This window comes from Pyrus communis, chromosome 14, assembly GCF_041283825.1.
Source record: "Pyrus communis isolate YQ-2024b chromosome 14, ASM4128382v1, whole genome shotgun sequence".
Lineage (NCBI taxonomy): Eukaryota > Viridiplantae > Streptophyta > Magnoliopsida > Rosales > Rosaceae > Pyrus > Pyrus communis.
In genome coordinates this window covers 21417108-21489196 of record NC_142578.1, presented here as the reverse complement: position 1 = coordinate 21489196, position 72089 = coordinate 21417108, and the positions used below count along the sequence as shown (strand labels likewise).

The 72089-nt window shown below is 35.9% G+C and overlaps 3 protein-coding genes, 1 long non-coding RNA gene and 1 pseudogene across 13 annotated transcripts; 3 read left to right on the top strand and 2 right to left on the bottom strand.

Annotated features, from left to right (window-relative positions):
* Nucleotides 1–2302: 2302 nt before the first annotated feature.
* LOC148691382 (defensin-like protein 1) lies at nt 2303–2921 on the bottom strand. Its single transcript, XM_088684728.1, has 2 exons — nt 2785–2921; nt 2303–2623 (listed from the first exon to the last, which is right to left on the bottom strand). Exons 1-2 carry the CDS (start codon nt 2846–2848, stop codon nt 2418–2420), a joined length of 270 nt encoding a protein of 89 aa, XP_088540854.1. The 5' UTR covers nt 2849–2921; the 3' UTR covers nt 2303–2417.
* A 20235-nt stretch (nt 2922–23156) lies between these two features.
* LOC148691381 (secreted RxLR effector protein 161 pseudogene) lies at nt 23157–23948 on the top strand (annotated as a pseudogene).
* A 5955-nt stretch (nt 23949–29903) lies between these two features.
* LOC137713665 (bZIP transcription factor TGA10-like) lies at nt 29904–36871 on the top strand. The gene is made up of 11 exons (XM_068452994.2): nt 29904–30457; nt 30723–30853; nt 31505–31602; nt 31787–31933; nt 32064–32135; nt 32233–32292; nt 32427–32504; nt 32588–32663; nt 32776–33047; nt 34259–34498; nt 36571–36871. Exons 1-11 carry the CDS (start codon nt 30159–30161, stop codon nt 36724–36726), a joined length of 1629 nt encoding a protein of 542 aa, XP_068309095.2. The 5' UTR covers nt 29904–30158; the 3' UTR covers nt 36727–36871.
* A 5512-nt stretch (nt 36872–42383) lies between these two features.
* LOC137713208 (large ribosomal subunit protein eL6) lies at nt 42384–44825 on the top strand. Its single transcript, XM_068452483.2, has 4 exons — nt 42384–42704; nt 42806–42912; nt 43985–44166; nt 44534–44825. The coding sequence occupies exons 1-4, from the start codon at nt 42448–42450 to the stop codon at nt 44687–44689; spliced, it is 702 nt and encodes a 233-aa protein (XP_068308584.2). The 5' UTR covers nt 42384–42447; the 3' UTR covers nt 44690–44825.
* A 5172-nt stretch (nt 44826–49997) lies between these two features.
* LOC148691380 (uncharacterized) lies at nt 49998–53897 on the bottom strand. Of its 10 annotated transcripts, XR_015955927.1 has the most exons (7): nt 53127–53897; nt 52693–52775; nt 52426–52486; nt 51622–51653; nt 50955–51017; nt 50552–50618; nt 49998–50152 (listed from the first exon to the last, which is right to left on the bottom strand). It is a non-coding gene; the product is annotated as an uncharacterized LOC148691380 (long non-coding RNA). The 10 variants fall into 10 exon arrangements; XR_015955930.1 differs by lacking the exon at nt 52426–52486; XR_015955928.1 differs by lacking the exon at nt 52693–52775.
* Nucleotides 53898–72089: the final 18192 nt, after the last annotated feature.

Below are 72089 nucleotides of genomic sequence, written 5' to 3'. Positions count from 1 at the left end.
TGTTCTTTGTTTGAAGTCATGGAATGTGCTTGAATATCTTGAACGGAGACAGAGATGAGAGGTAGAGATTGTCCCACTGGGCGTGCCAAATTTGTAAACACGAAAAGTTCCTGAAACAAGAAACAAGAATACGTGTACAAAATATATTTTATGTTTAATGATTTTGGGGTTACAATCTCTTTGTAATTTGATCCTCTGATTCTATCTTCGTAGGGTGTAGGTTTGTGGATGAGCTGTTGATCCAAAGGGCCGTCGGGGCTTGATCTAGGGATGAACAGTTGATGAACGGATCTTCGAGGGCTTTTGAGCTTGATCTTGAAGACTGGGTGTATGGATTTCTTCAAGGGGGCCGTCGGGGCTTGATCTTGAGGGTTGATGGATGAGCGGATCTTCAAGGGCTTTTGGGCTTAATCTTGAAGAACGATTGGATGTGTGAATTTGTTGAGGTTGTTGATCCAAAGGGCCGTTGGGGCTTGATCTTAGGATGAACGGATGATGAACACTTTCTTCAAGGGGCCGTCGGGGCTTGATCTTGAGTCGGTGGAAGGTCTTCAAGGGCCGTTGGGGCTTGACCTTTGAAGGAGGATTTGACGAAGAACGAAGAGTGTTTTCTTGATCCTTCGGGATTTGCTTGAGAGCTTTAGAGTTTCGAGGCTTCAAGGTTTTGGTGTAATGTGAATTCCCTTCTTTCTTTCTCTTCTTCCTTCCTTTCTCCTTCCTTCTTCCTTCTTCCCCCCTTGAAATGAATGCCTTGGCCTCCTATTTATAGAATTCCAAAACTTGATTTTTTGGATTTAAATAATCAGATGAAATAAATCATTTCTGCCAGATATTGACACGTGTCCTATTTGATGACCTTTCCAATTTATTTCGATTTTTCGTTGAGTCACACGGTACATGTAAAATTTATGTGACACGTGAGCGTTGAAATTTTAATTATTGGTTAACATTCATTTCACCGAAATTTCGATGTCTACATAACCTAATCGTACTCTATAACAAAATCTAAGAAACATTTGGGGATTTTCGAAGCTCACCTTCACCAAGAACGGCAAAAAATCGCCGAAGATTATCTTGAACAGCGGCAGTGCCACTGTGCAAAGAGAGAAAAGAATCGTCCTGGGCTTGGAGTTTATGGGTCCGACTTCAATCGGCGAAGAAAGGCTAGTAAAGGTGGTGGTGCGGTGGTCGTCAGAGTGGGGAGGCCAATGGTGCCTCGATGGTTCTCAGAGAACAGAGAACGAGGAAGAGAGTTTGAGTTGAGGGGTGAGAGAGAAAGCGCTAAGAAAGGTGAGAAAGCAGAAGAGAGGCTGAGAGTTTTAGGAGAGAGACAGATGGCAAGAGATAAGAGGAGAGTTTTGAGATGTGTGGGCCCCACGGACCAAAAATAATTTATAAAATATTTAAAATATCAACTTATAAAATATTAAAATAATAAAATACCCAAAATTCAAACTTCATAAAATACCCTCAAGTTTCGTAGCTTAGTAAAATCTTTGTTGTAGCTCCAAAATTGATTCTGTTTGCACCTACGTGTTCATATTTTCAAGTACTTCGAGGTAACAGTAATATAATAACTCATACGCGCCCTGAAATGACGGCCAACGAAAGTCAACAATCTCACCTTTAGGCGTATTTTCGTCCATTCACTCTTTTAAAATTAATAAAATCATAAAATTAGGAACAAGTTGTCACAAGAGCGGCATCATCCGTCCCATTGGTAATGTAGCCAATGGAATTGATGGTATAAGCTATGAAATTAGCTTTTCTAAGCAAGCTTGTACTTCATTTTTAACATGAAAATTGTTAATTACATTTTACCTCCAAATGACGGGTTTAAGCTGGTACTCCACATGTTATAAAATAATTGGGGAGACATAAAAATATATATCACTTCCATCACTTGTATTATGACATGTTAAATACCGTTTGAATACCCGACACTTAAAAAAACATCTCTCTAAGATGCAGACGTGGTTTTCAAAATTGTCGCAATGTGCCAATTTTATCATTATATACACTCTTACATTTGAAATCGCATCAACTTAAACTTGTCTCTTATCTACTGTCTGTTGGAATTGGAATCGTGTCTTAAAGTTTAGAAGTTGTTATAAAAAAAAATTTTATTAAGAAAAATTTTATGAAGTTAATTAACTTAATATTTTTTAGAATTAGTTAAATTATCACTAAACTATTTTTTATTTTAAAGTAAAAATATCACTGCAATGCATTCACTAATGCATAGATAATTTTATTACAAAGCTATTTTTTTATTAAAACAAAACAAGGACAGAAACCGCCATGGTGGATTAGGGTTCAGTCATTTATTCTCTTTCAAACAAACATAACAAAAAGAAAAGAAAAAAAAGTCATTTGTTCCCATGCATGCATCCAAACATACGTTAGTTTTTTACGACTTAACATTTTTTAGTGCACACACATTTCCTCCGGAAGCCAGTGCATTTGCCTCCCATAAGTCCCTGTTGTTTGCATATTGCTGCACAATAGCTTGACCTACAAATACCAGGGTAGTTCTGGCTCGGAGACTCACAGGTCTTCGACGGCTTCACATTCTTCGACGGCTTCCCTTTTGTCTTTCCCTCAGCAACCATTGGCCCCGTTCCTGCCAAACATGCATCAACATATGAACCCGTAAAATCCCGGTTTTCGTTCTCATCGATGGGAGAATGAGTATTCAAACTCAGAACTTCCTCTAACGTATATAAATTTTATGTCATTGTTAGGTATAAAAAATGAAGTTAAGATGAGGAAAGAGAAAGATACCAATAGCCACCAGAAGGAGGACGAGGATAAAGACAGTCGAAAACAAACGCCCGGAACGTTCCATCTTAATTTTTTGTGTGTATGTGTGGTTGTGCACATGTGTGAAACAAATGAGATAAAGAGAGAGCTGTTGATTCAAAGACTTAACCTTGAAAGTCTTTATATAGAGTTGTTATGACAAAATTTATAGTATTTCCGTAAAGGGCGTTTCTTGGTAAAAATAGAAAGCTTATGAAAAATTTCAACTCCGAGAGTCAAAAACAAAGCCCTATTTTGGTTGGCTCATCATTCTTTGGCATCCTACATTTGAGGAGAGACAATGGCTCTACTTCTCCTTGAATTGAAATATTGCTTTTTTTGGTTGCGAAATAGGAGTTTTAACTCTGAATCCTTAGCCTATTCCTACACATGACCCTACTTACCCTTACCATTAGATTAACCCAATTGAAATTGATATATTACATTGCTGAAATGGTTCCTACATTTTTCCTATCACAATTGTCTCTTTCCTTTTTCTTTTATTTTTTTTTCTCTCAAAGCACATATTTTTTATTTTTATTTTACTTACTTTGATATTAACCTTTTTTTATGGGTAAAATTTTTTTAGCCAAATTCAAATGTGGATTAATACTTAAGCGCTCACTTAATTTCTTAAGAATCAAGGAGAAATTTTTTAGTGTGCTGACTCTTTTAGGTCTCTACTTCGCCTCGACAGTTATGTCACGATATCCTTAAAGCCTATATGCGATGGATAGACTCCTGTAACCATCACATATTTGCTTATTTGGACATAAACATAATTTAATTTCTTTCTAAATGAAAGGGAATGTTTAATTCCACAAAAGAAGTTTTTTTTATGGGGTACAACTATAAATTCCTATTTAGTTACTAAATCGACCATAGACCAATTCCCTCAGTATACTAAGTGTAAGAAGACAATTGTTTAGAAATTTTTATTCAAGTTTTCAACCAATGGTATTATTACACTTGGTGTTTTGGACGTTTTCCGACACACTAAGAATCTTTCATAATTAAGCTGTCATCTTGAAATGCTATATTTCATAATTAGAATTTGCATGGTCATAATTGAATTGGTTGTTATATAACTTATATTTTCTTAGAACTATATTTTATGGGCCTTGTCGTGGCCGTTACCTCCTTAGTTCAAGGTTCTAAAAGACGCTAGGCACTAGTCGGGGGGCAGGCTGGGTCTTAAAGCGTATTGCAATATATAAATTGCAAAATAAAATGACATATAGATTATAAAGTATTAAAACATAATGAAACCATGGGGAACAAACGTATAATGACTGTTCATCCAAGTATTCAACAGGTCCCTTACATTTAAAAAAAAAAAAAAAAACAAGATATAAAATGCACAAAGAAATTTATCAATCTTTTGTCTAAATGAGAGTCGCGACCTAGGAGGGTGCCTAGGTGGGCCTAGGTGGGTTATAGGCGGACACCTAAGCAGGTCTAGGTGGGATAGGCGGCCGCCTAAGCAAGTCTAGGAAGGATTGGTAGACGCCTAAGAAGGTCTAGACGCCCTTTCTTAATTTTCAAACCCTTAGGGATTAATCGGGGTGGTGACCATTCGCCTAGCGCCTAAGAGGGGATTTTTAGAACAGTGCTTGGGTTAGGCTTGTTTGTTGGAATCAAACCAACTCCTTAAGAGGCAAGTTTTTTTTTGTAGCTTGGTCATCTTAGCCTTTGTAGACCTAGAAAAACTTAAGCAGTCCATTAGCATGATTAATAATTTGTTACCCATTTCACCAAGAATGACTCATGCTTGATCACTGAGCTTAGGTGTAACGAATGGTACGTCATAGAGGTTGAACCTTCCAAGATTAGGTTAGAGCAAGGCTAGAGCGAAGACGGCTCCCAAGAAATTCAGCAAGAAGATTTCGATGACTTGCACCGGACTGAAAAATTTTTTAGAGGATGGAACACGAATATGATGCCTGGAAAATCTCTCAAAATTAAGCCCTCCTCTTGAAATGCTATATTTCATGATTAGAACTTGCATGGTCATAATCTTAGGAAGACCTATTTTGTCAACCACCTCTAGTTTAGAGTTATCAACAACTTCAGTTATTCACTCATTTAATATTCACCCTATCATACACAGGAAAGGAGTTGGAAATTTTTATAATGGAGGCAACATTAACCTCTTGTTATACTTGAGAAAGAAAAAAAATATACCACAAGCCTATCTTTCATAATTTCATTGCCTTTTCTTTTTTTTATTGAAAAATAACATGAGAATTTGTATTGAAGCCGAATAAAATGGATTAGAGGCGAAGCTACAAAGGGACAATGAGGGGCGGTCGCCCTTCTCCTGGTTGACAATGAAGCCCATGACCGACAGTCCACTCCTCTACTCTCGTCGGAGAACCTGCAAGTCGTTAAGCCCCTTCCTAATCGGCCACAAAATCGAAAAGCACATTAGCACCTAGCCAAGACTTGAGGAACTAGGCAAAGCTAGACAGGTATGGGCGGGGACCGGAAGGGCATACATGAAGACGTCGAAATCTGGAGAAAAAAAAATTCACACTGACAGCCTCTCTCAAGGAAAAGGATGAGGTCACCGCCATCATTTTAATTGTACGATTTATTTAAGATGGTCCCACCATCTTTTTAATCCCTATGTGTTTTCATTTAAATAGACCGCCAATCTTCGTTTTCGTACTTCTTATATCCTTTATTTATTTTTTTTCTCTTAACCAAAATATAACTTATTAGAGAAAAAAAAAATAGAGTTAATCTCAGTTTACTACACTAAAGTTTCTTGGTTTTCAACATTTCATACATTTAAGTTTTTTTTCATTCTAGTCTGGTACATAAAGTCATAATTATGAGACACTTTCATACATCGGTTAAGTTTTCCGTCATAACCTCTGTAAACTGATGACATGGCACCCACGTAAACAACGACTGCATGCCACGTGGATATTAAAAAATTATAAAAAAATTAAAAAGTTTAAAAAAAAAAAAATTATTTCATCTTCCCCGCACATCCTCCCTCTTTCCTTCTTCCCTCTGGACTCCCCCACCCTAGTCCTCACCAAAGCACTAAAATCTCCCCTTGATATTTATCTATAAAATTGCAGGAAAAAAAAAAAAAAAAAAAAAAAAAAAAAACAATGCTCTTCACTATGATCATCCAAAATATCAAAACTGAACAGAGAGCGGAACAAAGTGAAAATATGGTCCTCTGTCCACAAACATAAACTCAACAACAAATCACGAAACACCGAGTATGAAGTACGAAATTTACACTAAAAACGAACATCACATGGAATCAAATAGGGTGAGTAAAACCCCAAATCTTGAAAACCCAGCAACTAGTCTAAGAAGCCACATCACATCGAGTGTGTAAAACTAAAACTCATCATAAATCCATGGATATGCCTGCAAACAGAGTTACAGGCCAAGACCTAGATCCATTTAAAAAGGACGGCGGACGGAGGTGAGGTCCATGGCCTCGGTGGGGGAAGGGTGAACCCAGCAAGGTAGCGATGATGTGCGTGCGACAGAGTGGGTGTGATGGCATAGAAGCGACGACTTGCGTGCCACGGCGTAATCAATCAGTCTTCACGTCTTCACCCCACTCTCTCACCCCCTTCTCTGTGATCCAGCAATGGCGGCTTTAATTTCCAAGCTTTCCAATCCCACCCCAGCTTCGTCCTTGGCCTCCACCTTCAGCCCCAAAACGTCGCAGCCCAAGTGTTCAATCCGCCTCTTCGCCACTCCCGCCGCCACCTTCAACTCCAAACTGTCCTCCTCCAAGCTCTCCTTACGAAGCAAGTATTCTCTCCGTCTTCCCCTCTCTCTCACAATGTCTCCGGAGTTAAATTTTTATTTTTTTTGGATATGATGAGAAAAGAATTTTTCTAAATGTTTTTAATTTTTTATAAAAATAAAAAAAATATTTTTTTTTTATTTTTTTTAATATCCATGTGGTATAAAGTCATTGTCCATGTGGGTGCCACATCATCAGTTAACGGAGGTTCAGACGAAAAATTTAACGAAAGTATGAAAATGTTCCAAAATTATGACTTTAGGTACCAGACTAGGATAAAAAAAACTTGATGTATGAAATTTTGAAAACTAAGAAACTTCAGGATAGTAAACTGAGATTAACCCAAAAAATTTCTCTTAATCCCAGTGTAACATTATTTTTTTTCTCTCTTAACCCCAATATCAATTTTTATTCATTATTTTTTTTCTCTCTTAACCCCAATATCAATTTTTATTCCTATAGGATCACACCACATATTTTTATTTTGTACCTAAAACTCTCACTTTTTTTAAATATAACATATTATTTAGTTTAAATTTAATTAACTTGTATAATAGATAATAAATTTGCTTAAATCTGCCTAATTCGTCTAGAACTCGCCCAGGCACTAAGCCCTACCACCCGACTAGCGCCTAACATTGTTTAGAGCCTTGCCCACAGTCCCCTTCTCTGAATCTCTGCCTTGTGTGTGCCAATGATTGGCTGCAGCCTGAAACATTCAACCGACAATAACAGCCTTGCAGTTACATACGTAATGGAATGATACTATAAGAAACCGTACTTAAATCCTTCTTCAAAATCTTCAGGTGGTTGGTTTAATACTTATGAGTCATTGGAATATAGTATGGCAATAGATGTTGCATTTTGCCGTTACTGCTATATTTTCAAATGTGATTTTGATAAATCGAGAAATGTTGGTAGCCTAGTAGTGATGTTTTCACTGAGAAAGGGTTTTCAAATATAACCTAAATGTATTGATAAATTAGGGCAACGTTATAAAAAGACTTAGCTATTGTCATTTTTTTTAACTTTGCACTCTTTTAAATTCTCTCTCCCTCAACAGTTCCTGGCTTCGCGGCTGGGAAGGATAAACCTGCCATCCCATGTGGTTGACATTTGAGTCAATACCTGTATGAAATTGTAAAACAACCAGATCAAAGATTTGCTATATTTGGAAACAGGAAAAAGATGGCTAATGGGGCCCCACTTGGGAAAAACCTTAGGTGCAATTATGAAGCCCCATATCGACTTCCCTCCCTAAAATTAAGGATCCATGCATGATCCATCCCATTGATTGGAACAAAGCAAAAGGTCCCAAAAGCCATTGCTAAATTTAGCAAAATGTTTATTCTCCACCTCATCTTCTTCCCCGCACAAAAATTAGCTCATGAAATTTTGGTCTTGGAAAGATGCCCCCATGAGATTTCTCACCACTTACCAGAAAATCGGTCAATTTCGGCTAAAAAGACCTACAGCCGTACAATACAAACATGGATTCGGGTGTGCGCTTTCCCGAATCATGACTCTCCATCCCTCCAAGCAAGGCAAAGAACACTATTATCCCTTGCTTTATAGGCTCAACAAGTTCCTTAGAAGGATTAAATTTTCCTTTTGCAGTAAAATGATTAACCAAAACAAGGGTGCGTGCTCTGCGATGTGGCCTTGGATGGACCTGTCAATTTCTATCAGTTTTCCCATTAGAAGTACTGCTATGTTAACCTCAGAGCTGTCCCAATGCACAGAGGTTAATTAAAAGATAAAAATGCAAAGAGGTCTTCCTACTTTAGTATCGTAATAATTTGTTTTTAATAAATTAATGAGATTAGAAAACTTTCCAATTCGATCTATTAATCAACTCACAACTGTATAAATTTGAGGCACATCATATAAGATTTAGGAGAAAAGAATTTGGTTCTTTTTTTGTTTCTCTTTTGCCCATAATATGAAGAATGAGAAATTTTTTAAGATAAATGTAAAATAAGGTTATGAAAAAGGATATGAGGCTTGGTTCAAAGTGAGGCTCCAGGCACATGTCTTGTTCGCCTTACCTCTTCGGGTCGACTCTGCTAACCTTTTGCTCATCCAGGCCAATAGAACCTGACCAATAATGAAAACATGTCCAAGTCTGTAGAAGGAAGCTATATTTGTGTACGTTGGACACATAGAGTGTTCACTACTTGTATATTTTGTGCGACTGTTTGTACCTTCATTTTTTTCATTAGAAGCGCTTGACTCAGGAGTGTAAATTCCACGCTGGAAGTTAAAGTCTTACATCATAACATAAGTGATTTTTAGGTATTTTCACCTTTTACCACTTAGAGCATCTCCAATGATATAAGCATACTGCACACACATGTGGAGAGAGTAGGAACTAGGTTACCTACTAAATTTGACTGCAACGCCATGGAGCAAGATTTTGCTTATGTAGCTCATCAAACCATGTTTGCCTAGTCAACTGTTGTACCATAGATAATCATAGTACCAGAGCTAATGACCATCCTTGGTCTCACATAACACCATATATATATATATATATATATATATATATATATATATATATATATATATATATATATATATATTGTCCAAGTGTTTGAGTCAACGTGCTCTTAATTTGCAGCTAATAGATTTGGAATAAAAATTTAGAAGTGTTTATGGCTCTTTGAAGCCCTTTATGAAGAAGCATCTTTATATGTTCTCGAATCCATTGAAGCAGCTTTTCCAATAAAAATTTGAATTTTTAATAAAGTTTTCACTTTTTTATAATTTTTTTTTTTAAAACAAAACAGTATTTTTTTAGTGAAGCACGTTATGTCCCAAACAAAACCCGAATGACCAGCAATGGAAAACTTATTCATACTTGTTTTACATAGCTTTTTGAACAACCAGATATCTTCTAAAAACAGCTGCTTCTTTTTAGGGGTGGAAAAAAATACCAAAAATTCCAAACCGAACTAAAAAAATCCTGATCCTGAACCGAAAAAATCTCAAACCGAAAATCCCAAAAATTTTGGTACCCAATACCGAACCGATCCCAAAATTTCGGTATGGGAATCGGTCTCACACTTTCATTCGTTCGGTAATCCCAAACCGAACCGAAATAACAAAAATAAATTATTTAATTTTAAATATATATTTGGAATTGTAACAGTCATCCGATTTAGTTGAGATTTAATCTCAACCATTGAATACAAATCAAAGTTCAAACCCTTAGAGAACTCAACTCAGTCACTCTATCTCTCCGTCTCTTCTCGACTTGACAACCTCACCACCCTCCTCGACCTCACCTCAAACAACCTCACCTTAGAATCCGGCCACACCCACATCACACAAATGACTCACCTCTCTCTCTCTCTCTCTCTCTCTCTCTCTCTCTCTCTCTCTCTCTCTCTCTACTTCTCATTCCTCAGACCTTCACTGTGGAGGAGCCTTCCTTCACGGCACATAGGCAGAGCCATGGCCACCGTCGCCACTCACCTCTCTGATCTCTTTCTCTCGACTTCTTCATCCAAATTCCAATGCACTATGCATCAATTCTCTCCCCCAAATTAGGTAAATTTTGGAATTAATTTAGAGTTTGAAATTTAGGGTTTGTGAAATTTAGATTAGGATTCATGAAATCTAGATTAGGGTTTGTGAAATTTAGCACTTGGAACTGATATGGAGGTAGAAGATATGTAATGGATGAACGATAGTATTAGAAATTTTAATGTTTCTACCCTCTGAGCATGTTCTTCTCACCAATGTTTTTATTGCTAGTTTTGGTAATTGATTTATTTAGTTTTTTCTCGTTTTTGAAAGAAATGAATTTGAAAATGGTTATTTGTGATTTGGGATTGACATTGGCCATGAAAATTGGAATTCAGCTCAGAAATGTGGTTTTATTTTGGGAAATTGAGTGATTGTTTGTGATTTCGACATTTTTGCTTAGTTTGGTTGATGAGAAATAGAAAAGTAATCGAATTGGAATTAGAAATTTTGGTGATTAATATGGCCTGTGTAGTTTTGTTTTGTGATGGTAACTTAATAAGTTTTTCATTTGTAGTAGTGGAAATTAGGGGAAAAGTTAGTGAAGTTCATAAATTCTTTAGCAGTTGGGTTTTTTGTTTACTGCATCATGAAACGAAAGGTTGGTATTTGATTTTATCAGTTCCGAAGAAACTATGATTGCCCGAGAATGCTGATTGTTAATGCATATCATATGAGGTGGTTAAAGAACAAAAATAGAGGGTGGCAGGGGCCGGGTGGTGGTTGCGGTTAATGGACATAATTGAATCCAAGTTCAAGTGGAACATATAATACGAAAATCGGTTTTCTTCACTTTGAAGCATTTCAAACTCTCGTTCAATGTCCAAAGTTGGAATCTTTGTTTCTGTGAACTGTGAACTATGAACTATGGTTTTTACTAGCCATTGTGTACTTGCATGCTTCAATTAATGTTGATTTTTTAGATCTTCCATCTCAGAGTTTTTTCATTCTGATGTTCAAAAGTCCAAAACTATTTCAGGATTCCCGAAAATTTGGTTTGGGATCGGTCTTGAAATTAAGATTCCCGAAAACTTCAGTTTGGAAATCGGGACATGATTTTCGGTTCAGTATCCCATATCGAATCAGCCCTACTTCTTTCTACAAGGTATGCAAAAAGTAATACAAAAAGGAAAAATAAAGAAAGCTGGTGGCAGGAACATCAAAAATAATACAACACACACATACGCACTTGATGAAACTTGGCAGAATCTAATAGCAAGTCCACCGGGAGTAGATTGCCCGACCCAGCACCCAAAATAGGTCGGCCCCCGGCCAAATCACTCCACCCCAGCCTAATAGGCTGGCACCCAGCCCAAGCCAGGCAAGAGATCGGCCCAGAATCGACAGACCAACATGCCGGCGCCAGCTTTTCCCATAACCTACAACCTCCCGCCAGAGGACTTAAACACCTCACGGGTGACCTTGGTCCCGCTATGCACGATCAACGTGTTGTAGAGCGAGATCTTAGTGCATAGCTCCTCAGGGCTGAGGTTGATTCCCGGTTCTCCAATCTTCTTTGAGACGAGGACGGTGGCCTTGGCTTCAAGCTTCGCAGCAGACAGCACCACGACCAACCGCGGAGGAGCCCGGCGGCGCAAGGCGGTAGTTGCTGGGAAAGCAGAAAGGGAGGGCTTGGAGGTGAGAGAGAGGGCGGGGTTTGGGAAAAATAGGGAGTGGATTTAGGATGGCGACGGTGGTGTTTTTGTATGTATAGGTGTGTGTGGGTGTAATTTATAATAATATTTTATAAAAATATCAAATATTAATATTTTTTTATATAATAAAGTCAGAAATTAAAAATAAAATTTTTATTATTTTATTATTTTATAATAAAAAATAATAATATTTTAATAAAATTGACTAGGCTATTTTTTGTTAGAGGTGGAGATGCATTTGGCCTATTACTGTTCATTGGGGTCTATTAATGTTCACTGAGTGGATTAAATAGGCTGGGTGCTGGGGCATTTTTTTAGAGGCGGATTCGATCTTTACTGATCTTTCTTTTCTTAACATTTTAATAATTTAACCCATTAATGTTGTTCTTTGAAAAGAGAAAAAAAAAAAAAAAAAAAAAGGAAAAGGGAGACACCTAAATTTGATCAAATAGAAAAGAAAAAGAGATGTGTATATTTGACTTTGTTTATATTAAAGTTAGTCCCGAATAATTTGCATAATTAATGGCTCCCATTAAAGAACATTCCTTATTTGAGGGCAACAAAGATTCAGCCACCATAGGACCATACCCCTTGATTAATTATGACATTGGTAAACAGCTACATTTATTTGGGCTCTGCAGAATATGTCCAACTTGTCCATTACTAATTCAATCGTACGGCTGCTGTTACTCACACATCACATAATTGTACTTCATAGATAATAGTAATCATCTTGATTATCCAACCCATTAATTAGTTTCCTAATATATGTCTTGGTAATGCTATTCGAAAAAGTTATTCTAGGGCACAAACCCAACTAACAAGATGTGCGTAGTTGACCTAAATACATTTCTAATTAAAAAAGTCAACCCAAAATGTATTCTTGTTCTTCATGGAGGTACATAGACATATATTTATATAGTTGGGTTCTAAATTACATATACACAACCGATTCATTGAATTTGATCGGTTGTTGCCCTATCATTATCGTAATAATTATTTTGTGCTTGTCAATTGTTGCAGGGAAGAACCATTACTCATGTTTGTTTGCATAAATGACGTATTCTTTCCGTATGCCAATCCTTTCTAAAGCAAAGTACTTTGTAATCAGTTCGTTGGGACTTTGTTTTATAAATGTTCTCAACTTTAACAAAAAATAATAATAATAAATTAATTTAAAAAAAAAAAAAAAAAAAAAAAAAACTGCTATCACAACAAGTGAATATATATGCGAGTATATACTTAAATGAGAAACCAAACAGAATTATAATTGTACAATTAGTATATACAACATGTTAGAGAAGGAATCTTTAAGCAACGTTTTTCTCCTAAAGTTTGGAATTAATGTTGTAATATAATTCTGATTGTATTTCTGAAATTTAGGAGATTACGTTAGATGAATAGTGGTGTCTTATATGGATTCAAAAGGGCAGCCCTTGTCGATGCTATTTGGTTTTGCAGATTAGAGATTTTTTTTCCTTAATGTTTTGAAGTAGTGGTTGCCTATACAGAACCATATTATATATGTATCTTCATTTGCTCGTTTGAAATAAAATTGAAACGAAACGGCTTATTCATCTATACAATTAGAGATTTTCTTTTTCCTCAATTATTTTTCTAACCACAAAAATCTCCAATCAACTCTCTACTCACATAACGGTTCTCTAAGTCCCAGAAGTTAATTAAGATGTGAGAAAATGGTAATCTAACATTACCTTACTACTAAACAACCCACAAAAGGCTATTTTCTTTTAGAAAATTTGGTTTAAGTCGAACAAGAATTTCATATTTTGGCAGATTCATATTCGTTAAACTTCAAACATAGCTCAATAGGAATAATCTCTCTCTTCCATGTCATAAAAGCAATTTTTACTTTTAACTAAGGTCAATACCGGTAGACTACTAAAATACTACTATTTTATTTCTATTTTTGGGTGTAAATCCATACTAACTATTTTTATTAAAAGTACTCGGGAGACAATATATTTGTATGATATAAGTGTACCATCTAGATGTAGTAAGTGATGTATACATACTACGTCAATTAATAAGTTTATCTTATTAAATATTAATTGTAAGACTTATCTCATTATGTGATACGTTAATTTGGTATAATTATGTGATCTTCCTATCATTATTCTTTTTTAATACGACAACGAATATATATTGACCATTCAACGTCCTATTAAATTATTGCAACTAATCTTTCATTACCGCCAAATACAATTTATTATTGTATCTGTAATTACCCGGTAAATTGCTACTATAAAAAATAATTCAGTACACGTCAAATAATATAAAGCTAGCCTTCTTGATAGATGTCCAGATTAATTAAGCAGTTTCATTATGCATGCCTTAAGTTTCCTCAACTACTAACTCGTACGTGCCAATGAATGTTATAGTCACATTGTCAACTTGAGGATTAATTATATATCTGGGAATTTCATACATAATTAAACTTATAAATTACTAAACAATAAGAGTCAATGGCATATGTGTCATGTCAAAATATCGATCATGAATGTTTCAATTGTTGGCACACATGTTTCAATGAAAAGTAGGGTTCATTCGGCATTTTATGTCATTTTCAGGTTGGAAATGTCGACTCAGCCACTGAAAGGATTTGGTGGAAACCCTAGCTACTTGAATTAATTTAATTAATTATGGCCTTAAATAAGCAGAACGGTGTCTCAATCACATTGTATAATTATTTGATTAAAAGTGTTTACTAATCCTTGGATGTGATCTACCTAATCCAAAAAGTTTTGTATCTTTCCTTTTGATTTTTTTGGTTAAAAAAAGTTTATAGGGAGTAGAGGCTATCCCATTTTAGGATCAAGGCATATCATAAGTTTCTTTGAGAATTTGCAAAGGGGATCTCAATCTTCTTTTTATTTTTCTTTTTTTTTTTTTTAACAGATCGCCTACTAAGAGGGATTGCCAACAGCAAAACACGAACCTATGCTTTAGTCTAGTAAAGAGAACAATCATTATCTTAGACCCAAAAAAAAAAAAAAACAATCATTCCTAACTCAACTACCCCCATTATTGGCTTGTATCTTTCCTTTTTATTTTTATATAACTCATCATTCATCAAGTTTTGTGTTTCATTCATCAAGTTTTGTGTTTCGAAAGAAAGGGTTGAGGCATGGCCAGAAGAGATTAAAGAAGAGAAATTAGGGGTTACAGACAAATTTATAGTTAAATAAGGAGGATTCAAAAGTTATGTTTTATATGATAGGTCAAAGGGGCCGAGGCGGTTTTGTATATATTTTTTCATGTCCCTCTTTATTTATCGATGAGTAATGTCAAGTGAACTAAATTTGTAAATTAAATTTATAAACTAAATAATATATCACTAATAAGAAATAAGCACGTTAATCAACATTTAATTAATAATCTAATCATCGACTTTCAAATTTAATTTTCAAAATTTAGTCTACAAATTTGATCTCCCTACAATTGATATGTAAATCCTAAAACGTCTTTGACAATTATAGTCTATATAATAGGAACAAATATTCAAAATCTACTTGCACTTAATTATATATAGAAAAAGTCCCTCCTAAGAGGAATCCTTTTTATATAAGAAGAGCCGTAAATGGCTCCATTGTTAGGGCAACTTCACATTGATGGAGAAAGAATTTATACTTGTTCCAGTTTTGCATCCCCATATAACAATCATTCTTGTAAAATATCAACAAATTTGAAACCTGTTTAACCATGATTTGATTCACCGTGAACATTTCAATTTCTTGTAGTTAAATGACTAAATGATTTCTGATATTACTCATGTGCATTAGATGAATAGAACAAATGCTATTACGCACGTACTGCAACAGCACCAAAGGGAAAAGAATATTTTGGTGAGGTAATTACTGTAAATAGGTGATCTAATATTTAGCATGTTGCATGCAGTCATGATGTTAAAACATGTTTGTGCAACAAAAGGTGTCATGTACAATAGGGTACATCTAACACAAAATAATTAAGTTGAATAAGTTTCAATTAATTCATTAAACGTGAGCCAAACTTTCATACTAGCTAGAATATGTGATATCATGCTTCAAATGAGAGTGGACTTCATTAGATCATTGTTTGACCTTAGATAACGAGATTAGTCCTCCCTTGTTTATGCATATATATGATGGTATATGATGGTATGAAATAAGAAAGGTCCTTCAAGTTAATGAAAGAAATAGAGTGAGGCCCTCATGACTTTTAGGTCAAATGGGGCATGGATGGCATGAGGTAAGGGTAGACCTTCAGGGATTTTATTTCCTTGTATTAAAAAAAAAAACACCAGAAAATTAGGAAACGAAGCTCCTAGGGCAACTAGTATAGTTAAAATGTCACATACGCCAGTTTTATATCATATTTCCAAATAGACAAATTAACTGAGCACGTAACTTTAGGCCCAAACACAAACAAATTGGGGTAAATACTCAAGTCGGAACAAATTAAAGCAAACTTAGCAAGCGCATGTGTTACAGGGCCTAAAATTGTAGTAACATTATGAAATAGGTTCAAAAATAGTTGGGTGAATCTTTACTACTAAGTAAACACGTAAAGGGCAATAAAGAGGAAATATCTTGACCATTACATTGTATTGATTCATAAATTTATCTTTCGTTTTGGTTGTATGTGAATTGAGTTAGGATATAGAATAGGTTATGAATTCAATCCATTCCCAAACTCAAACGAAAAAAGAGCATGTCATCCATTCCAAATTACTCGATCATTTCTTCTATTCTTCTAGTAAAAGAAAACCAAAAGTTTCCTTACCATGAAAATGTGAGGGCTCACTATATTTTACTCCATTCATGCATTGGCGATGTCTAAAATATGACACAATATTTAAATTTCTCACATTCCATCTCTAAGTTATAAATTGCATCAATCTTTGTTCTCATCTATTCGATTGTTTGATTTTCTATTAAATTAATGACGTGACAGATGTTAAACTTATTTTTGAAAAATATAGAAGCCACTCTTAAACCATTAAGATCATCGATTGAGGAGATGCTGAAGCTCCAAGATGACTATTTTTGGCCCATACCGGTGCTAGTGTAGCTTCCTTGTTTTATGATTTTAAAAACCCTAAACCCACATAAGGTCAAACAACCAAAGAGGCGTAAATGGATATGATTATATATACAGCTTACAATGTGAGAAAATGAAACCATGTGGTCCATTCTAAAAAACTATAAACCCTGTACAATGTAGAATATAGTTACAATAATTTCTTAGTTAGTTTTCAAATTTTTTTGGGTAAATTGACTCGTACATTCTACATAATCAAACTATAAGGCTTGCTTTATGTCTAGCTTTTGAAGTTGATTCGTAAATTGTTATATTCAAGGTATGTTGAAGAAAGAAATGAAAATTTTGTTTTCAACTGTAGAAGATTGATTACTCATTAAAGAAACTTATTCCTTCAAATCTCACCAAAATGGTAGAAGGGATAAGACTTCTTCATGTATAATCTGTTAGAATATGAGTATGAAATTGACATTGTGTCCAGTTGTAGTGTATGAATTGATATGGAAAAGTCTAAGTTCACAGGCTGCAAGTAATCCTAATTCTTGTAGGATTGAGAATACTTATGACAGTTTGAGTATTGGTGACTTGAACATGGATTGAGATTGTGTTTATACATATGGAATAGATAATTAAGTCCTATACTGATTGTAGTAGGAGAACAGTAAGGATTATAGTGAGTATATAAACACTAGCCACTGCTCTTACAATACGCGGCTCATATTGATCTTAGACCTATTCTCAGAGAGCGTACTGGTTATTGTTAAAGTTAATTGTTAAGAGGCAATATGGCTTCATCATCTTCATCAGCAGCTACAGGTATGTTTCTTGTGATTCTGTCTTTATTAACTATAATTGTTGTTCTTGTTCTCGTGACTTAATGGCATGTCTATAATCTTTGGTTCATGGTGATTATATATTGCTTACATGTGGTATTAGAGCCATGGGTGATTATAGTTGTTAAGACCGATTGTTTTGATCAAGTACTTAAGAGATTGGGTGTGCATTAAGAACTATCGAAACCCAAAACTAGAAAACATCATTTTTATACCTTGTTGACTATAAAAATAAATAAAAAATAAAAAATAAAAACGACGTCGTTTATTATGCTAAAACTAAAAGTGAAATATGACCATTAGTATTAGTCCCCTTTTGGGTCTTTTCCAAGGTTCCTCACACATCATCGCGATTCTTGCCATTGAACACAACAATCAATCACCTTCTGCTAACACACCAAAACTTGTTGTCGATACTGTAGAGGTATGTATATTGATTTGAATTGATATGTTGTTTGCTGAGATTTTCCTTTTACAATTTAAAATAATTCTAGGGTTAGATAGCAAGATTAAAGGATTGTGGAATTTAGGAACACGATTATAAATTGTTGAAACTTGCTTAATGTTTTCGTACTCTATGATTACTTCCGCTGCTATTGATATATGGTATCAGGAAAATCTATACGATTGTATAAATTGAGCTGCTCCAAAAGGTCGCATACATGTGCTGCAGAATTCATTGGCATTCCTTTTGAATATGGACTTATCTACAAAAAGCACAATGGGTTGTTTATTCTATATATGTAAGATTCATAGTGCTGATTTCATTGATGATGTTGCAACTTCACTCAAATCAATTAACTTGGCTTTAGTGCCAATACTCACTGGTGGAAGCAACTACAAAAACTGGAGAAGAGAGATTGAGTTTCTTCTGACACTTAATGAGTATGACATTGCACTTGATACACCGCAACCTGCACCTCTTACTGATAAGAGCACTAAAGCAAAAAAGGTTGATTTTGAAAGGTGGACAAGGGGCAAATAAGGTTGCACTTTCAATATTGGAAAGTGCAATGACAGAGACTGTGCAAGGAGGTACAAAGAGATGTGACCTTGCATCTGATTATCTCAAGGCAATTGAAGGCAAGTTCAAAGTATCATAGAAGGGAAAGATTGCTCAATACATGACTCTTCTCACCACTTATAAATTTGAAGGGGGAGGATCAATTAGGGATCACATCATGAAGATGACTGATGCAGTCGAGAAACTCAATTCACTAGACATGAAAATTTGTGAGAATCAACTAGTTTTTATGATCCTGCAAGCCTTGTCATTGAAGTTCAGTCAACTGAAAGTCTTTTGCAATACACAAGACAAGACTTGGACAGTGGATGAGCTTATAGCTCAATGTGTGCAAGAAGAAGATTGACAAAAGCAGGAGAAAAACCAAGAAGCAGAATCGATTAACCTTGTGTAATCTTTCAAGGGGAAGAACTTCAATTCTGGTAAAATCTCTAAATTCAAGTCTGATGATAAATCTGATGTGCCTGCTAAGAATTTCAATTCCCCTAAACCTAACAATTTTAAAGTGAAGACAAAAAACATAGAGAAAGTTAGATGTCATCATTGCAAAACCAAGGGTCATTATAGAAAGGATTGTGAAATTTTTAAAGAATGGTTAAGGGCTAAAGGGAAGGCTGATGTGTATGTCTGTGAAGAGTCGAATCTTATTGAGATTCCTATTAATTCATGGTGGTTAGACACAGGTTCATCAGTGCACATCACAAATTCAATACATGGTTTTGAGAGACAAAAGGAAACTAATTGTTTCAACGTTTATGTTGGAGAAGAGACAAGGGTAGATGTAGAAGCTGTTGGGATGGTTAGACTAAAGCTAAACACAAGCTTCATAATGCAATTGGATAGTGTCTTGTATGTCCCCACCATGAGAAGAAGCCTAATATCTGCATCAAAATTGGTTAAACAGAAGTATGTGTTCATTGGTGATGACAAATGTATTAAGTTTTTCTTCAAAAAGGTCTTTAATTGGTAAAGCATTCATGTTTGATCACCTATGAAGATTACAGTGCACATTAGAAGTGAGTCACCTACAAGTTTTACATGTCACAACCAAGAGGATGCACGGTTCTGATCACTCTTTCATGCTTTGGCATAAAAGATTGGGGCACATTTCAAAAGATAGGATTTCTCAGTTGTCTAAGTCGAATTTGATCCCCATCATTGATTTTAAGAATGCACCTGAGTGTGTAGATTGCTAAAAAGGAAAAATGACCAATGTTAGGAAATTGGATGCAAAGAGAAGTCAAAGTTTACTTGAAATTATACATACTAATATCTATGGCCCTTTAATTTCCTATCAAAACCATATATAGGAATTCATATTTTGTGAGTTTCATGGATGATTTTTCCAGACATTGCCATATTTTTCTTATAAGTGAAAAGTCATCTGCCATTGACTGGTTCAAAATCTTTAAAAATGAGGTTGAGAAAGAACTAAATACTGTAATTAAAATTGTTAGATCAGATAGGGATAGGGAATATTTTGGCAGGTACACAGAAGCAGGTCAACAGAAAGGACATTTTGCTTATTTTCTTAAGCAACAAGGCATTATGGCTCAATATACTATTCCTGGAACACCTCAACAAAATGGTGTAGCTGAAAGAAGGAATAGAACCTTGGTAGGAATGGTAAATGTTTTCCAAGTCAAAGTTACCAAGTTTTCTTTGGGGTGAATCCTTGAAGACAACCAACTATATTCTAAATCGAGTTCCTACGAAAGCAATGCCTAAAACACATTTTGAGATGTGGACAGGAAGGAAACCAAGCTTTGAACACTTTCATGTTTAAGGCTGCAAAGCTAAAGCAAGGTTTTATAATCTGAATGAGAGGAAACTTGATTCAAGGTCAAATTCATGTTTCTTCATTAGCTATTTAGAGAAGTCAAAAGGTTTTAAGTTCTATTGTCCAGAAGCACACACCAGGGTGTAGGAAACACACAATGCAGTATTTCTCGGGGATGAGGATGTGTCAAACATAGTGTAAGACAATTTTGTTTTTGAAGAAATTGAGCAACAGATTAACAACTTATCATAGATAGATTATGAGTCAGTCCAAATATTGCCAAGGGTACATGGATCTAACAATGATTCAGATCATGGAATGGATGTGAATGTAGTAATGCAAGATACTGAACAAATAGCAGGTTAATCAAACATTGAGAACATTCAAGTTCAAGATCAATGTCTAAATGAAACAAATCATCTATTGGTCCAACTGATATTAAGAAAACTAAAAAGAGTTAGAAAAACCTGTTATTTCACAAGATTATGTATATCTACAAGAAGCCGAGTTCGATTTGGGAGATATAGATGATCCTATGACCTTCAATCAAGCAATACAGTGTGTTCAAGCAGACTTGTGGAAGAAGGCAATGGTAGAAGAATTGGATTCTATGAACAAAAACAATGTTTGGACATTGGTTAATGTAACGACCTGAAATTTCTAATTCAGAAGCTAATTACTAAGATAGGCCGCAAATTTATTTTCTTAGCTAAATTTCAAGAAAAGATTAATCTCAGTTATTTTATTATGGATGCATCTCACCTTCTTGTTAGACTGCCTATATACCCTACTAAGAGATCAAGACATTTGTAGTTCACATTACGCTTCTAGAACAACATACTAAAATTTCATTTCGATCCAATGATCAGATCTCCACCAATCACAACATTCGAGTGGCAATTGACGTTTTAATTTACTAACTTGCAAATCCAAATTCAGGAAGATCCATACGTCGGATTCCTAATCCGTGAATTCCTAAGGTCCTCAATATTATGTACTATAATGTCTCAAAGTTTGGTGACGATCTAACTGTCGGATCGTCGATTCCTAAATTAATCAAGCACTGCATCGGAATGAAATTTAGGTTCATCCAATCAACCTACGTCATACGATTATCAAATTTAGACCCAATACATCTAATTTGGCTTAAAATAATGTTCACGGTCTGGCCACACGCCGCCGTACGCGCTGCCATGGGTGACAGTCGACTACCCCGACTCGTCGGATCTCAATGAGTAAAGCAAACTTTATACTTGTAGCCATGTCCAATTTGGCCGAAAAAACTCCAATTTGTCTCGAAACCTGCTGGAACCCTAGAAATTTGGTGGCTTCGTTCCACCACCTCCGGTGCTCCGCCGCCCCATCCAAGGCTTGTGGCCTATTCCTGGTTCATGAGGAGTCGACCCATGGTGGTGGTCGATGGTGATGGCTGCACGAACGGTGGATCACCACCTTGACACCCACGAACTCACCCTCGGAAGTTTCTCTTCATTTCAAGGCCAAATTCACTCAAATTTCGGGTGAAACTTGAAGAATGGAGGTCGTGGAGTTGTTTTTAGGTGGTGACAACGGTTGTTTCATCGGGAAAATGCTGGAATTGGCGTTGGAGTGTCTCGAACATGAGTTGGGTCGACGAAAGGGGACCGGGTCATAAGGGATCTGGTGTTCCTCCCCCTTTTCCTTTTTCCTCCCCCCTCCTTTTCTGATTGGCCAATGCCCATTTCTCTCTCCCATAACCCTCCACGTGGCACCTCAGAATTATCTGGAGAAATCCAGATTATGGTTAAATAACCATTTCACCCCTAATTTTGCTCATTTATAACTTCTTCGTTATAACTCTGTTTCACAAAACGTTTGTTCCTACGTATTCGTGAGATCAAGCTCTATCCAAATATGTCAAGAAACATGACAGAATATACGAGGATCAAATACATTCACAAAAAAATTACATTTAGCCCCTAGTGCATTTTCGTCATTTCCACTTATCAAAAAAAAATTTCCACACAATCACATATTATAAATTTTCCAAGGTATTACAGTTAATGATCCATCACACATCAAGCCTATCGGGTGCAAGTGGGTTTATAAAACCAAAAGAGATGCTACTGGGAAAATTGAAAGAGACTAGTTGCAAAAGGCTTCACTTATAGAGACTGAATAGATTACAATGATACTTTCTCACCTGTCTCTTCCAAGGATTCTATAAGGGTAATCATGTTAAGCTTATTTTGATTTGGAATTGCATCAAATGGATGTAAAGACTGCTTTTTTGAATGGTGAATTATTTGAAGACATATATATGATTCAGCCTCCCGGATTTGTTGAAGGGGGGAAAGAGAGTATGATTTGTAAGTTTAATAAATCCATTTATGGACTCAAGCAAGCTTTAAGACAATGGTTCCTCTAATTTGATCAAGTGATCACTGCATATGGTTTTACAGAAAATAAGTTAGATGATTGCATTATCTCAAGTTCAAGGACTCCAAGTTTATTTTCCTCATTTTGTATGTTGATGATATTCTATTAGCTAGTTTTGAAAAACAATTATTGCAAAAAACCAAGGCTGTTCTTAAAAAAAAATGTCGACATAAAGGACTTAGTTGAGGCTCACTATGTTCTAGGAATCGAAATTGTATGGGATAGGAACAGAAAGCTCCTTGGTTTGTCTCAGAATGGTTATATTGAAAGAGTTTTAAACCGGTTTAACATGGAGAATTGTAATAAGGCAGATGTGCCTGTGAACAAAGGAGATAAGTTCTACAAAAACCAGTGTCCCAAGAATGAGCATGAGGCAAATTTAATGAAGTCAAAACCTTATGCTTCATTAATTGGTAGTCTCATGTATGCTAACATTTTCACCAGACCAGATTTGGTGTTTATTGTTGGTGTGTTAGGAAGGTTTCAATCAAATTCGGAAGAGGCTCACTGGGTTGCTGCAAAGAAAGTTTTACAATATTTGCAGAGAACAAGGGGACATATGTTAATATATGGTAGAGAAAATTCATTGGAGTTAGTAGGATTCACAGACTCAGACCTTCCAGGTGATAGAGATGAAAGAAAGTCCACTAGTGGCTATGTATTTATGTTGAATAGAGTTATTGTTTCATGGAAAAATGCCAAGCAAACCATTGTATCAACTTCTACAATGGAAGCCAAGTTTGTTGCTTGTTTTGAAGGGATAAAGCAAGCAGTTTGGCTCAGGAATTTTGTCACTGAGATGAGGATTGTAGATTCTGTGAAAAGACCTGTGAAGATGTTCTGTGACAATAATGCTGCTGTGTTCTTTTCTAAGAATAATAAAAGGACTTCAGCCTCGAGATTGATGGATGTTAGATTTCTTAAGGTTAGAGAAGTTGTCAAGAAAAGAGAGATCGAAATTTTGTATTTGGCAACCAGTTTAATGATTGCAGATTCACGTACAAAATCACTGCCAAATAATGTGTTCAAGGGACATGTTATGAAGATGGGAGTTTTAGAATCTTTTCACAAGTGGGAGTGAACAAGTAATCAAAGCTTTGAGGACTGCATTTAGTGCTTCCTTGATTGTTCTTAGATGCTGAAGTTGCAATCCTTGAGGTACAAGTTAGTTAGCTAGTATGACATGCTGGTATAATTTGTTTAGGTAGTGTTCCAACTTATTTATTTTCCTTCTTGTTATTTTGGTTTTCAATAAGGGTTCAATATTTCCATTATGGGTGATTGATTGTACCAGAAGATAAAATTTATGAATAATAGTTTGATTTGCTAGAAAATCGATTGAGGTTTTGTTGAGGCTTTTTTGGAACTAGTGGTTTGCATTGATTAGCTGAGGTTATTCAGTTTTGTTGATATCAGTGGGAGTTATATGATATGACTTTATATTATGCACATGTTTGCAAAATGCAAATTGAAGTATTTTTGTGATTCTTGAATTAATTTTGTGAATGTACAGATGAAGTTCTAGTTTCCTGTGCTTTGAAATGTATAGATAAATTTGAATGTGAAGATAGGCATCTTTGTTAAATTAGACTTACTGATCATTTCCATAATTCAAAAAACTGGTTGTTGCATTTCATGCTCAAGTGGGAGAATGTTCGAATATGAGTATGAAATTGACATTGTGTCCAGTTGTAGTGTATGAATTGATATGGAAAAGTCTAAGTTATCAGGCTGTAAGTAATCCTAATTCTTGTAGGATTGAGAGTACTTATGACAGTTTGAGTATTGGTGAATTGAACGTGGATTGAGATCGTGTTTATACATATGGAATAGATAATTGAGTCCTATACTGATTCTAATAGGAGAATAGTAAGGATTATACTGAGCATATAAACATTAGCCACGGCTCTTACAATACGCGGCTTATATTGATCTTAGACCTATTAGCAAAGAATGTACTGGTTATTGTTAAAGAAGAGAAGGTTAATTGTTAAGTGGCCAATATGGCTTCATCATCTTCATCAGCAACTGCAGGTATGTTTCTTGTGATTCTGTCTTTATTAACTATAATTGTTGTTCTTGTTCTCGTGACTTAATGGCATGTCTATGATCTTTGGTTCATGGCGATTATATATTGCTTACATAATCACCTTCTAATTGTCACACAGTACTATGGTCTAGTGGTATTCATCTTCATTTATAAGTAGGAGGTCTTAGGTTCAATTCTCGCCAAAGGCGAAACATTATTATGGCTAGCCCATTTTGAAGCTTAGCTTACTCTCGTATCCTTTTAGTATAGATAATATCGTACAAAATAAAAATAAATAAATAAAAATAAAAAACAACTTCTAATTCCTTAAAACAAAAAATCATTAACATTTACCTTTTTTGTATACCTAAGTTTTATGAGGTATCAAATTCAATTAATTCAAAATACCACTAGGAAATATACTTCCACTTCCTTTTAGATATTAACAAAAAAATAATTAGACAAAAGAGGAAAAGATGAAGGAAAATAGTTTTCCCACGAGATGTCTACATCACAATCCAATACTATTTTTTCTCATAATCATATATTAGCAAACTGTCCTCATTGGTGGAGTTGTTGGAAAAAAAAAAAAAAAAAAAAAAAGAGTAAACAATCACAGGAAAGATGGGGTGCCGGTCTTGGTGGGTCCCCAGAGACTTACCTGCGGCCAAGACTTTAGGTCCACAAATCTTAGCCGTTAGATGCTTTCAACTTTCACCCGATTTGTGGGTCCCACACCCAAACAATCATACAAAAATTGAACTCAACCATGACACGTGTCTCCAGGTCAACGAACTAAGGTGCTTCACTGCTTGACATCTGGATTGTTACTAATTATACAAAAGGAAAAAGAAAAGTTACTTTTATAATATAATTTCCCAAAACAAACGATATTATCTACACTAAGGGGGTAAGAAAGCAGACTAAGTTTCACAACGGATTAGTAATAATGTGGTTCAAGTTCGTCTTTGATGAGAATCGAACCTAAGACCTCTTATTTACAAATGACTAGAAATATCACTAAACCGTAATACTAGTAGTACAATTCCCATAATTTTTGTGAATAGAAAAATAAACTATTATTGGCACTTCAAAAATCTAATTATACACTCCCTTAAAAGTGTGCAATTAGAATTTCTGAGTGCCTATTACAATTTCTTTATAAAAACCTTGAGAAGACGAGATGAAATTTAAAAGGGAAGTACTTTTATAATTTAAAAGATTGGAAGCTAATACCTCATGTGAAAATGAATACCACTATATGCAACTCTATTTATTTATTATTTTATTTTTAAGAGTAATGTAATTCTTTTCTTTTTTTTTTTAATTTTTTTTAATGATATATTTACATTAAAGTGTATGAATTAGTTTTGAACTCGTTATTGTCAACAACACAAGCAATCTTGAAAAATAATTTTTTTTTAAACAAATATTGAAAAGGAATCTTTTTTTTTTTTTTTAACAAATGATATTATATGCACTAAGGGAAAAGGGGTGGGCTTAACCTCACACAATGAACTAGCGATAATATGGTTCAAATTCACATTTGCCGAGAATCAAACCTAAGACCTCTCAATTACAAGCGAAGAGAAATACCACTAGACCGTTGTACTAAGTGTCATCTTGAAAAAGAATCTAAGAACCAGAATAGTTAAGGAAGTCTGAAGTCAGGACTTTTAAGTTTGGCTTTCCTTGTCAAATATTGTAATTGAACCTCACACATGCTCAATCTAGTTTTAGGATATACTCTGATTATGGGTTGTTGCTGCTAGAGTAAATGTTCAAGATGTGACACATTTCACCTCAAAAGGTTTGTTCATACATATGCATTTCATATCTATATTTGTGTTACTCTATGTCTAGTTTGATTGCCTAGTTAGTTTTGTGCGCTGACTTCCAGCTATCTAGGCACACAAATTAAGACAGTCTACATCGGCTAACTAATACCTTTTTGCTGATGGTCAATTTCTGGCCATTGATCTGTCTAGATCTCTTTTGCAGCCGACAAGTGTCCTTGGCACAAGTTGGATGATGGAAATCAGATTTCCTTGGGTATATTTGTTCCCTAGAGTTTCAGTTTGTTCTTGGGGGTTTATAAATTAATTTTAGAGTGAGAGAGTTGCATTAAAAGCTTTGAACTTGCCTCTTCTCCATTTATAAAACCCTAACTGTCAAACCTTCTTCATGCATTAAACACCAATCATTAGGAAGTCGGTTTGCATTATTTTCTTGATCTTGCATTAAGTTTCAAATCTTTATATAGACCTATTTTTATGATGCTCATCAGTTTCTTCCTTCAAATGTTTGACTAGAGAAACTGACTAGTCATTGAATCCAAATTTCACATACTATCATTGTCATATCATTTTCATTGGTTGTGTTGGTTCTCGGTGCCACAATGTGAGGAGCTCAAGAGGAGCTGCCACTTCGTGAAGACCGAAAGAGTTCATCTCATGTAAGGCAAGGTTGCACAAAGATAAAGCTCCTTTGTAAAGAGGGATTTAAGAATTATTGTGTGAGCTTTGTATGAACCTTGTTTACACTAGTGGATTGGACTCAGTGGTGAGTCCTTGGTTTTTTAAACTAGAGATGGGTTTTTTTCGGCCAAAAACTTCTTGTGTTCATTATTGTTATTCTTGTTCACATATCTTGTTAATTTGCATGTAACTCATTGACTCTAGGGTTTGTAAATAGATATGTGCTTTCAACTAAGTTTAACAAAGTTTGAATGTGCATTGAATGGGACGTTTGTTAACTAGGGTTAAGTTAGTAAGCCAAGTATAATTGTTTATTCTTGGTTTTGGTAAACTAACAAATCTGATCTTAGTTGACTAGTGATGCTGACTAGTCAATCAAGCATATATCGAATTTTAAATTACAAGATATTCTGCTTGATACCAATTTCAGGACGTAAGCGAGAGGGCTCTGAAAATGATTGTCTATATTTTCATTCAATGCTCATTTATTTCATATTATATAAATATATCACAAATAAATCACTTACATTAAAATTTATCAAATACTTTTCATATTCACAACACTTTTAAAAATACAATTTATCAAATGCTCAATTGCTTTATTGTACAATTAATTATCCAAAGCATAATAAAAATAGTTTTTTGAAAAAGCACATCAATCTCAAACTGACTCTTAATATCTTCTAAAAATATATATAAAGTAATGTTACTATAGACTAAATATTGCGTTTAGACATACAAATGCGATTATCAATAAATATGTTACCATCTAGCATTAGTTAGAAAAGAATAGCAAGATGAATGACACATTTGGTAATAACTTGATTATAAATACTTTTGCTCATCAATATTTTTATTAAAAGCACTTGTGTGTTTGGAAATACTTTTAAAATTACTGAAAATGGTTTTGATGAAAGTTCTTTTGGAACCAATGCTTAATAAAAACACAAGTAAATTTTAAAGAAGCACTTGTAATGCTACTTGCAAAAAGCACATAATTATGTGCTGGAACAATTTAAAGGCATAAAGCTTTTTTGGTGAAAGTTATAACTAATGTCATAGCAAGTGTTTTTAAAATGACTAGTGTGTCTTTCAAAATGCACTTCAAATGCTTTTGGAACCCAAAATCACTTTCATCAAAAACGCTTTCAGTCATTTTAAGAGCACTTCTAAAAAATCTAGCTCTCTGAAAGAAGGTCTGTTTCTCCTTAAAACAATAAAAATAATTTTATAATCCATTTAAATACTTTTGAGCTAGTCTACTAAATGTTTCTAGGGTTTTGATTATTTGCAAGATGCTTTTAGCCGTCCTAGAAGTATTGTCAAACGAGCCATAACTTGCATGTCTAATAAAAATGATTCTCTGCACGGTGCCGTTTCTTTTCCGTTTCTTTCTTCTTTTTCGATTACAGACAAAAATTTCAGTAAGTCATCGATTTCAGTTACGTTGAAAACATAAATAATAAGGTGATACCGACAAAAGGTTAAATAACTTCGGTTTTAAAAAAAAAAAAAATCAAAGAAAAAAGAAGAGAAACTATTATGTATATTATTCTAGTGGTTAGCGCTTGAGTGCTACAACACATATTTTAAAAATAAAATAAAAATATTAAACTATTAGGAAACTGAAATTGTTTTAAGTATTAAAAAAATAAAAAATTTTGAAACTCTAAAAATCTTATTGCGCATTTCTCATAAATACATATTTATGCTCTTAAAAAGAACGCAAGAATTGACTTCTAGTTGTGATGGGTCCATTTCATTGATTTTTGTTCCTCAAATGTATATAAAGTGTATTGCTATTTTTTCTTAAATAAAATAAATACGATAAAACTTTTCTATAAAAAAATTTTCTTCCGTTTGACAAATATGAATCACTCTTAAAGCTTGAGAATGGTAATACTAATTAACCAATTATTAATGTTACACTATGAATTCCCCCAAAAAAAATCTCATTGTTAAATCATTTTGAGAGCACTTGTATAATCTGTGGGCTAAGTAGAAAACTAAATTTACATATTTTCCAATAAAAGAAAGTACCATCCATATCCATATTCTCCCACTCTTTGAATTATGAGGTGGTAATCAATTGATAACATCTCAAGCATGTATACTGACATTTACTTTTAGTCCAAATACAATAGTTAATCATTTGCTTGAATAAAATTAACTTCCTCATACCCATAAATTGTTCAACAAAATTAACATACTCATACTAGTTAAGTTATGTTCGAATTTACCCATGACCAATCTACGTTGATGTGTTTGCAACAAAAAGGTGAATAGTAAAAGTTGAAGATATGCATTGCGATCAAGACAGTTTGGTCATTTCACATGAGGCTGAACAGAATAAGCGAGAGAGGGGTTTTGGTCCGCTTGGACAAGGACGCCATTAGCAGTTTCCCAAATTAAAATAAACAAAAGTAAGCGGTTTCACCCCAGGTCTCTTCTCTGGTCTTGAGAGAGAGAGAGAGAAGAGAGAGAGAGAGAGTTAGAGTGTATTTTTAAGAACCGCTTTATCTGAATATTTGGTTTACAGCAGAAAATAAAGTCGTCCATTTCTTAGAGAGAGAGGGCTGAGAGAAGGGAAAATAGAAAAGCCTTTTCTCTTTTGTTTCTTTACATTGAATTCCAATATTTTGTTCTCTCTTTAATTATCAACACAGCTAGCAAGCTCTCAACTCACAACCGATTTCTCTCTCTCCTCCTTCCCCTCTCTCTCTCTCTCTCTCCCCATGTGGATGATGTTCTTGGTAGGAGGAAACAGAAGGCGGTTTTGCCATTAATGGGGTTTTCAAGAGGTTTTGATTTTGGAGGAGGCGGAGGACAAGAAGAGGAAAATAAAAGAGATCACCTACTCTTAGAAGCAAAGCTCTTAGCTTCTTCTGCAAGACCAACTTCTACATCTTCTTCTTTTCTCATGGCTTCAAGTATTCAAGGAAACAGCAATCAACTTGAACACCAACAACAACATCATCATCAAATACAAGATCAGCATCATCAGCATCATCAGCAGCAACAGCAGCAGATTCAATATGGGATGATGCAATCATCATCTGCCAATATTCCCGCTGGGAACTTCATGTAATTATATATTCATCATCATATAATCATCATCACCATCATCATCAAAGTGAAAAAGGCTAGCTAGCTAGAGATTAATTAAATCATTCATTTTGTCATCTTATAATTTTAGGTTAATTCTATTTTTTCCGAAATATAATATTTATTTATATTAATTGGTGTGTTGTGATGATATTCTTGTGTTAGCGTTTTGTCTTTTATGTGTTTTAGCAGGTGATTATTCCTAATACCATTGATTTTTCATCTTTGTACATATGATCACCAGATCAAACAAAGACGGTGGAGCTGCTTATGATTTGGGGGAATTAGATCAAGCTCTTTTTCTCTACCTTGATGGACAGCCGCAGGACCATCACAACCCTTCAGCTAATCATGTTCACCATCAAGACCAACGACGTAAGCATCTCTGTCGTTTCATTTCCCCTTCTCTCTCTTTCTCTCTCTCTCTCTCTCTCTCTCTCTCTCTCTCTAGCTACATAATTCTTTCTTAACCTTGAGAGAAAGAGAGATATGGAGGTAGAGAGACATGAGAATCAGAAGGGAATATATTTTTCCCCCTCTCAGTGGTCCTCAGTCCTTTCTGGGTCGGAAATGGAGTAGAGATTTTGTTTGGGCCACAGGAAAAGCGTGTTCAACAAAATTATTTCCATCTCCTCTCTCTCTCTCTCTCTCTCCCCCCAGTACTTTTTTTGACCGGATCCACAAAGCAAATACACACAAAGGAAAACTGTAAATTCACAACCTTACATGAAAAACCCCATGTCTCTCCTTTTTTGAATTTTTTCGTTTCTTCTTCTTTGAAGCTTGGTTGGACCCGGACACACATGCAACAAACCCTCAGATCATGACTTCCTTGCTAGATATATCCCCATCTGTCCTGAGAAATATTTATCATGACCATTTCCAATTCCTAGTTCTTATGGTTCCTCTTTTAATCATTTTTCTAGAGCTCCCTTGGTTAATTCATCTCTCTATTTTCTCTAATATATATATATATATATATATGATTTTCAATAGTTGTGAGAATTAATTAGTTTTTGTGTGCAGATCTTCATCAAAATAATTCGTCATCTGGAATGAGGCCTCCAACTTTGAATATTTTCCCATCTCAGCCGATGCATGTAGAGCCATCATCATCAACCAAAGTATCTCACTATAACCGTTATTTAGTTGTATATATTATATATACTACCACTTAGTATTTTAATTCATTTCTTGTTGGTCGGTTCAAGTCTATTTTATTTTATTTTGTTTAATATAGAGCTAATTAGCACATTGAAATATTGAATTATAGTAGTAAAATGGGTTCGTTTGGGTTTGGTAATATAGGCAGCTGGAACGGGATTAGTTTCTCCTTCAAGTAGTGGTTCAAAGAGACCATCAGAACCGTCCATGGAGTTGGCCAACCCACGCAATGATTCTACTGCCCCTCCTCCTCCTTCTGGACCTTCTCATGAACCTGCCAAAGCTATCAAGGTACGGATCATGGAAATTAAATCAATTATTTACTCTAAATTATTAACTAGAAAAACTATATTAAAATTAAGATAAATTATATGAATTTGTTTATTTTGTTATATATGTTTTGCTTTGAATGTTTTGGCAGCGTGAGGGTAACCGCAAGGGACCAACTACATCAAGTTCAGAGCAAGAAGGACCCAAAACACCGGATCCTAAGGTGACTTTGGGTTCACTTTTTTTAGTAAAATATTTTCACTTCCTATTTCTTCTCTACAACAACAATTTCCAACGTTTGGTGTGATTATTCTTTCCAGACTTTGAGAAGGCTTGCTCAGAATAGAGAAGCAGCCAGGAAAAGCAGGCTTAGAAAAAAGGTACTCAACCCGTAGAAAATTTGCAAGTCATTAGCCTTTGTTTTTTTGTTTACTTTTCCATTACAAATTAACAGTTAACCTCGGTTTTTCAAAAGTATTCTTAATCTAATCCTTAAACCTTTTTCTTTTTTCAGGCATATGTGCAGCAGTTAGAGACAAGTAGGATTAAGCTAACTCAACTGGAACAAGAGCTGCAAAGAGCCAGATCTCAAGTGAGTTTACTCTACTAGGTACCAATTTTTTTGGTTGATTTATTTCCTAAACATTTCTTTAAGATTGGGTTTTGGTTTTGTAGGGCATGTTCTTTGGAGGAGGACTTGTAGGAGGAGAGCAACAAAGCCTTCCTGTTGGTATCAACAACATTAGCCCAGGTAATAAAATTATATTTGTTCCATTTTCACTTTTTCTGTCTTAAGTTCAGCATCTCTCAGTATAAAACCCTATTTAAAACCCATTTTCATCTTTCTCTCATTATTTCATTAGACGCTGCCGTTTTTGACATGGAGTATGCAAGGTGGCTGGAGGAGCACCACCGTCTCATGTGCGAGCTTCGAGCTGCAGTACAAGAGCATTTGCCGGAGAATGAGCTGCGACTTTATGTGGACAACTGCTTGGCACATTATGATGAAGTGTTGAACCTCAAAGGCATGGTTGCCAAGACTGATGTATTTCACATTGTTTCTGGTATGTGGAAGACTCCAGCTGAACGTTGCTTCATGTGGATGGGTGGATTTCGGCCCTCTGAGGTCATCAAGGTTTAATATTCCTAGCTCATTAACCCCAGAAACTTACAAATACATATCTTCCTCATTAATTAGTTGTTCTTTCGTACTGGAACATATTTCTTTTTCTCAAAATCTTCAAATTCATGAAAGAAGTACAACAGTAAATGTGTGACAAGAAAATGACAAAAGGACACAACCAGATTTTATCTACTTGAATTAGCTTACACAACTAGTATGAGGCAAAATTATTGTTTCTACCATATTGGAAAACCAGGTTGAAAGCCTTCATCTTAGGTTAGATCATGCATGCAGCAGTACCATATTGAAAACCCAGATTTTTAAGCCCTTAATTAGGGTTAGCTTAAGTAGTAAGGGAGTCTAGGGCAATAGGTCAGGATCATGATTGGTCTATGTTCAATTACCTGCAAAATGTAAAATAGAAAACTCGGTTTTAGACTCAAGTAATTCTATGCTTAATTAATTAGCTGCAACGCAAATTCTAATTACACAAAAATGAAACAAGGTTAATTCGAAACCTTCCTCTGTAACAAAAATAACTTGAAACCCCTCCTCATCTATTTGTTTGGAGAGGGGGGGGGAAAGGATAATATCGATGAAACATGTGAATAGAATATGATGAGATATGATATTCTAGTACGACAGCGTACATATTATGATCAAAATGACAAGTAAGATATATGCATGGGTACATGTACATTAAAGTAGTTGTCGGTGGCAGTGGCAAAAGAATATGGATCCATCTCAATTCTCATTGTGTGAATATTATGAATGACGAAAGGTAACGTGAAGGTTTTCCTACTAAAAGGTAGAGTTAGGTGTCATTCCCCAAAAGTCATGTCTGCTAGTACTACAATTTTGATCTCTGAAAAATTGAACCAGCAGGAAAGAGAGTTATACGGGTGTCTTCTTTCTCTCTTGATTTCTTTCTCTCTTTGATGAATATATACAAAAATCTTGTATCTATCTTCATCTTTCTCTTTGGTTTCTAGCAAATAATTAAGCAAAAATAAATCATAGCCAAGAAAGTTTGGTTTTTGCCTATTTGCATGCATGATATTATTTACTATTAATGTCAATAAATCAAATTATTTGTGAAAGATAATTGACGTTGATTATAATTAGGATCCCTCGAGGATCTTCGGTGTAATTTCTTTTCAGTACGTTCAAAATAGAATTGACGTTGATTATTGGTTTTTGTTGTTGTTCTTGATGGATATTAGATTATTCTGAATCAAATCGAGCCTTTAACGGAGCAGCAACTATTGGGTATCTGTGGGTTACAACAATCCACACAGGAGACTGAAGAAGCTCTCTCTCAAGGTCTTGAAGCTCTCAATCAGTCTCTCTCAGAGACCATAACCTCTGATTCATTGAGCTGCCCTCCCAACATGGCCAACTACATGGGACAGATGGCTATAGCCATGAACAAGCTCTCCACGCTCGAGGGCTTCGTTAGACAGGTACGTATATGAATGACTAACCACATATATACAATTTTTTTATCCTAAAAGTTTGGTATCAAGTATTAATTTACAGTTTCTGATATATCAATATATAGTCCGACAAATATCCAAAATCAAAATATATTAGTGATCAGTACTCGTACTAGCCAATTAATGACTGCCCTAATTGTTTTACAACTAATTATTAAAACTATATTATAGATTATTTTCTTAATGGCATGTTGATGAGGCATGAAGTTGTATCCGTTCGATCTTGATGGTGGTCCCCTACAATGATCTTGTGAATGGGACCTTCATTATTTTTGGTTGGAAAACCTACCCCAACACCATGAACCACTCCATGTCTCACTCTCATGACGTGGCTGAAGGGTACTTCGAATCTATTTATCTGCATGCTTCTTTCTTATAAGAGGTTGTCGCTCATGTATTATTTCTTGAAAGGGACTTTATGCATTCAACTCGTTCCTTCTACGTCTCCTTAAGTCCAATAAAACTAGCCCATACCATTAAGTTCAAAAGTTAGAAGCAAATATTTAATGCAACGTATGTCTTCAGAATAATACATTTCACTCAAAAGTGATTAGATCACTAATCACTTCTCTAATATAAGAGAGCACCTCATATTGTCGTGAGACTTAATCCCATTAGAATCGTCTAACAAATACCATTTTTATATGTAACTTTGTGTAAAAAAAAAATTTTTCCGGAGCGTAGACAACTAGTTAGTTGTTCTCATACATTATACTCCATCAACAAAAACAAAAAAATATGTACGTCCCTGTCAACTAAGCTAATTAAGCAAGTGAGAGGCATAAAATGAAAGAGCTAGCAAACTATAGAAGTATAAGGTCGCGATCTGCCCTTTTTTTTTCCAACCGAACTATAGAAGTATAAAATGATAGAGCTAGCAAGTGACAGACCAAGATCACGGTTCGAACTAGATTAGAAAACCAGTAGCCAAAGTTTTCCTCTGCATCTTTAGTAGCTGATAAGCATCAAATCTGGTCACGTCCACTAATATACATCATCATCCAAAAGATCCCTAGAGCCATATCTTTGCATGATGTCATGGTCCTAACCGCTTGACTTACAAGCCAACGTAGTCCCTTTACCATAACTTCTTTTTGACCGACTGTTCTAGAACCCTAATAGGCTCTTATATTATATATAGCTAGCCAACACACACACGTATACATATATATATATATATATATATAGAGAGAGAGAGAGAGAGAGAGAGAGAGAGAGAGAGAGAGAGAGAGAGAGAGGGTAAAGGGGAAAAAATCCCTTCAAATCTCTTAAAATGAGAGTAATTTTCAAGCAGGTAGCAAAGTTCAATTCAATTTGAATATAGTGCTCACCTTTTTCAAAATCAAATTAATTAAGGTCCTATAGTTGTAATGATGATATGAGTTTGAATCAATTTATCATGTCGTTTTCAATAAAGATCATTTTCTTATATTCAACAAGCTAGCCGCAGGTAGATTAAGAGTGTAATTATTATATGTTTAGGGCACACTAATCACTTCTTCAAGACTCATCCACCCAATTAGTAATTGACATCTTAACATGCTCTGTTGACTTAAATTATCTAGCTTACTAAATTCCTTCTTTTGTTTGAACAAATATAGAATTCAAGTCATTGCAAAAAGTGTGCTAAACTACTCAAGGAAGATAAGTCCATGTAATTATTTTCCCCTACGCAGCCCTTGTAGTCAAAATTCTTTGCAAAAGGTCACCAAGTTTACCCCACGACCAATGATCACCAACAAAATTTCTAACCCCCAACATTTCATTAACTTCCTAACTAATGACTTTTATGCTTTATCTAGTTGACCGATTCGACAATCACTCTTATTGTATATCACAAAGTCAAACTTATCTGCTTGTACGTAAAGATGTGAAATGTAAATGTCAAGGATTAATCTCATCTGGTCTAGGTTGATATTCTTGTACCATATGGACATTATAATATGTATTTATTTATTCAAATAAGTTGTGACAGGCAATTTGTGCACATATATTTGATGTTTATGATTATCTAATAGTTATTTAAGTGAAACTTACAGGCTGATAATCTGAGGCAGCAGACAGTTCACCGGCTTCAACAAATTCTGACGACCCGTCAAGCAGCGAGGTGTTTGCTGGCAATCGCTGAGTACTTCCATCGTCTCCGAGCTCTCAGCTCTCTCTGGATGGGTCGTCCTCGACAAGATCAGTCATAAATTAGAATATTCGAAGCTACAAAATTCATATCAACTATCATGACTAGCTTCAATGCATGTCTCTCTTCTCTGTTAATTAGTTACAGTTTAATCAACTAATGTCATCTTAATATGATATGACATCGCTTTACCTCTTTCCTATCTAGATAGAGAGATCTATAGATAGACAATTAAAAGTAGATAAAACTCCAAGCAGTTGTAGAATTTACTGTCTCCCTCATAGATATTCCTCAGAGGGTTCTATTAGCAGCCAATGCTGACCAAGAAAATAGTGGCAAGAAAAAAGAAAATAATTAATTAAGAAAATTCGTACATTAATTTGACGACTGGAATCGAAGAAGATGGTCTGGTTGGTGCTTAGGTTTTTGTGAGTTCGTGTGAAGTAGACACAGAAGAGATGCCGAGTGTGTTGAAAGTTGAAACTCAAAACGTCCACGTGGTCTTAGTGTTGCTGCATGGATGCCTTATGGTCTTGGATCTTAGTATGTTAGGTCATCTCAATCAAAGGGGTTATATTTAGCTCCCGTCTAGATTAGAATTTTTTTTTAATGAATAGTGATAAACCATATTTATATATCATCTCCAATCGAAAGGGGCTATTTTTTAGCCGACTCAATATTTATTATTTGAAGTTTATTTTTTAATTTTATTGGTTAATTGAATTAAAGTATCATATTAAAAATAAGGTTTCAAGACATATTTTGAGTGCCACTTGTAGCTCAATGATAATAAGCCTCCGGACATATTTTGAGTGCCACTTGAAGACGTGGCCATTTGAAAATTATTGAAAAAGTTAAAGGAAAGATTATTGGAAGAGGTAAGAGAGAGGTGTGTATGAAAAGAGTGTTTGAAGTGAATAGAATGTGAAGAAATGAAATAAAATGAGGTAAGATAGTATGGAATAGTGAAAAAAATGTGAGAAATGATGTAGAAATATCTTAAGTACTTATAGGGAAAAAAAAAATTGGAATTTTTTATTTATTTTTTTTTAATATTGTCTTAAAAAAAATCTAGTTAAACCCAACTGAAAGAGTTGGCTGGCTGGCTAAATATGGCCAACCCACTGGTCACATAGCTGGATTTTGGCTTGGTGGGTCCCAAGATTTTTTGGCCCAAACCTTTAGTAAAGATGAGTTTTGTGCCAAAAAGGATTGTCCCTTGGCCTATGGCTCTATAACCGGCTTAGTTGGAGATGGTCTTAATTACTCTCTTGGGCCTTCCTTTGGATCCTAGCTAAGAGATTACGGTCTAGTAATATTACTTTTCACTTATAAGTGAAAAATTTACGTTTGAATCTCGTGAATGCTAAGTTCGATACCAATTGATCATTTATGCCCCCTTAGTGTCAAACAAGCGGGCTGACAAGAGCACATATACGTGCATGACATATTTAAATAAGGCATGGCACGCCACGGTATAATTCATTAGATTGGGGGCGACCGAAGATTTAGGCTATTATATTTAAATCAATACATAGTTAAATATTAAGGATATTTGGCCAAAGGTCAATAAAAACTTCACTAATTAGCCATATATCAATGGCCAATTTTATTTTTGGACATAATCGATGAAATACTTATAATAATTATGCATAGGTTAATGAAGCATGCCACATGAGTTTAAGCTAAGTATAAAATAACTATTATACCCTTCTCTCTTCTCTTTATTTCATTCATTATCTCCTTCGCTTTCTCGTCCTTATTTACTTCATTCTCTCCCTGTGGAGCCAAAAATAATCACAAGATGACACGTGGATTTTTGAATAGAAGAGGACAAAAATACCCTTGAGACATACCGGGATTCCTACGCGCGAGCAGTGGGCAATCATCCCTCAACCAAGTTAAAAGTGCCCAAAATAGGTAACAAATTCAAAACTATTTCATCCACCCTCATCCTATATTCTTCACCAAGGTAATTATTCCATAACCCCCAAAACATTTCTTTTAAATTATGTTAATTAAATTAATGGATTTATTACCTAATTAATCTATTAATAGCTAATTAACTACAAATTACACCCAAAAAATACCACAAAGGGCCGGTCCCTATTCTCCTAATAGGGCTGGCCATATCCCTATAAATAGCTCTCCATTCTCTCAAAAAACTACTTCCAAGTCTCTTACAAAATTCTCCAAACACTCTTCCCTCAAGATTCTAACTTTGGCATTGGAGGTTTTTCGGCCAAAGCTCTCCCCCCCCCCCCCCCCCGGGGCAAATTCATCATGGGTGCGTGAGGCTTTTTGGCCTTGTCAAAATTTGTGATTTGTTTTGTAGGTGCAATTTTGTCCAAGAAGGAGAAGGTGGAAATTTGCATCCACACTCCCGATTTCCTATCATGTCTCTCTCTTCCCTTCTTTCTCTTCACTCTCTCATGTTTATCTCTCCTCTTCCTACCTCTCTATTTTTCTTTCTCCTACATCAAACCCGAATAAATAGTTTGACTAATCCCTGTGCTCTAAAACTTTCCAATAGCAAACGCAATGTCAAGAGATATATATATATATATATATATATATATATATAATAAAAAAAAAGAATTCCATAGAAAACTGCAACTATCAGCACGTAAGAACAAAAAGCAAGGCAAAAAAAAGAGTGGATGTAATAGATATCTAGCAAACTTCCAAAGGCTTTGGTCGTGGAGATTCTCTTAAGGGTAGTGTCCATCAAAACCCACTTGAATTAAAGGTGCGTTTGCAAAGAGTTTACGGCCCATAATTAAGAATCAGGAAACAGACACATCATGTGTTTTGAATCTAAATGTAAAAGGAGTTGGGCGAAGTGTGAAGCATAGGAGATGAAGGAAAAAAAAAGACCCAGGAAACAGACACTGCAACATAATGTTTGAATCAAAATGTAAAAAAAGAAAAAAAAGAAAAAAAAAAGAAAAAAAAAAGGAAACGAACACTGCAATGTAGTGTCTAAATCAAAATATAAAAAACAGAACTAGAAAATGGACACTGTAGTGCAGTGTTTGAATCCAAATGTAAAAATAATGTAAAAAACAGAACTAGAAAACGAACATTGCATTGCAGTGTGTGAATCCAAATGCGCAAATTAGGAGTTGCGTGATGTGTGAAGAATAAGAGGCATGTGAGTGATGGACAAAAAAAACAAAACCAGAAAACGGACATTGCAACGCAATTTTTGAATCCAATAAAACCAGAATCAGAAAATAAACATTGCAATGCAGTGTCTGAATTCGTATTGACCTATTTCAAAATATGAGAAAATATGTGTCATTTAAAGTGGATGCCAGCTGTAATGACATATTTTGCAATTTTTGTTTATCTTAAATGTATTTAAGTATCACAGTACATGATTGACCTTTTTATAATTAACATAAATATGATTGATATATTATTAATATTGTAACTTTTTATTGATTTTATACAAAATCACCATAAATATTAGTATACTATTCTTTCTTTTTTTACATAAAAACATATTTTGGGACTAATAAGACTTAGTATTTGTGATATTTACTTAGAAAGGTAATGCTAAGGAGACTAAATTTGTAGATAAAATCTTATAAATTAAATGACATAGAAGTTGATGACTGGATTATTACTTAAGTGTTGACTAGGATGCTTATTTCTATTGGTGAGACATCATTTAGTTTGTAAATTTAGTCTACCTAACATTACTCTTAATTAAAAGTAAGTTCAAATAATTTTTTAATATTTTAAAATAACTAAAGGTAGGTGAGCCAAAACTGCCCCATATAGGCCATCTCCAACAAAAAGGGCTAACTATAACCTTGTCCAGAACTGTCCTACATAAATATTATTTTTAAATGAACAGTATCAGGCGATACTCATATACTATCTCAAACCGAAGGGGCTAAACATAGCCCCCTTAATAATTTACTAGTTTTAAGTTTATACTTTAAATTTATGGTTGTTTAATTAAACTACCTTTGAATGTTTTCAAATCTAGCCGTTGAATTTGAATCAATTATTGTAACCGAGGAGCTGGACAAAAAAATGGCTAAGAGGTGATAAACCCCGATCTAGAATGTCCACCTAGACTCTGAATCGAACAGTGTTGGCCGACACCAAAAAGGAGACGAAGCCATAAAGTGTAATGATATGGAAACTGTGAGTAAATTTAAACTTGAAAGTGCCTAAATGCAAGAGTGCGCAAGTGAGCAAGATTGAACCCAATTCACATGTGATGTCAGAGTATAAGTAAAGTACAGTAAAAGTAGGATAAGAATTATACCATCGAAGGTAATCTCATGTTCCAACTTTTGCCAAGAATCCTCGTCGACATGAAAGCTTAACTGCTAAAACCTAGAAAGGCGAAAAATAAGGGTGAGTGGGCCAGTTCATGGATTAGGTTTTGGGCCCTCTTTTTTTGTATCGGGTCAGGTCGGCCCATTTAGGCTCGTGGTTGAACCCGCCAGTCCCAACGAAGAAGAAAGTTGGAATTTGTAAAGGGTGGCCAGAAAACTTCAAGGGGCTATAATGGGTTCAAAACTCAACCATTTTCTACGAATCAAAAGCCAAAATGAAGATAGGGAGATAAGGAACAAGTGTATACCAATATGGGGGTTGAGCCGTGGCCGGAGTTAGCCGAAAATGGCCTGCAAAGCTTTAGAATCTCGACGAAAACTGGGGAAATTTTCCTCGAGCTATCTCTGCGTCTAAACAAAAAACATCTCAAAAATATCCTAATCGTACTCCTAAATACGATCTATAAAGATTTGAGGAGTTTTCGAAGCTTACCTTTGCCAGAAACAACGAGAAATCATCGAAGAAACTCTTGAATAGTGGCGTTGCCACTATGTAAAGAGAGAGAAGAGGGAGAGAGTGGCCACGTCCAAGGCTTTGGGGTGTGTGAGTCCGTCATTGGTCGTCGGGGAAGAGTTCTTGGAGGTGGTACTTGCTAGAATGGCGATGGTGGTGCTAGGAGTTTCCCCAAGAGGGAGGGTGAGTGAAAGAGCTAACAGAGAGCGAGACGAGAAAGACTACTAGAAGAGAGTTCGAGAGTGTAGGAAACAAGGTGCCACAGGGCAAGAGAGGAGAAGAGAGTTGAGGTGTAGGCCCCACAGACCACAAAAATCTCACCAAATAAAATATAATAATATAATAATTATTAGAAATATATATATATATATGTATATGTGTGTGTGTATATATAAAATAATAATTTTTACAAAAGTATTTTTCAGATTCGTAGTTTTGCAAAACTTTATCGTAACTCCGATTTCGATTCCTCTTGCGCCTACGTGTTCGTACCGTCGAGTACATTGAGAATATTGTAAAATAATAACTCATACGCGTTACGAAATGATGGTCAACGAAAGTCAACCATCTCGCCTTTAGGGGCATTTTCACCAATTCACTCTTTTAAAAGTAATAAAATTGTACGATTAGGGACAGGTTGTTCCAAGAAGGGAACTACATTTGGCTAGCCTGATGCCTATTTGGCCAAATAATGACCTAATGTTTTACATAATTAAATGGGCTGGGCTGGTAGGCCAATCCCATTTGTTAAGCGACTCTTGTTCGTTCTCCTTATGACTTGGGGGGCTAAAATCAAACTTGTCAAAGTTTGGGCCTTGTGAGATTGATACAGAGCCCACAAAATCTCTACATTCAATTAAGAGACACTGTGAGATTGATACAGAGCCCACAAAATCTCTACATTCGACCCCGCACCCTCTCTCTCTCCCCCAACCGTAGGTTTCGGACAGAGACACTGTGAGATCTCGCAATGGCGGCTAAAGCAAGAAACCCGAGAAAGACCCGAAACCCAGATCTGGTTCGTGGGGTGGGTAAGTTTTCGAGGTCCAAGATGTACCATAAGCGTGGTCTCTGGGCTATCAAGGCCAAAAATGGCGGCGTTTTTCCAAGCCATGACCCGAAGCCGGCGGCCGAGATCGCATCCGAGAAGCCCCCGAAGTTCTACCCCGCCGATGACGTCAAGAAGCCGCTCGTCAACAAACGCAAGCCAAAACCCACCACGCTCAGGTTCCCTTTTTCTCATTTTTTAGTTACTTAAAAAAAATAGAAAATGGGTTTGATTTGTTGGTTAGTTTTTAAAATTTTTTGATTTTGTTGAGTGAATGTAGGGCGAGTATTACACCGGGGACGGTGTTGATTATATTGTCTGGGAGGTTTAAGGGCAAGAGAGTTGTTTTTCTTAAGCAGCTTCCATCTGGGTTGCTTCTTGTTACTGGTGAGCTTTCGCTGCCATTTTTTCTTTTAACTGTTTATTTTTCGAGTTTTTTGTTTTCAGTTTTAGCTGAATGGTTGTATTCTTACTGTTAATTTTTTGTTTTGTTGTTACTAGTAATAGCATATTTCTTCATTTTTCTGAATGACAAGTTTGATAAACTCAATCTGAACTGATCCAATTAGTACATTTGAATTATCGAAACCCGGTCAATTTGAGCTTCTAATTGTGTAATAGCCTCCCATTCTGTTCGGACTGAATGCCACCAATGTTGATTTGTATAGCACCAGTAAGATTTGGTGCAAAAATGATGGTTCCCTTTGTTGTAAGTTATTGAAAAACTGTCCCCTCCCACGCACACTGCGCTTGGGTGATTGCTCGTCTCCTGTTGAATGGGATATGTTCAAATAGGGTAGTTTGTACTGTGAGTGATCTGGTACTAGTTTTGTTCTTCTGAATCTGTATCTCACGGTGAATTATTCTTGGGAAACAATGATTGATGACATGAAATATCAATTTGCAACATGTCATCTGATACCTAATTTACATGGTTACTTTCTCTGATTATGTAGATATGTTCTCGAGAATGTGATATTTACACCTTGCATCACTTAATTGTGATTGTTATAAAGTCTAAACATATGAATTAGCTTCACTAAACCTTCTACAAATGGCTTTTTCCTTGATGCATGTAAAACTTTTATGCCTTCAACTTTTAGTATCATAGGGTTTCATTAATTGATCCAGTTATTCTTTCTTTGTTTCTTATTCAAAGATTTCTTATTTTTGTTTAAATTGACTGCTTTTGTGTATTTGCTAGGCTGTGTTTTGTTTTGGGGTGTGCTATACACACGCCCTTTTTTACTACATACGCACCCTCTTAATCTCTGGTCAACTAAATTAAAGAAGATCAAGGGACAGAAATTAACAAGGGGTGTGTGGATGGCACACCCCTTTCTTTTAATTGCATGTTGTGTTGGGAAGAGTGTGTTTCTAGTTTTTGACTCTTGCATGCTTCTGCACGAAACTTGTTAAGTATCATTCTAACTTGAGTGCTGATTTTATTTCATTGCAGGGCCCTTTAAAATTAATGGTGTTCCTTTGAGACGCGTTAATCAGTCTTATGTGATTGGCACTTCAACCAAGGTTGACATTTCTGGGGTGAATGTAGAAAAGTTTGATGACAAATATTTTGCGAAGGAAGTTGAAAAGAAGAAGAAGAAGGGTGAGGGAGAGTTTTTTGAGGCAGAGAAAGAGGTTAGAGTTATTGTTTTCTTCGTTTACTTACACTTTTGAGCAAAATTATAGATATCTTCCATTATTGCTACTGTCTTCATGGACTTTAAAGTTGTTCGATGTGGCAGTGCAAGCACGGTCTTCTATTTTGCATATTATTTTTATCATGCAACATAATACCCTGAGATGAAAGGATAAGATTATACAGATTGTCTGTTACTTTATTTTTCCCTTTTGATTATATCTACCCGTCTTTTTGCTACGAGGTTCATATCTTTTACATGTTAATCAGAAGCATGTAAATTATTGGGCAATAATGCTCACTGTGGTAGATTCCGTTGGAATTTTTTCAATGTCTATTAATATTTTCCCGAACGACAAATTGTAGGACAAGAGTGTGCTCCCACAAGGGAAGAAAGATGATCAGAAGAGTGTGGATGCTTCATTGATGAAGTCCATCGAGGCTGTCCCAGACTTGAAGACGTACTTAGCAGCGAGATTCTCTCTTAAGGCGGGCATGAAGCCTCATGAGCTTATCTTTTAGACTATTATCTCATATATTACTTTTTAGGATCATTTTGTGCTCCTCAACTAGTTTGTTTCAGACTACCAGCATACTCTGTATTTTCATTTTACCACCATGTCCAAAATTTTGCGTTGATCGGAGTTGCATTATGAAAGATTTTGTTTTGGCCATTTTGATCTATGGCCATGGTAGACTTTGTTGATCTGTCAATGGATCTTAGAAATCGACGAATTTCTCTTGTTTCTTTGCACAAAATACAAGTTCTTGTACCCGTGTAACAATCTAAAACGATCTTCCTATGAACGCAAAACTGGCCTTTGACAGTTTTACGAAAAAATTGATTGGGATTCGCTTAAAATTCTCCGCATCAACCCCCTTCCGAAGTTATTATTCACTCTGCAAATTGTGAGCACAAATGGGAAATCTACTGTATTTTTTTCTTTAATAAATAATATTATCCACACTAAAAGGCGGTGGAGTGGGTTAAGGTCTCACAATGATCTAGCAATAATATGATTTGAATTCGCTTTTGGTAAGAATCGAATTTAAGACATCTCCCTTACAATTAAAGTGGAATATCATTAGATCGTAGTTTTCTGGTGTGTTTGTAAAACAGATTTACGAGTCAATGGTGAAAAAACCCACACCTCTTGTGTGTAGAATGACAAGTTTCATGCTGAATGTATGATGTCATCATAATGACAAGTTCAATAAAATTGACTTACATGCTTGTGACTTTCCCTTGGCCTATCTACTTCAAAACCTAAACCTAATTACCGAATTGCAGGGCTGAAATTCCCCACCGTTGGACATCAAATGTCTCAGGGCTATCTTCCAAATAGTTTAATAATTCATGTGGGCCAAGAGCAATGAGCGAAAGCATACCTTAGCATATTCCAAATGTTTCATAATTTCCTCCGGCACAGATGAGTTCACAAACATTGGACACAGCAACTAGTCCTTCTTTGAGCCTCCAATGGAGTCTCTGCATCTGTATGGTCCTTAAATATATGGACAAAGAACTTCAATGGGTTGGAATAGAAGTTCTCAATATATCCCAATATATAGGGACTCACTCGTACCTCAAAAGAATTTTTTAGGGCTTCAATGAGTCGAAATAAAAGTCATCAAAGTATCCTAATATAGGGACTCACTCATACCTCAAAGGAATTCTCAAATGTGAGGATTGTATAGGGACTCAAAGAGTAGGCTTTACTGTTGATTTTGAGTGGGAACATTAGAAATTTATCGGTACCTCTTTTCTACTTTGTGTACTTGTGTTCAAGCGCTTCCCAAATTTCCTTTGGAGATTGAATGTGAGTGTACAAGTCTTACAAACGATCAGATAATGTGCCCAAGATGTGTCCTCTACATACAATTCATCTTTTTCACGCTTCCTTCAATCGACAATTATTTTGTCTGTGTCTTTGTCACTTGGTTCACGAATAGGCTGCAATTTGGTGTCCAACACGTATATGACATTTAGAACAGTAAGCATGAAACACATATTGTCCTTCCATTGGGTGAAGTTGGATCCATCAAATTTGTCTAGCTTGTAGACATCTTGATTGATAATCTTCAAAGCCACATTAACTGACTTTTTTCTCCATGACGAAAATAACACTTTATGATTGTTGGAGTAAAAGTAAAAATATAGAGAATAATTTGAAAAGATTGACTTTGAGGTACTCGTTTCCTTAAAGTGTTATTTGCCCCCACTATAATGAGTTTGCTAAAAGGTTCTTAGCAAATCACTTCTAGGATACAACAAAGTATGAAATATTTGATTAGCAAAATTGAATTATATTCCCTTAGAAATAACTAAAAAGAAATTGTATGAATGTGATGGAGAGAGAAGAGAGCAAGGAATGTAGAAACAAATTTATGAAATTGTGGGTGAAACATTATGACACAATAGGTATTTATAGACATTAAAGCATTCATTTTAGTTGAAGATATACAACTTTTATTAAGAATGTTGACCCAAAAAGCATATCTTCTATTTAAAGTTTCCAGAAAATACAGATTACTTCTTTTAATTTTATTCCTGCACTTTGAGTAAGAATCATGTCTTTTAATAAAAACTGCAACAATTCAACCAAAAGAGCTTGTAGTCATGCCTCCCTGAGCTTGAGGAAGGCGCAATGGCAGGATGTTAATATCATAGGCCCAAAGCACACCAAGATATCTACCTAGTCCCGAAGGCTCAAGACCTACAGGGGCAGACATTGCTCTTAGAGCAACTCCATCTGTAAAAGCCCCCTGACAAAAGTTCATTCAATCCCCCAAATAAATAGTAATTAATTGCAATGATTATTATTTTTTATTAAAATAATAAAAAAATTATTTTTCATTTCTGATATGTTTTTTTAACCAGTCTTGTCATGTTACGTGTCATTATCCGAAAATACAATTTTTATGAATAGATGTTTAAGTAGAATTTTTACCAATTCCGTAGCATCACATATCATGATTTTGTCTGAATTTTATGGATAAATTTCCGATTAAATTTTAACCAATTACGACTCTTCAACTGATGAGCATGTCACGTCATCACCATCTCCGTCTTTCTTTCCCCATTCCAATCCAATCCAAATCCAATCCAATCCAGACAGAGGTTCTGTATTAATACACTCTGTAATGCTACCTGTAATAACAAAATCCACCTAATCTTGAAACCCCAATGGATCATCATCAATCAGACATCAAAACCCACGGCCCTGGTTTATCCTCCACCTCCTCCTACTTCTCCTGTACCAATCAGGCTACCACAACCACTTCCCCTCCGAAGCTCTCCCCAGAGCTCTCCCCCACGGACAGAGCAGCCCACTCCTCTGCCCGTACGGCCTCTACACTGAACAAATTTCCGGCACCTCCTTCACCTCCCCTCGCAAGCTCAACCTCTGACCATGGCTCTACCGCATCAAACCCTCCGTCACCCACGAGCCCTTCAAGCCACTCGAGCTGGTATACTAAATTTCATAAAACAAGTGTAGGGACACTAAAGAATTTACCCTTTGTCGACTTGTATTATGAGGTATATCGGCATGTTTTTTAGATGCATGAAAAAATCTCACCCTATATGATGTTGCATAACCTTTTTCTTACATATCTCCGTAAGACAATTAACATTCCCATTAAGTTTCAAGCTCATTCCCAAAGTTTGTAATCCGCTAAACAAGCAGACCTCCTCCATGCATTAACAGAGTAAAATGTTGCTTCAATTCAAACAAAACAAAAAATTACATAGTTACTAACAGCATTAGTGGTATTTGTCTCTCATTTAGAGGAGGTCTTAGTTTCAACTAACATAGATAAAAATGTTGATATACATTTACGGTAAGTTTGATGCTTAGTTGTGACTATTTTGAAAAGATCATGATGAAATAGATATCAAGAAAATCGCTGGGTACCCAAACTTTTTGCCCCAAATCCATGCAATTTTTTATTCATCATGGAAACTGAAAGTAATGATTGAATTACTACAAACATAAAATGATTGAATTTGTTCACCATTAAATCTTATCCAACTAATTAACTAACCCGCAGAATCCCAAATCATCCAGTAATTTAACTATAACCGCGATCAAAATCTGAACAAGGCATAGAAAACATAGAAGAAAGAGTAGACTGTTCAATATTCACCATCTGAAGTAGCTAGAATCGTCAGGAATCTCTTCAAAGTACTTCTGGTAAAGTCTTGGATCAACATCTGAAAATGGATCTGAAATTTCCCATGAAAAGTTCCAAGGCTTCTTGGTCTGTTGGGAATCGGTGCTCTGGGTTTCTTTGGGTGTCGAAATCACTTCCTTATCACTTGCCGGAATCACAGTTTCAACTCCTCTCTTGACCCTTTGAGCCTCTTCCACTGAAACCTCACAACCCTTTTCTTCTTTGGTGTAGAAATCACTTCTGCTCTCGCTCTCGGGTGCGGAAATCACTTCCTCTTCACTTCCCGGAATCACATTTTGATCTCCTTTCTTGACCCTTCGAGACTCCTCCACCGAAACCTCACAACCCTTTCCTTCCTTGGTGTATAAATCACTTCCGCTTTCGCTCTCAGGTGCAGAAATCACTTCCTTGTCACTTCCCAGAATTACATTTCCATCGCTTTTCTTGACCCTTTGAACCTCTCCCCTTGACAACTCAAGATCATTTTCTTCTCTGGTGTGGAAATCACTTCCGCTTTCACTCTCGGGTGCAGAAATTACATACTCTTTAGCTTTTTTTGTACAATCAGTAATCCCCCTTTTTGTGCCGGTATTCTTGAAACTTTAAATCCCTCAGGAGAGGAATTGGACCCGGAATTTCAAACGAGGGCTTTACATTACCATCAATCTGCTCCATCTTGGTGTTTTTGATTTGCTGTGGTTTGGAATTTTCGGTTTCCTTTGTTTCATCTCCAGTAGCTTCTTGATCTTTCTACCCCGTTCCATCAGTTTGATCATGATCTTGCTCAGCATCCGAAGCAGCATTAGATTGATCGTCTGGACTGGTTTCTTCACCCGCATTCTCTGCCATTACTGAAAGAGACCAAACACTCTGAAAAGGAAGAATGGATGCGAGAGAGAGAGAGAGAGAGAGAGAGAGAGAGAGAGAGGCAAATTTGGGGTTGGAATATGGTCTTTGGGCGTATATGTATATCTTTAGAGAGAGAGAGTGAGAGAGAGAGAGAGAGGCAAATTTGGGGTTGGAATATGGTCTTTGGGCGTATATGTATATCTTTAGAGAGAGAGAGAGAGAGAGAGAGAGAGAGAGAGAGAGAGAGAGGCAAATTTGGGGTTGGAATATGGTCTTTGGGCGTATATGTATATCTTTAGAGAGAGAGAGTGAGAGAGAGAGAGAGAGGCAAATTTGGGGTTGGAATATGGTCTTTGGGCGTATATGTATATCTTTAGAGAGAGAGAGAGAGAGAGAGAGAGAGAGAGAGAGAGAGAGAGAGAGAGGCAAATTTGGGGTTGGAATATGGTCTTTGGGCGTATATGTATATCTTTAGAGAGAGAGAGAGAGAGGTAGGCTGGTATTTCTGTTAGTGACGGTTGCAGAGGAAGTGGGAACATTCTTTTGACTGAAATTCAATTGGTTGCGACTTGTGGGACTCCAGCTTTTTAGTACAGTTGTCAGAGTTTTTTTATTAAAAATTGTTATTATTACTATTTCAAAAATCTTATTTGTATTTTAAACTTTCTATGATTAGAAAGAAACTAGAAAGTGCTACCCGCGCGATGCTACGGGATTATGATATGTTATAGTAAAAACATATGAAGGATCATGTATCTAATGGTCGTGGAGCTAATAATCATGCACTTAACACTGAACACCTAAATGTCATCAAACCAATGTAAACTTTTATTTAACTAAGTTCTTAGCACTTCAGTTCAATCTTAAGTTAAAAAGAGTAATTCAATTGACTAAAATTACACAAAGGAAGGGAGAAAGACAGAACAAACAGTTGCAGAAAAGTGTATAGTGACATTGATCCTGCAAGTTAAATATGAAAAATGTTCAAAAGAATGTAAAAGCTCAAATTATCCCTAGCATGAGTAGATTAACGATGAAAAAACCAAATTTGTATTAGTTTATATTGCTTAACACTTCAGCAAGAAAAAATGGAAAGAAAAAAATATTTTTAAATATCTAGTGATTAAGTGAATGACAGTGAACATTATACTTAGTATAACATGAATATGCATGTGCATAGTAAATACTAAGCAAGAATATGCATAGGTAAGTAATACCCATCAATTAACCATTTTAATTAACACTTCAAAAAAATTGTTTACGTATAAAAAATCTAAATCCCTTGTAATAACAAATTATTGGTCAAAATACTACACTTTGAAAATATATAATAAAAGAAAAATAGGAAAATGAACTTACCAATATGGACATATGGATTGCTTCTGAAAGGATGTTATATGCAAGGTTATTATCCGAATGACTTTGTCTGTAATAAGAAGAGTAACTGACTTAAAAAGCATCATCATTGCTACTTGCTACTCTTCCTACATAATCTAAGAATATAATTAATCAAATAGATACGGAATCACATTGACCATAAACTATTACATGTAATTAAAAAAAATAAAGAGGAGAGAGAGAATCGTGAAATAACTCAAAAACTCTAGCCCAAAAAACTAATTGTTATGCAATTAGATATTTTTTAATAATTGCACATGTAAAGTTTTTTCTTAATAAGTAAGATGTCATAAACATGATATTCCACACTTATTAATTTGATTGTCTCATTTTGAAAGGAGGAAAATAAAAGTAGATGTCTTACTTTTCTCAACAGCAAATCTATTGTTTTTGAGAATCTCTGCAATTGTGACAACTGTGGTAATAGCTGCAGTGGTACAATGAGATATTAATCCTTGCATCAGCTTTAATACTAAACGAATCAAATCTAGAATGAAGAACGGTAATATGCATGATAAAAAAATTATTCTAAATGTTGGGAAAAGGGAATGAGAAGGTTACATTTGACTGGATTCATAATGCCCTAGTAAGGGGAGTTGGTATCATGAGACATCATTTGATAATTTAATTTTTTTCAAGAAATGGACAGATGTAATCATCAACTTACACTTTTAAAATGTAATAGTTTATAAAATTCAAGGCTTGAAAATAAAAAGGAATTACTCTGTTGAATAGAGAGGAATCAACATTTAGAGATAGGAAAAGGTTGATCTTTTGACCTGCTAGTCTAGTAATATCAAGCAAGACAACGTCTTCTATTCAAAGGTCAATTATTTTTCTAATAGAAAACTGTATGTTACATAAATTTATTGAATTAGAATCAAACTAATGAGATTAAAGTGAAAATTTAAAACTAATGCACAAAATGGATTTGAGGGCTAAATTTTTTTAAAAGTAAATAGGAAAAAATAAGGTAAAATTGTCGAGACATTTTATTATACTAAAGCCCTTGGATAGTTTGAAAATCTTACCCTTATTCATTCTTCACTCTCACTCTATTTTGCTATACATTAACACAATAAAATATAATCAGATGGATAATTATTAATCTACAAAACAATAAGAAATTAATATAAATAAAAAATGACAAACCTATTACTTTGCATTCTCATTATTGCAGATACCCGATAATTCCTATCACCAGAAACTCTTACTTCATAAGAGCCATATGTAACGTGCAAGAAAGTAATAAGAAATTAACTAAACTATCACTCAAGAAGAAGTTAGACAGAAGTGTGGAGAATACAAAACAGATATCTACTTCTAGTCTATCAATATGTTAAGATTGTATCAGGTTCAATGCCTAAATGAAGAGTAGAAATTCATCCACGAAATAAGGTGTTATTTTTAAGTATTGTAACACAAACGTAACATGTGTACAACCATCAACCCACACCCAAGGTAAACTACACATACTCGCATAACTCTTACACCCTAAGAAACATGTTATTAAAATATTAGTATCAATACATCATATTTGCTACTATCATTTTCAGGAGTCATGTGGTTTTCCATGAATTGTGAAGCATTTATATACAAAGTGAGATTTGCCAATACCTCCAGATATTTCCAAGTGTGCGCTAGTGTATTTTTTTCCTTTGAAACATGCAGTTTTTTTTTACCCGTATTATTCCCACCATTAACCAAAAAGGAAGGAAAATTTGACAAAAGAAGCTATCTTAATACCTTTCAGAAAAATTATCAACCACAAAATAAGCACTGCATTTTGAGCCTATGAAAAGAAGAATAACCCAAAATACATTCACAATTATTACTTGACACTTTCTAACTTTCTCTAAAACTTTCTGCTTTGTCAATCCCTTTTCTCTTGCCTGCCTAAATATAAAAATAAATAAATCAATTTCTTGTGAAAATTCAATAATTATGTAAAAGAGCATCTGATTATTTTGAAAGCAGTTGAGGTGGGTTCTATAGCAAGGAATAATTTGAAGCATATCAAAGTTAATAAGTTCTAAGAGGGGTGAAAAAAAACTTAGCAAAGAAAAAAGGTATTGAATGACCAATAATAAGAATTTGGTCACCTTATTTGATCAATGCCAATGATCCTGAAGTGAGTGTCAAGTACATTTAAATTTGCATAGAACAAAGCTTGAGAAACACACATCTGTGAATGATAAGAATAATTAATGTTGGACATTTTTTTTCTGCTAAATGGAATGGTGATCATTTGATTCAGTAATTACAAATATCAACACATTTGTAAGTAAAAACTTTAAAGAGTGTAGACAAAGCGTTTAAAATTTATTGAAATACAATGTGAATTCAGTGTACTTATAAAGAATGTAATGACTGACAGAACTATAAACATAATCAGAATTTTGGAAAGGAAATTATCAAATAGCCAAAATTAAGTCCACAAATGGTGTACTACGCAAAAGATGAAAGCTTTACCAAATACCCAAAAGTTTAAAAACAAACACACAGGGAAAAAAGAAGAAGAAGAAGGTGAAAATACCTTTCATAAGATCTTGAGCTCCTCACACGCCCGTTTAAACTTATACAATAGTTCTCCCAGTCAAATTTGCTTAAGTAATCCAAAAATCTATAAAGGACCTATAGAAATGAAAAGTAATTAAGTTCTTAAACTTATATATGAGCAATGATTGGTGTAATAAATTTCAGCCAATTGTTTCCCTACGGCATGCAAATCTTTCTTATGGAAAAAAATACAATTTAATCAAATCATAAACGAAATCAAACGAAAAAACGAAATCAAACGAATGTTTCCTGCAACCAAAAAACGAAATCAAACGAAAGAACCAGATGTAAAACACGAAGAAATAGAAAAAAACGCTGAGCAAAATAGGTGAAGAGCCGAACTTTAGAACAATCAATTAAAAAAATTTCTTCCTAACCAAACAGAAAATAAAGCAACGCATGAACAAACACACCTGAAACAGAGCGATTCGTTCGTGGAAAACAGCGAGATAAACATGCCAAACACCCTTCCACACGATCCGATTGGAATCAAAACCGAAAGACAAACGGAGAAATAGAGAGAAACGGAAAGACAGAGAGAAGAAAAGAAAGAGGAAAGTGAAAAATGAAAGATGCTGGAAGCATCTTCCCACACAAAACGCACGCACGGGAACAAAAATGAGAGAGGGGCAAAGTGGCCAATTCATCATACAAACCCACTAAAGCCTAAAACACATGAAGAGAATAAGGGGTAAAACCGGATGGGCACTGTTAATGAACAGTACCCATCCGCTGAGTTTTAGTAGATATAAATATATTTGTAAAGAGTGTAAAATGAGATTTTTAGAATGTTAAATAATAGTTCTCTTTTAAATTTTTGATAAAATAGGAATAGTATTAATGAAGTGTCAATTTGTAAATCTTGTAAAATGTAACATGTTAATTGAGAAATGAATTTATTGTTGATGATCTAACTCGCTTGAATGGATCTTACAATTTGGGTTCAGTATTTTTAGATCAAGCTCCTTCATTGTGTCGACATCTTTCTAGTTATTGATGTAGCAGAAGTTGCTTGGCCTTATGCCCCTTTGTAAACCAAAAACAAAAAATATCAACTTTTAATTGGAATAGGTATGTAAAGTAGGGGTGGACAAAAATACCGGAGGAACGAAACCGAACTTGGATTGAATTAGAAAAAATAACCGATTGGTTTGAATCAACTAGTATACTTCAAAATTGTTCTCAATTACTCTAGGAGAACAAATAATGGGATTAAATCGGAAAAAAGAGGACCCCAACATGTTATCAATAAGAAAATACAAATCCAATAGCAAAAAGGAGCAAAAACAAGCAAAGAGAATTACGTAAACAGACCTGGGAAGACCCAATGAAGATGCAGCGATGTCCAATCGGCAGGAGGTGAAGTTTAGGAAAAGTGGAAGAGACGGGAGAGGCAGGGACTTTAGAGGGAAATGGATAGAAGAGGGCGGGAAAGGCAGCAGAAAAGTAAGCTGGTATTTCTGTTAGTGACGGTTGCAGAGGAAGTGGGAACAATCTTTTGACTGAAATTCAATTGGTTGCGACTTGTCGGACTCCAGCTTTTTAGTACAGTTGTCAGAGTTTTTTTATTAAAAATTGTTATTATTACTACTTCAAAAATCTTATTTGTATTTTAAACTTTCTATGATTAGAAAGAAATATATTTGTGAGGAGTGTAGAATGAGATTTTTAGAATGTTAAATAATAGTTCTCTTTTTAATTTTTGATAAAATAGGAATAGTATTAATGAAGTGTCAATTTGTAAATCTTGTAAAATGTAACATGTTAATTGAGAAATGAATTTATTGTTGATGATCTAACTCGCTTGAATTGATCTTACAATTTGGGTTCAGTATTTTTAGATCAAGCTCCTTCATTGTGTCGACATCTTTCTAGTTATTGATGTAGCAGAAGTTGCTTGGCCTTATGCCCCTTTGTAAACCAAAAACAAAAAATATCAACTTTTAATTGGAATAGGTATGTAAAGTAGGGGTGGACAAAAATACCGGAGGAACGAAACCGAACTTGGACTGAATTAGAAAAAATAACCGATTGGTTTGAACTTGGACTGAATTAGAAAAAATAACCGATTGGTTTGAATCAACTAGTATACTTCAAAATTGTTCTCAATTACTCTAGAAGAACAAATAATGGGATTAAATCGGAAAAAAGAGGACCCCAACATGTTATCAATAAGAAAATACAAATCCAATAACAAAAACAAGCAAAGAAAATTACGTAAACTGACCTGGGAAGACCCAATGAAAGATGCAGCGATGTCCAATCGGCAGGAGGTGAAGTTTAGGAAAAGTGATAAAGGCGGGAGAGGCAGGGAAGGGCAGCAGAAAAGTAAGCAAAATTGGGCTTTAAAGATACTTTGGAGTTGTTAGTGAGGTTATATAATGGGATTTGACGTGGAGGTAGCGTATGGAGAGTGGATTAAGGCGCCGCCGATAAGAGATGTGGTGATACCAACGAGAGTGGAGTGTGTGGGCAGGGGGGAACGCCGGCAGGCTGGGGCGGTGCGCGGACCGGGCTTCATGTCTGCACAGAATCAAGGTAGATTACGGATGTCAAACTCACAAAGAATGGAGAGTAATCAAACCACTGAGACTGGGGGAGCATCTCAGAGTCGTGGCACAGGTCAAAAAAAATGGCGCAGAAGAATGCGGGGGGAGGGAGAGGATTCGTCTTCCTGCTCTGAAATGGAAAGCATCAAAACAGTGGGTGAAGGACAATCGGGCGATGTCTAGGGGGGCAATGACACTCTGTCCGCTCAGGGTGAGGACCCAATCTGGGGCAGTAAAAGAAGTGGGGAAGCACAGGATTTGGGGCTCACTCAAGCTCCACAGAAGAAACTCAAAGGCCCGGTTACGGAGGAGAACTGCCAAGGTAGGGAGGCAGAGATAGGAAGGAGGTTAAACAGCAAGGATGGAGGGCTAACAATGGAAAGAGCGAACCGTACGGCGGAGGAAAATAAGGAAGAAATAAGTGAGAATACTGGAAGACAGGATGTAATGGAAGGGGGGTCGGACTTTGATAAAGGTAGGATGGTGACACGGAAGGCGGGCAAGTGGGCTCGGGGCGGTGGCGGCTGGCCTTCAACAGCCGCAGGCCAGCCATGAGTTATATCTTCTGGAACTGTCGTGGGCTAGGGTCGAACACGACAGTCAGGGCTCTTCATGGGCTTATTCGCAAAAAGAGACCCTCTATGATCTTTTTATCGGAGACTAAGATGAAAGATCATAGAATTCTAGGGGTGAGGAGGAGATTGGGTTATGTTCATGGCTTTGATGTTTCGCCAGTTGGAAGTTCTGGAGGATTGAGCTTGTGGTGGGAGGACAATCTGGAGGTTAATATTATCTTTTCGTCCAAGCATATTATTGATGCTGTGATGAGAATTAAAGGGCAAACGCATTGGAGTCGGATTACGGGTGTGTATGGAACGCCGTATAGAGGTGAGAAAAATCTGTTTTGGGAATGGATGGTTAACCACTTTACCCCCACGGACATTCCTTGGATTTGTGGCGGGGACTTCAACGAATTCCTGTGGGATCATGAGAAGTCTGGTGGAGTGGAGGTTTTGTACAACAAGCCTAGGTTCTTAGAAGAGTTTCTGTCTTCCTCTCAGTTGATGGACTTGGGTTTCAATGGGCCGGCCTTTACGTGGAGAGGGATGAGAAAAGGGGATTGGGTGGAGGAGAGGTTAGACAGGGTCATGGCGAATGAGAAGTGGCAGCAACTCTGGCCGAACTCCCAAGTTATGCATGACACGGTTTTATCATCGGACCACTGCCCAGTTATTCTTATTTCCAATATTGAAGGGCAGAAAGGAAGGAAGATGTTCAGGTTTGAGGCGTATTGGGTCTCGGAGGAAGAGTGTAAGAATTTGGTGGAAAAGTGCTGGGATCGGCGGCATAATGGCAGCCCTGTGTATAGGTGGGTAAGATCTTTAAACGATTGCCGCTATCGTTTAAGCAGGTGGAATCACACTAAGTTTATGGGGCGAGGTAGCAGGATCCATGATCTTCTTTCCCAGTTAGATTTGCTCCAGCGGGACTGGGGTCCAAACTATGATGAGATAAGGGAAATATCTCGGCGGATTGATGAGTTAAGACTCCAAGAGGAGAGTTATTGGTGCCAGCGATCGAGGGTAAAATGGTTGAGGGAGGGGGATGCTAACACTCAGTTTTTTCACTCTTCAACCCTTCAGAGGCGGAGGAGAAATAAGATAGTGAAGCTTAGGGATGAGAATGGGAACTGGGTGGAGAGTCCGGCTCAGGTGCGTCAATTGGTGGATAATCACTTCACTTCAGTTTTTAGCTCGGCAGGGGATCGTAACTGGGGGTCGCTCCTAGATTGCATTAATCCATCGGTCTCGCCAGAAATGAATGAGGCGCTAATTGCACCAGTCACGGAGGAGGAGATAAAGGCAGCGGCTAGGAATATGGGAGGGCTGAAGGCTCCTGGCCCCGATGGTTTCCAGGGGATATTTTATCAGACATACTGGGAGATTGTGCGGGAGGGTGTTTCTGCTTTGGTTAGAGATTTGATTCAGGATGCTGCAGGTTCGAGTTTGATAAATCAGACTCATGTGGTGCTGATTCCCAAAGTCCCGAATCCGGAAGTTGTGTCGCAATTCAGACCGATTAGCCTGTGCAACTACTCGTACAAAATTCTGTCAAAGATTCTTGCTAACCGGTTGAAGGTATTATTACCTAAAATCATCTCTCCTTCTCAGAATGCTTTTGTGACGGGTAGACAAATTCAGGATTGTATTGGCATAGCCCATGAGATGTTTCATTATCTGAAGGGAAGGAAAGCTCGGAATAGATTTGAAATGGGGATTAAACTTGATATGCAGAAGGCGTATGATAGGGTTGAATGGGATTTTTTGGATGCGGTAATGGAAAGAATGGGTTTTTGCAGTAGATGGAGATCGTTAATTAGTGGTTGTGTTTCGTCTGTGAAGTTCGCTGTTCTCCTAAATGGGCAGGCTGGAAAGTCCTTTGCTCCCTCGCGAGGTCTCCGTCAGGGGGATCCTCTTTCTCCTTATTTATTTATTTTGGTGGGGGAAGTTCTATCCAAACTGATTCAGGGTGCGGTTGACCAAAGGAGGTTGGAGGGTGTCAAGATAGGTGGATCCGGACCCGTGATTTCTCACCTCTTCTTTGTGGATGATACCCTTCTGTTTTTGCGGGCTGATATGAAAAACTGCGGGAATTTAAGACATCTGCTGGACAATTTTTGTGTGGCGTCGGGGCAGAAGGTAAATTTGGAGAAATCCAGTGTATTTTTTGGGGCTAACGTTCCGAAGGTGAATGCTGAGCAGATGGGGAACGCCCTTGATATGAAGGTAGTAATCAATCCGGGAACATATTTGGGGGTCCCTACCATATGGGGTCGGTCGAAAAAGCGTGGTCTTGCTTATGTAAAAGGAAGAGTAATGGAAAAGCTACAAGGGTGGAAACAAAATACTCTTTCCCGTGCCGGTAAAGAGGTTTTAATTAAGGCTGTTATCCAAGCTATCCCGGCATACCCAATGTGCATTTTCAAATTCCCAGCCGCTGTTTGTAAGGAATTGGATGCGTTGGTGGCTGGGTTTTGGTGGGGATGCAAGGAGGGAGCCCACAAGATTCACTGGGTTTCAAAGGAGGTTTTGGGTTTGCCAAAAGACATGGGTGGTTTAGGCTTCAGAAATTTTCAGGAATTTAATGATGCTCTGCTTGCTAAACAGTGCTGGCGTTTAATCACGGAACCGGATTCGCTATGGGCTAAGGTGATTAAGGCTCGGTATTTTCCACATAGCTCGATCTGGGATGCAAAGAAGGGTGGGCGGGCCTCTTGGGCGTTGAGCAGCCTCATCTGTGGCAGGGACCTGATTAGGGAGGGCTCCCATTGGCAGATCTTGGGTGGTCAGGAGGTGCGGGTGTGGCAGGATAGGTGGCTTCCATCCTTGCCCCTTGGACACCCGGAGCCGGTTGGCCAAGTTGCGGTTACTCCCAGTTTAAGGGCCAGTGCACTTATCTGTTCGGAGTCGGGGCGGTGGAATATTAACTTTTTACAGCCTTTCATATCGGGGGAGGCTATGCAGGCGATTGAGGAGACGCCTCTTGGAGATTTAAGTCGTAATGATAGACTTATATGGGATACGAGTAAGAACGGCTCTTATTCGGTCAAGTCAGGATACAGATGGCTGCAAGGAAGATCGCTGGCGAGAAGGGATTTGCGTCGGCCTTCTGTTCGTGGGGTTCCCAAAGCGTTTTGGAAGGTGATCTGGAAGCTGGAGGTGCCCCCCAAGTTACGGCATTTCTTGTGGCTTACTGTTCATAATTGTCTTCCTACTCGGGAGGCACTGTTCCGACGAAGGTCCTCTCAAACCTCTTCTTGTCCTATTTGCTGCTGCCATGATGAAACCATTGAGCACATTTTCCTTTCCTGCTCTTGGGTTGAGCCAATTTGGTTTGGAGGGGCATTGGGTTATAAAATGGATCGTCTTTCTCTCCCTTCTTGGTCGGACTGGATTCAGGGGGTTTTCTCTCCAAATTTATGCAACTCTGGAGATATAATGTGGAGACAATCTTATATTGTTTTTACCTGTTGGTGCATTTGGAAGGCTCGCTGTGATTTTGTTTTTAAAGGGGTGCCCATTAACCCGTTAAAGGTCCTGGCTGCTGTCTCTGCGGCGGTGAGCTCGTTTTTTAGTGCAAAGGCAAAGGATGGGGATAGAGGAGGGGTGACGGAAGGAGGAACATTCAAGTTACGAGATGGTGCGCTCCGGCCTACCCTTTTGTGAAGATAAATGTGGATGCTAGCTGGTCCAAAGCATCAAAAAAGGGTTTTGTTGGATTGATTGTGAGGGACATGGAGAGTAAGTTCGTGGCTGCTGCGCGGCATCCTATTACTGCTCCTTCTGCTGCAGCAGCGGAGGCTTCTGCGTTGTTGCACGGGTGCAGGCTCGGTGCAGAGCTGGGTGTAAGGTATGTAATTCTGGAATCGGACTCCTTGGATGCGATTAAATGTCTTTCTAGCTCGCTGTCTATGGATAGTTGGGAGGCATACCCGGTGCTGGCTCGGGTTAAACAGTTGGGGGGGGATTTCTTTGATTGCCGATGGTCTTGGGTGCCACGGTCTGCTAATGGCGTGGCTCACAAGATTGCATCGATTGGTTTTTCGGAGATGAGTGATGTTGTTTGGGTCGTTAGGCCCCCATCTTCGTTGGTCTATGTATTGAACAATGACGGATTACCTTGCCCTCATTAATGGGTTAGGGTGGTGATGGGGGTGACGCCTCTACTTGGTGGAGGGGTCGTTGTGGTTTATCCCTTGACACTGCTTGGTATTGTTATTATGTTTGCCTCTCCGTAGGCCTTTTATGATATGGTATTTGGTTTCAAAAAAAAAAATAATAATAATAATGGGATTTGACGTGTATATATATATATATATTTTTTTTGGATTCAAATATATATATATTTCACGTGTATATATATAATGGGATTTGACGTGTAGTCAAAAGAGGAGATAGTCATTAAATTAATAATTTTGGTAGACAGGGGATCTTTGCTCCATTTTGGGTGCGCGGGCCTCTTAATCCCATCCCATCAGATTTATGCCTTATGATCCAGTTGTTTATCAGTTTCCATGTTTGACGTCTTGTCTCGCTGCTGTTGCATAATACATTAAATGCATAATACATTAAATAGCGATTAACAATAAGTATTGCCGTTTCATTAAGTTAAATAACAGTTTAACAAAATTTTATTAGGAAAATGATACAAATAGATGATAAGTGTAACATTACTCTTACATCAAAAAAAGTATCCTACACCCTATTACTTCTGGTCAACCCGATCCATTAGCTTTCTCATGATATCTGCAATTAAAACAATAAATAAATAACTAACATGAAACAAAAATATTAAGTGAACTTAAGCAGCCACTAGACTTATGACCATATTAATTCATTTAGATTTGATTAATTATCATTAAATAAGTTTGATTCATTTAACTACTACAAAAACTTAAAAATATAAACTCATTTTACAATATTAAAGGATTGTGAGTAAAAATACACAAATAAATAATTAACTTTAATATAAATACATATACCGTGTAAACATATGGCTGGCGACGTCCTCCTGCCCCTACTCTTTTGACCTTCCCATGGCTCAGCAACCTGCATGAACACAGTATCTTCTATCAACCATTCTTGCATAACACATTCCGAGAGAGAGAGAGAGAGAGAGAGAGAGAGAGAGGGGCAATGCTAACTTTCTCAGTGCTTTGCTGGTGTCGGGATTGTCACCGAGATCCTTACGTATCTTGACTTCAGGGAGACAGCCGTCGCGTGACAAGAGATTCAGGATGGCTTGGGCTTTCTTGTCCATAACCAAACACCTCACCCGCAGTCGTTTGCTTCGACTTCGCCTGCTGGACCACTAATTAAGAAAATAATGATTAATTAAAATCAGATTAACTAATCAATATAAATTATCATCTACAAAAGTAAACAGATTAACTAATCAATATAAATTATCATCTACAAAAAAACAAAGTGCAAGTTAAAAAATTGGAAGAAAATTGAAGCTCTAAGTAAAATGATGAGAAAAATCTAATAAACAACAAATCGATTTGGAAACGGCAATCGAAGGAGAAAAATCTAACAAAACCAACAAATTGATTAAGCACAAATTCAAAGCTTATATTTGACTACCAAACACCACGTAAAAATTCGAAAATGGATGAGAGAGAAGCTCGATCACCGCGACATTCATCGTATGAGCTTGAATCTCATCCTTTGAGACATCCCTGGTGGCGAGGAGATGCAGGGCCAAAGCAGCTGTGCGTTCGCTTGGAGAGGGGAATGGAGCCATAGGTTGCTTCTTTCTGCCTCACTCTAGCTCTCTTTCTGTATGTGTGTGTATGAACTTATCGAACGGGACCTATATATAAACAGTGGGAATTTATATCCAGTGGTAAACAACAATTTTCTTTTTTACTTACACTATAGTGATTCTTTTTATTATGGTATAGATTCTAATGGTAGAAGCATCTGCCATCGGCTTTGTTTGTTCTTGTAGAAGGCGATGTTGACGTGGGGCTATATATACATATATATATATATATGTTGACGTGGGAATATATACATACATATATATATATATATATATATATGGAGAAGTTTACGTTCACATTTGGAATACATATGGTATATATATAGAGAAATTAGGTTCACATTCTTCATTTTGCTACTACATTGATTAAAATCTTATTCATTTTTAATTTTTGATCAAGGTCTTTCGGTATTAATAACATCATTAATTATTTGAATAATAAAATATTTTTATTTTTAAATATATTCCCTTAGTGTTAAAAATGTTACAATTAGTATATCTATATTTATGGCTAAATTTTTTATCATATATTTTTATTTTTAGCTTGTACTTATTTTTAATTTGCAAAACCTTTTTTAATTTGTACAAATTTTCTTTTCATTTTTAATTTGTACCCATATATTAGTTTCTTTTGGTGCCCATAATTTTTTAAAGTTTTATTTGTATTTGTACCCATGTGTTTACCATCACGTGACATTATATATTTAGTCAATGATAGAAAAATTACATATGGTATATTTATGTTTTACGGTTAAACTTTGTATCATATATTTATATTTTTAGTTTGTACCCACTTTTAATTTGCAACATTTTTTTTTTAAATTTGTAGTATTTTCTTTTTAGTTTTAATTTGTATCCATATATTAATTTCTTTTAGCGCCCATATTTTTTAAAAATTCATTTGTATTCATAATTTTTTAATCTTTTATTTGTACCCTAATTTATATATAATGTACCCATCCTTCTTTATTAATATACCACTTTGTTATATGTGAAATGTATCATTTTTTTTTTTTTTGCAAAATGTACCATTTTTTTTAACACTATGGATACATTTTTTTGTGACAACCCGTTCCAAATTTTACATTTTTATGTTATTTTAAAAGCGTGAATTTACAAAAATGTCATAGAGGCAAAGATTTTGACTTATGTTGACCATCGTCTAGAGAGACGTATGACTTATTCTTTTAACATATTCTCGTAGTACTCGTGGATGTGAACGCATAGGCGAAAGCCGTTTGCGAGTCCGGATTATAACGGTATAGTTATGGACGTTTGAAAATGGCTATTTAAAGTTTAGTTATAAATTATTTGAATTCCCACCTTATGGAAAAGTGGCCAATCTGATTTTAGACACACATAGGAAGGAACCAATTAAGTTAGAGGGAGAGGGTGAGACCCAATCAGAAAAAGAAAGAAGAAAAAAAAAACAAAAAAACAAAAAAAAAACTCCCAGTTTTCCTGTGGGTTTTTCCACTCGCGACCACCTATTTTCCAAGGTCGATTCCGGCCAACTCCGGTGGATTTTTTCGACGCCACCACCACCATCTTGAAGCTCTCATTCCCCTCTACAAAACCCACCCAAGAACCACCTTGATTAACCATGGTAAGTGGCGGTTTGAGGCCACGAAAGTCGACGAAAATCAACGGTGCTCCGGCCACTTTTTTTTATTTTCCGGCAAATCGGCAAAGTGATGGCCGATGCCACCACTTGGGCTTTGTAGCCCATCATCCCAGGAGCAAAACCCAACCAACCTTGACCCTGTTGGACCACTGTAGAAGACAAATCGCCACCGGGAAGTTTTAGGCACCCGTCAGCATTGTGGGCAAAATTGACCATCTTCCGTCCCCTTTTGGACTTCATGGCAGGTATGAAAGTTGCTCCACTCACTGAGATCTTCATTTCTGTGAAGTTTGAGAATTTTTTGAAATAGTTGAATTTTCCGGCGAGTCGGGACGGCCGACCGCCACCCGCGGCGGCGCGTGGCCAGTGAGCCGCCAATGCTATTTTTAGGCTATGTCGAATGTCTTGAATTCAGTTTTGTCATTTGAATGACGTAGGTTGATCGTTGGAACCTAAATTCGTTACGATACGTTACTTGATAAAAATGTGAATCGACGATCCGCTGTTGGATCGTCACCAAAATTGGATACATTATAATACGTAATATTTAAAGATCATAGGAATTTATGGATCGGGAATCCGACTTACGGATCTTCCTGAATTGGATTTGTAAGTTAGTAAAATAAATGTTCACAGCCACTTGTTTTAGGCAATTGGCGGAGATTTGACCGTTAGATCGTAATGAAATTTTAATATGTTATTCTAGAAACATATTGTGGATCGTTGGGAGTTGCGGATTGGAAATCTGATATGCGGATCTTCCGGGTCAAGTTATACAGGGTTGTAGACCCTACCGTCGATCTTTGATCGACTGTTGACTTGTGGTCAATGGGTCTCAAACTATTTTAGAATGTCATTGAGGTTTTGTTTTATGTGAATTACGTATTCTATGGATAAGAGTTCTGAGATGTGATTTGATAATTGGTCACAGAGACCAATCATTCAGGACGCCTCGACGCGTGCGCTAGAGAATCATAGCGTGGACTCCAGGTGAGTGGATCTTTTTCTTTTTATCGTACATATTATTGAGAGTTCTATCAACACTTTTAAATTGATTAGGTATATTACCTTCATATAATTATTGTGAATGCTTGAAGTACCTGTATGAACTACGAATGGCTTGATCCCTGTTTAGGGTACGTAGGCAATCTAACGAAACGTTAGATGCAGCCATAATATATTTGAGACAAAAGCCTTATTTGGGAAATTGAGTAATGCGAAGGAAATTGGTAGAGGCAAGTTTTAGTTTTGTGAATTAGTTAGTTAAATTAGTGTTAATTGGGTTGTCATGGATAATTATCCCTGAAAATAAGTAGTTCGAGAGTAGGGCGTTATTGATTGTACACTTCACACCGTATTGTTTATAATTGAAAATGCTACGACATGGTTGAGTATTAGATTGCATCATGGTATATCCATATGTATATTACTTGCATATAATTATTGGGAATGCTTTCAAGTGCAAAGGTGAACGCAGGACACCCAGGTAAGTTCAGGTGAGTTTATGGTATTAGTTGAATCGATTGCGTTATAACATGACTACAGTTATGTGTTAGGCAACTTCAATACTGTTGTACTGGTTGCCATGAGTTGCACATGTTATATTGAGATGCATTGAGAACTCATAAACCTGCACCCCGGTGTTAGTGCTCCCACCCGTGGCCAGGGCGCAGTCCTTCACGTGATGTTCACCTCCCGCACCTTACGCTCACCTTGGATCCAAGGTAGGTGCACAATCTTGTCGTATAGACCACTTTAGGTGGTTCCGACTCGTAGGTGACCCGCGATTATTCGCCTAGCCTTCACGTGATCGTAGCACTTAAGCGTACTTATCATACACCCAGTCCTGTCGTACAGACCACTTTAGGTGGTTCCAACTCGTGTGCAGGTATACTTATTGAGCTATTGGCTAGACATGATTGATGAGATATGGATAAGTCGTACAAGTCACTATAGGTGACTCCGACTTATATGCTAGCCATGATTGATGAGATATGGATAAGTCGTACAAGTCACTATAAGTGACTCCAACTTATATGCTAGCCATGATTGATGAGATATGGATAAGTTGTACATGTCATTTTAGATGACTCTGACTGATATATCATTTTGTATTGATTAAGTTCATTTGGCCTACTTATTAATGTATGATGGAGTTGATGGCAAACTGTGGTTTTGGTCATTTCTGAGTATGGTTTGGATATATGTATATATGTTGTACTGTCCTATAGAAAATGATAAGGGAATTACAGTGAGGGGTTATTACTGTTAGAAAGGTAATAGTTTTAGGAAGCTTGGTTTTACTGCTTACTCACACTTTCTGTTTTGTACCGCTTCAGGTTTTAACTGTTGAGTTCGTATCGACGAGGATATATAGCTAGTCTTAGTATTGGTGGCTACTTTTAAGGGTATGATTCTTACCCACACAACTGCAATTTACTTATGCTCTGACATCGCGTGTGAAATGGGTTCGCTCCTACTCGTAGCGTACTCTGGTATTTAGACACTTTTAGATTCAAATTTATTCACTTTTTATACACTATCACACTTTATGGCTTCGTCACCTTCCAGGTGTCGGCCAACATAACTCGATTTAGGATCCTAGTGGACATTCTGGGTCGGGGTGTGTCACTTTTGCCATTCATTATTTCTTATTCTTACATAGTTTTTATCTATTTATTCAATCAAAATGTTTGAATTTTTTTATTGTAACCGTTTCTAATAGTATTATAATGAGGGACTTTAAATTTATAGGATTATAAATCTTATAAAATATCAAATAATTAATGTCAAAACTATAAAAATAAAAATATTAATAGTAATATAATGAGGTGCACAAAGTCAAGGGACTTTGATCAAATTTTGAAAACTATTAAAGTTTTAGTCAAAGAATAGTAAGAATTAGGGACCGCATCTAAAGTATATATATATATATATATATATACAGCAGAAGTTCCTGTAGTTAAATATCTTCTACTTTACATTGGATATGACTATATATAGGTCTGTCCTTTTAAAAATTAAGATATATATAAACATGTGTTACATTGTTGACTATACAACATGTTAATTTTTTTATATTGTCCAGTCGGCAACAAAGTAAGGAGATTGTGCTTCCCTTTTAAATTAATAATTTTCTGTGAAGCCAGCAAGCTTCTTTTACCCATAAATCACCAACCTACTTCTGCAGGTGCTGGTTCTCATTTCCTACTTAATTGTTTAAAAATCAGCTCTCAGCTTCGGCTCCAAACGTGTGGGCAGATAATGCAAAATTGCGTATCTACAGGCTTAAAAAATCATTTGTCCCTTAAAACAAAGCTTGCACTACATTGTGCACCTGAATAGTTGATATTTAACCTCCGCACCTTGTTATGTTAATGTAAACTTAAGGACTAATTGATTATTAGTCTCCGTGGTAATAGAGTGGTCGGAAGATAGATCCTGTGATAAAAAGAAAATAGATATATGTCTTTTGATAAACACCCCCACATGTAAATGCTGCACAACAGCTTCTCTTTTTGGTTTTTTCCTTTTTCTTTAATCATTGCGAAACAAACGGCGGATATAGCTTTCTAAATTTTATCAATGGCAACAATACTCTAACAAAATGCACAACAACTTTTCAATATTTTAGTCCTTCAATTTAGGAATTATAGTGTTAGAATCCCCCATTGAAGACAATAATTCTTTAGGGACCTGAATGTTCTTTTGAAGTCCTTAAATGAATCCTCAAGGTGGTGGTGGGAGTTTGAGATGCTCTAATAAACTGAAAGATGAAGGAAATTTCTAAATTAAACTAAACGAAAATAGCTGAATTCAAATATAAGAATAGAAGAGTACGAAATACAATATGATGAATTTTTGTGTGTAGGGAAGACCATAGTAATTTTACTACACTGTCGACTACAAGGAAAACATCTTCACCTTTATTATCACCATTGATGGAGTTAAACAGGTTCTTGACTCAATCAAGGATAAGAATTTTGACCCACTTTCTATTCCTATATCACCATAGAAAGTTGGACCAGAAGATTGGAACGAAAGCTTTTGAAGAATGCTTGCCACAATGGGTAATCGAGTAACATGCAATGTTTTAGTGGGGTTGAACTGAAGAAATATACGCTTCAATATGCAACCAATATGATTAATATGTTGAGACACAACGAGAAACATGTTTTGTTAAAGTATCCTCATTTCAGGTGCATGGGAAACGCTTTTAAGTACAAACTTTACCTGAAACTTGTACAAATAATCAGCAGTAGACGTAAATAAGGGCAAGGGTTGCAGCTGTATACTGGTTTACTGCTACATCTTGTCGGTTTCATGTTGTAAATCACTTGTTCCGAAATAGGCATATTGCAGGCAGTAATGGTGTCCGAGAGCAGCATCTTGAACTTGACTTTGAGCTAGCATCTTCGCCTTCTCTGTTAGATTTGTACATTCCAGCAGGATTCTCGTTTTAGCGAGAAATTCGCGACCGAGAATTTGAGCTGTTCCGGGTTTATTGATGCTTAAGGTACAGTATCCTTAAATTCTGCTTCTCAGGTATTAAGAGCCACCTTGTACAATCAAGTCACATAATCCTGCATTTTCTTGTGTTCTAACTTTTTGAGCATCTGCCACCTCCACTACCAGTTTGGAATTGCCTTTTTGGTTGCTGTCATGTAAATTAAAAAGTAATTTGTTGTTATATTTCTTGGGATAAAGAATGATCAAGGCCTTGATTGAAAATGACTATAGCATGGAGGAAGTGTGATACTGAAGGTATTTACTACTTAGAACCACTATTACGACGCTTTTAACAGCAAGTTCAAGTTCAAGCGAGATTGACACCCGTAATATTTCTTCTTTATTATCATATTGTGTTATAATGACCCAAAGCTGCAACATAAATTTTCAACTATATACATATGTTAATAAGTTCCGTTTAAACTTGTTCTTAAGGGAGTCTGAATAGCGATCCTCTTTACTCTTTATATGCTTAGAATTTTGTAATGGACCAAATAATGCTACTGCTAAAAAACTGCAAAGAAAACAAGGAGAGCTTGATTAGTTGTCCAAAATTCTATATTTCTGGAATATATGAACCCTTAGGAATGAGAATGTTGCTTTTCTTCTCTAAGAAAAAAAATTGAGGATTTTTTAGTTAGTTACTGGTTAGGATAAGTTTTTGCATACAACAGGTGCATATATGCAACTTCTCTCTCATAGAAACTTCCTCATGTGCTAGTCGGAAGATAGCTTATTGTGATAAAGATGTTATATACACATTTTCCATACAAGAATTTCTCATCAGTTCAGTTTGGGAATTAATAATGCAGAACCACACATGCCTTGTTTGGGAGAGCATTATAGCAATAATCTTCATTTTCTGCTGCCTTTAGTTTTTCCCCTCCCTTGGAAGAATAATGGATGTTTTTTTAGAGATTTTCTAGTATGTATTAGTGTATAAATTTTATGGCCGTTGGACGATCCTTGATTGAACACCAACACTCTATTTATTTGGTGCATGCCATACACCAAAGAATGGTAAAGCTTTTGATTCCTTCGAAACTAGACTACTAGAAGATACACCCGAAAGAAAAAGAAAAAAAAAAAAAAAAGGAGAAGATGACCCTTTTACGTAGGTCAGCTAATCTTCAAGAAAAGGTAATGTACATTAGCTCTGCGGCTTCAGACTGACCATGAAGGATAAAAATGTACAATTATGTTACAAGTGCGCTATAGGAATAGAAATATGAGGATGTACCGGTGAAGACTAAACAAAAAAAATACAAGAATTTAGCCTCAAGATTATGCACAAACAAAGAGTTATAGCACCAAAAACGAGAAAACTAGGGTTGCTTTAGATAGGCCAACAATTCATAATATAAAACAAATATATTGAAAAGACTTGTACTTCAAGTAATTATAGACGTTTATCCCTAGACTAAAAATCTCACGTTGAAGTCCTTTTCTCACTCTCTTTTATATAAATAATAATAATAATAATAAAGCAAACGTGGATCATCAAATGTTATGGGAGAGAATTTCTAGACATTATTATGTCGTCTATATGGCCCATAGCATTCAATTGGGTCTGTCAGTTTCTTTCTCTACTTCTTGGGCTTTGGATGACTGGGAGACGATGTAAGTTGGCCACAATTTTACGGGTCGACATTTGGTCTGAATCGATCGGGTCAGTCCAATGGTTGATAAAAAATTTGAAGACCTTTCGACATTCAACCATTCTACTTGTACGGTCATACTCGGTTCAATTTGTTCCTAACCAAGCCCACCGATTTTTACCCTTAATTAACTTTTCACATGTCTTTTTTTTAGTGAGTAATTTTATGATAGTTGTTTAGTGAATCAATAATATAGTCTGGTGGTATTGCTGTACATTTGTAAGTTAAATGTTTTATGTTCAAATCTCATGGTTGACGAATTTAATTTCAAATTAGGTTGTCTATTGTGTAGTTTAGCCGAACTCCTTATTTAGTGTAAAATATCATTGTAATAAAAAAAAAGAAAACAGTTGTGATAGTTGTATAGAATTGATTGCGCACATGCTCAATGGATTTCATGGTTGGAAATACAATCTCTTGAAGTTGGTTTTTATGCTCCAAAGTACAATGAAAATAGTCAACTAGGGACGAGTACAAACAAAACCAAACCAACCAAATCGAACTTGAGTCAGTTTTGGTATGGTTGAATTGATAGAGCAATTTTCTTTTACAAAATCAAATTGAATTGAACCTATCATTTATGCTTGATTTGTAGTTTCAAACAAAAACCAAACCGAGTGACCGAATAGGACAGACTTTTGTATCCACATTGACAAGACCTGAATCAAATCGATTCCTTTTTTAATCTCTATACATGCAATTCTCTCTACGTTAGAGGATATTTTCATGTTATTTTGCATATAATTTTTTATACAATATAAAATGAAAAAATTAGCAAAAAAAGCCCTCTTTTTATATGTGGAGGCTAGATGATGACCTACAGAAAAAATTAACTAAATAAGTAAAAGGCTATTTAGCCAAAATGATCATGAGATTGACATAACTCCTTACTTTGGTGTCTAAGATTTGAAATCGATAGAAGTAGTTCTTGAATTTGTCCACCATCAATCATTTTAATCATTTCGTGAAAATTTCTGTTAAATAAGGATAAAAGACCAAACATACTTTCAATTTAATAAACAATAAGCTAAAATGATTTGACAAAACATAAAAGTATTTTTGTCATTTTATTTTTATTTAATGGAGCAGCAGCAGCTCTCTAATTATCTAAAATCTCCATATTTTAGTATGAATAATGTTGTATTAATAAGAAGTCATAGGGCAATGAACAAACAAAGCAAATAGTGACATTGACTCGGCGCAAGTTGATTGGGTTTAATTAAGACTCAATTCACCGCCATCAGTTGCCAATTGAGGAAGGGTGGAAGTCACTTGGTAAAGCACAACGTGGTGGAGGTTCATCTGCATTTGCCAGATCACAGCACGCAGACCACAAGGATTCAGCAGACACCCTTCATTTTTGACTTTTTCTTTTTCTTTTTATTTTTTTCAAGTTGTCATAACAGTATAGAAGCGTGAAATTTTTGCAAATGTTGGATTAGAGCATCTCTAACACCGCTAGCAAAAATTTGGTTATTATATGATTTCAAATAAGGCAAATTGTTTATAACAAATTACTCTTAAGAATTCTACTTCATCGACATTCTAATTTGAATAAAGCTTAATCATTTAAGAGTGGCCAACAACTCTTCGCAAAAAATAAAATGACTTGCTACATAGCTAGTCGGCTAATGCTTTGTTTACGAGGTTACGTTTGGATGAGAAATTTGTGGGTACCAATGAATTTCAATTAGTTAGAAATGCATTATAAAACAAATAACAATACTTGGCTACTTAAAGATGAGTAGGAGCTTCTACGAAGAACTCTTAGTGTTTTAATCACAGAGCTTTGTGTTTATGATCAAAACCGTTCATATTATAAATCACATTGTAAAGATTATCTCTGCAAAAAAATAAATTAAAACTAAGGTTGTTTAGTCAATACATTGAACAAACACGTAGACGGTTCGTAATACTTTTACTAATACCGTTCATTTGTTTTTAAACAGTTTGATGACTAAACGACCTTAGTTTTAATTGATTTTTTGTAGAGGCAATCTTTATAGGATGATTTATAATATGAACGGTTCTGATTATAAACATGAATGTTTTGTAAATTGACAACGAATAGTTTTGAGAAATTTTAAGTAGGAGTTCATACTCATTTTTAAGTAACTAAGTATTGTTCTAAAACAAATTGATGGATGAATCTGAAAATGCCTGCTTGACATGAGTCATTTGGAATTGTTTGTGTATCATTAATGATGATGTGGACATTTCAATGTCTCTGTCACATGCTTGTTGCTTATGTCTAATTATTTTATTCTAAATCT

Excerpts from the sequence above, each read along its gene's own strand:
- LOC148691382 (XM_088684728.1), bottom strand. The coding sequence starts at position 2,848 with ATGGAACGTTCCGGGCGTTTGTTTTCGACTGTCTTTATCCTCGTCCTC. Across the intron at positions 2,624-2,784 it reads CCTCCTTCTGGTGGCTATTG|GAACGGGGCCAATGGTTGCT; the intron begins GTATCTTTCTCT and ends CATGTTTGGCAG.
- LOC137713665 (XM_068452994.2), top strand. The coding sequence starts at position 30,159 with ATGGGGTTTTCAAGAGGTTTTGATTTTGGAGGAGGCGGAGGACAAGAA. Across the intron at positions 31,934-32,063 it reads AACCTGCCAAAGCTATCAAG|CGTGAGGGTAACCGCAAGGG; the intron begins GTACGGATCATG and ends ATGTTTTGGCAG. Across the intron at positions 34,499-36,570 it reads TCGAGGGCTTCGTTAGACAG|GCTGATAATCTGAGGCAGCA; the intron begins GTACGTATATGA and ends TGAAACTTACAG.
- LOC137713208 (XM_068452483.2), top strand. The coding sequence starts at position 42,448 with ATGGCGGCTAAAGCAAGAAACCCGAGAAAGACCCGAAACCCAGATCTG. Across the intron at positions 42,913-43,984 it reads TGGGTTGCTTCTTGTTACTG|GGCCCTTTAAAATTAATGGT; the intron begins GTGAGCTTTCGC and ends ATTTCATTGCAG. Across the intron at positions 44,167-44,533 it reads TTTTTGAGGCAGAGAAAGAG|GACAAGAGTGTGCTCCCACA; the intron begins GTTAGAGTTATT and ends GACAAATTGTAG.